At 39.6% G+C, this 72,089-nt stretch overlaps 1 protein-coding gene across 1 annotated transcript; it reads left to right on the top strand.

Moving 5' to 3' along the window:
- The first annotated feature begins 17,376 nt into the window (after nucleotides 1–17,376).
- AKR1D1 (aldo-keto reductase family 1 member D1) lies at nucleotides 17,377–56,764 on the top strand. Its single transcript, XM_014839344.3, has 9 exons — nucleotides 17,377–17,551; nucleotides 29,375–29,542; nucleotides 31,028–31,144; nucleotides 36,642–36,719; nucleotides 41,436–41,558; nucleotides 47,130–47,239; nucleotides 48,169–48,334; nucleotides 52,837–52,919; nucleotides 55,117–56,764. Exons 1-9 carry the CDS (start codon nucleotides 17,459–17,461, stop codon nucleotides 55,157–55,159), a joined length of 981 nt encoding a protein of 326 aa, XP_014694830.1. The 5' UTR covers nucleotides 17,377–17,458; the 3' UTR covers nucleotides 55,160–56,764.
- Nucleotides 56,765–72,089: the final 15,325 nt, after the last annotated feature.

The raw sequence follows: 72,089 nt of genomic DNA on the forward strand, positions 1-72,089 counted from the left end.
AACAAGCAGATAATAACAACCCACAACAAGCAGCAAAAATAAACTTTAAGGAGGGGGAAATATCTGATTTCTGGAGTTGTCCCACTGTAATATTCAAAATCTCCAGTTTTCAACAAAAAATTACAAAGCATGCAAAGAAACAGGAACATATGGCTCATTCGCTTAAAAAAAAAAAGGAAATTAATAGGAACTGTCCATGAGGACTCTCAGGCATTAAACTTATTAGACAAAGATATTAAAAAGACTCTTAAATATGCTCAAAGAGGTAAAGGACATCATGGAGAAAGAACTAAAGAAACCAGAGGAACAATGTCTCACCAGGTACAGAATATCAGTAAAGAGACAGAAATTATAGAAATGAACCAAATAGAAATTCTGGAGATGAAAAGTACAATAATTGAAATGGAAAAATAACTAGAAGGGTTCAACTATAGATTTGAGGAGGGAAAGGAAAGAATCAATGAATGTGAAGATAAGTCAATTGGGATCATCCAGTTTAAGAAGAAAAAAGAGAAAAGAATGAAAAAAATGAACCAAGCCTCAGAAACCCATGAGACAATATCAAGTATGTCAACATATACATAACAGGAGTCCCAGAAGGAGAGGAGAGAAAAAGACAAGAAGAATATTTGAAGAAATAATGGTCAAAAACTTCCCAAATTAGATGAAAATCATGAATCTAAATATCCAAGAAGCTCAATGAACTTCAAGAAGCATAAACCCAGAGAGATCCACAGGAAGACACATTGTGGTCGATCTGTCAAATCCCAGAGACAAAGGGAGAATCTAGGAGGCAGCAATAGAGAAGCAACTCATCTCATACAAGAGATACTCTAAGAGAGTCATAACCAATCTTTCTTTAGAAACTAGGGAAGCCGGAAGGCAGTGGGATGTCATATTTAAAGGTCCGAAAGAAAAGAACTGTCCACGAATAATTCTATATCTGGTAAAACTATCCTTTAAAAATAAAGAAGAAATTAGCACATTCCCAGATGAACAAAAACAGAGGGAGCTCATCGCTAGTAGACCTGCCCTACAAGAGACGCTAAAGGGAGTTCTCTAGGCTAAAATGAAAAGATACTTGAAAATATATCGAAAAATAAAGAACAATCATAAAAGTAACTACATAGCTAAATATAAAACCCAGTAGTTTTCCATTTTTGGTTTGTTAACTGCTCTTTTTTTTCTTATATTACTTAAAAGACAAGTGAATAAAGCAATAATTATAAATCTATGTTAACAGACCCAAAATGTATAAAGATGTAATTTGTAAAAATAATAACATAAGCGGGGAGTGGAGTTTTAAAGGACCAGAGTTTTTACATGCTATTGAAATTAGGTTGGCATTAATTCAAACTTGATTGTTATAGAGTTAAGATGCTGATTGTAATCCCAGGGTAACCCTGGTACTGTGGACTGAATTGTGTCTCCCCAAAATTTGTATGCTGAAGTCCCAAAATTCATATATTCAATGTGATGGTTTTTGGAGGTGGGGTCTCTCTCTCTCTCTCTGACTTCTCAGCCTCCAGAACTGTGAGAAACAAATGGCTGTTGTTTGTCACCCCGTCTATGGTATTTTATTAACGCAGCCCAAGCTGACTAAGACATCCAGGAAAATTTTTTTTAAGTATACAGAGAAAGAAATGAGATGAGAATCAAAATAGTAATCTGCAAAAAAAAAAAAAAATCACTCACAGGAGAAGGCAGCAGTGGAAAGATTGAGGCGTAAAAAGGGAATAAGACGTATAGAAAACAAATAGCAAAATTGCAGAAGTCAGTCCTCCCATATCAATAATTACTTGAAACATAAGTGGATTGAACTCTCCCAGTAAAAGGCAGAGATTGGAGGAACAGATTTTTTAAATGATCTAAGTAAATGCTGACTGAAAGAGGCTCAGTTTAGATCCAAAAACACAGATAGATTGAAAGTAAAAGGAGGAAAAAAATTCCATGCCAAAAAAAAGTTCCAAAAGAGACCTGGAATAGCTAGACTAATATCAGACAACATGGACTTTAAGATAATAATTGTTATAAGAAACAAAGAAAGACATTATGCATTGACAAAAGGGTCACTATATCAAGATATACCAACTATAAGCAGATATGCACCTAGCAAAAGAGCCACAAAGTATGTGAAGCAAAAACTGCCATAGTTGAAAGAAGAAATAGATAGTTTTACAGCAAGAGTTGGAGATGTCAATATCCCACTCCCAATCATGGATAAGACAACTAGACAGAAAAATCAGTAAAAAAAAAATAGAGGAATTGAATGATGCTATGAAGCAACTAGATCTAAAAGACATCTTTAGAATACTCCAGCCAAAACAGCAGAATACATATTTTTCTCAAGGGCACATGCAATATTCTCTAGGATAGACAATATGTCAGGCAACAAATCAAGTAGTAATAAATTCAAAATGACTGAAGCCATAAAAACCAACCCTATTTATATATATTAACAGTGTATAATTGGAAACAGGAATTTAAAAATGCCATTTACAATAGCTCTAAAAAAAATTTCTGCTTATACTTAGGTATAAATCCAACAAAACACATATAGAATGTGTATGCTGAAAATGTCAAAATGCTGAAGACCTAAATAAATGGACAGCAATACTCTATTCATGGATTCAAAGACTCAACATAGTAAAGATAACAAATTGATACATAGATTTAACTCAATTCCAATAAAAATTCCAGCGGGATTTTTGGAAACACAGACAAGCTGATTCTAAAATTTATATAGAAAGTAAAGGAACTAAAATAGCTAAAACACTTTCGGAAGAAAAGAATAAAATTGGAAGAATTATACTATTTGATTTTAAGACTTATAAAACTACAACCAAGATTAGTTTGGGGCCGGCCCCGTGGCTGAGTGGTTAAGTTCATGCTCTGCTTCAGCAGCCCAGGGTTTTGCCGGTTCAAATCCTGGGCACGGACATGGCACCACTTATCAAGCCACACTGAGGTGGTATCCCACATGCCACAACTGGAAGGACCCGCAACTAAAAATACACAACTATGTACTGGGGGGTGATGCGGGGTCGGTGAGCCGAGGAGTCAAAAGAAAGATTTCTTGGACTCTCAAGATCTGGCAGTAGTGCTCTTTTATTTAGAGAACAGTGTGGAATAGCATGGGGACAGGACCCATGGGCAGTTAGGCTGCTGAGTGGGGACAGCGCCCACGGGCAGGAGGAGCTGCTGCTGCTGCCCCGAGTTGAGGGTTAGGGCTAATTTTATAAGGCATGGGTATGTGAGTCATCTCTTTACAAGACAAAGGAAAGAACATGAAAAAAGTTAAAATGATATCAGTGCAGGTGGGGTCTGGTCATTGGGTGATCCCATGACTTTTAGACAAGAATCAAATCGGATTAAGTAAAGGTCAGAAGCCACCACCCTAAATCAGTTACATGAGATTGCCAGACAGCAACCAACCCAAGTTCTTGCCTTCCCCATTAAGGGTTTCTAGGGACAAGGTCATCTCTCTTCTTCTTCCTGGTACAGAGAGGGAGGCACCTTTTACAGATAGAGATTTACCTTACAAACGTAAATGTGTCCCAACAAGGGCAAGTTCCATTCCCCAGAGCCTCCTTCCCTGTCCCAGTTTATCGAAAGCAATCAGCCCAAAACAATCCTGATGCCAAAGAGACATATCCTGGGGTGGCCAATTTCAGGTCCCTACAAGGTCATCCCCCCTTCCTTCACAAATGCAAATATCTCTCAAAGAGCAAGCAAATTCCATTCCTTGGGGCCTGCTTCTCATCTGCAGTTTTAAAAGTAACCAGCCTAAAATCCTCATCATAAACCCCCCCTGAACCCATTTGGCCCCGAAATCTTTTGGAGATATGGATGATGGTCAGTCTTCTGTAACTACTTCCGGCTGTACAAGGTCGTAGAGCTGTCCCTAAATGGGGCCATGGGTACAGGTAGGAGGTTCAGCGGACCGGAAGCCTGCGCCCATGGAGTCCAAGGCTGACAAGGTATACAGAGCCTCTGGAGACGAGAGAATCATTTGACGAGAGGTGGTCCAGGAGGTGAAACTTTGTTGATATGCGGAAGACAAGCAATGAAATAGACAACAAATTATTATTTTTCTCTGCTCTTTTATCTTTGGGACAATTCACCTGACACTTATGACTGCCAGGCATAATAGGGAAGGTATACAAGAGATGCAATGCAGGGGGACGCCCCCATCACCCCTTGCTATAGGAATCCCACAGGCAGAACAAGTAGGACGCTGCCCTATGTTCAGGAGATTTTCAAGGTAATGGACCTGATGCGGGGTCGGTGAGCCGAGGAGTCGAAAGAAAGATTTCTTAGACTCTTAAGATCTGGCAGTAGTGCTCTTTTATTTAGAGAGTGGAATAGCATGGGGACAGGACCCATGGGCAGTCAGAGCTTCTGCTGCCGCCGCTTCTGCTGCCCCCGCTGGCATGGGGACAGGACCCATGGGCAGGCAGAGCTGGTGCGTGGGGACAGGACCCACGGGCAGTCGGAGCTCCTGCTGCTGCCCCGAGTTGAGGGTTAGGGCTAAATTTAAGGCATAGGTATATGATTCATCTCTTTACAAGACAAAGGAAAGAACACGAAAAAAAGTTAAAATGGTATCAGTGCAGGTGGGGTCTGGTCATTGGGTGATCCCATGACTTTTAGACAAGAATCAAATCGGATTAAGTAAAGGTTAGAAAGGTTAGATGCCACCACCCTAAACCAGTTACATGAGATTGCCAGACAGCAACCAACTTAAGTTCTTGCCTCTGGCATTGATTAAGAGCTTCTAGAGATAAGACCATCCCCCCTTCTTCCTGGCACAGAGAGGGAGGCATCTTCACAGATAGAGGTTTCCCTTAGAAATGTAAATGTTTCCCAACAAAGGGGCAAACAAATTCCACTCCTTGGAGCCTGAATCTCATCTGTAGTTTTAAAACTAACCAGCCTAAAAATCCTCATCATAAGCCATTTTAAAATTAAGCAGCCTAAAAATCCTCATCAGACCCTTTTCTTTCCTCTTTCTTAAAGTTACAGTGACCATTTTTGGCTCCTTTTGAGCTTTGCAATTGAGAAACAAAGAAATCTTTAAAGTATCAAAGGCTCCACCTCTGGGACGCCCCCTCTCTGGTTTCCGGGCCTGATCACCCTGGCAACCAAGTGGGGTGCCCTCTCTTGGCGATTTGCTCATTAAGTATTTTAGGTGCCTACTGAGTTGGTTATGAGGATAGGAGACCTGTGATTTATTCTGTGAACTGTCCTGATGGTGTTGTGTGCCCCGGCACGGGAACTGCTGTGTGACCTCTATCTCGATAATCCTTGGGGAAGAGGCCATGAGGGTGAGGCCTGATCTCTTTTCCTTTCTGTTTGTCACCTCCTCTCATCACCAAGTTGAGGTTAAGTTCAGGCTGGACCTGAGCAGAACCTGGACCTTCTGTAAAATCGAAAAATTGAGAACTTTTTGCCAGGGACTTAATTCTCAACCCTGGCACAGGGAGCCCCAGCTCCCAGCCGGCTCCAGGCCTTTGCCTCCTGCTTCCCTGCCTGGCTCACCTTGTGCTGGCTCAGGGACTAAGTGCCCTGGGCTAAGTGGGATTTGACTAGATCTTATAACTACGTTGATGCCTGCACTCAGGCGCCTTTGCACTCTTTCTCTGGCCTTGTCAGTCAGACACCAGCTTTACCGCCATGAGGAATGCCTCAACCCGGAGACTCACCCCCTGGGTGTATTTTAACTAGTTGGAAACGCTTTCAGTTGGATGGGTTATGCCCCAGAAACTCCAGCTAGGAGAAAACTTGAGGAGTTTCTCTGTGCCTTTGTGATGTACTTGGACAGGTAGGTAAATCTAGAATGTCATTAAGTTAAACCCAGTAACTTCCAACTGTCCTTGGAAAATCCTTGCAAGACTGGAAATACAGCTGTAGAGGCAGTTCAGATTCCACCCCCGTTCCTTTATCTCAAAAAGGATTATCATCTCCCCTCTCCAGGAACTATCTAGCCCATCACTAATTCCTAAGACTGAAGAAAAAAAAAAAAAGAAGGGAAAGGTCATAAGCGTTCCCTTGCCAAGAAAAAAAATCTAGCATCTTGAGTGTCTTCTCCACAAATATTAGTAAAAAGGTTCAGAACAAAATTCGGATTCACAACTAGGGAGCATTATATTATTGTACCTGATTGATGGCAGTGATTTTTAAAACAATAGGTGTGAAGGCTCTGTGTCTGTGTGTCTGTATGTGTGTGATATTTTTACCCCCGGGTGATATGGCCAAAACTAAGAGCTCTGTTTAGTTGGCTTAAAGTAAGCGCTTACATAAATTCTAAATGCAATAGAAATTAACCCAATGTCTTTTAAGTTAAGATGACATGGATTAATCTTTGGTTAATGAAAGTTTAAGTTTGTTGGTTTGATTAAAATGTTTGGATATGTCCTCCAGAGTTAGCACTGCATATGCAAATATGCAGCCTGGGTTTACTAGTCAAATAAGTGCATGTTGTCTGTTAGAAATTTGTCAGCATAATAACTTTAAATGATAGCTGTTTGTCTAATGTCTCAAAGTTTTTGTGGGTAATCTAAACATCATTATTGGGAACAAATGGTTTAGATATAAATGAAATAAGAGTTTATAGATAACATTTTTTAGCAATAATTATAGTTTGTGGTATGTGTATGACAAATAAAAATGGCAAGCAATAGGATATATTGGAGTATATGAGGAAGACATTTGGTATAAACCTAATTCGGCCTGACTTTGTTTTTTCCAAAAGGGCCTGACTGTGGCTGTGGAGCACGCATTGTATATCTGCTTAGACATTTCCTATGGCCAGAACAAAGGCCCTTGAGATAAAGGTGCAACTTCCCCCCACATTGGCCTTTCCTTAGGGATAAGCATCTTTCCTTAGGCAGGAACTGATTGAGGCACTCACCTTTGACCACCCAGCTCACCTGTGACCACTCAGCTGGAGACAACAGACTACCACCCTGCTGTGTTCACTGAGAGAGAAGACCTACCTGCTGTTTCCATCAATCGCTGTGCCAACAGAGCAGTCTTGCAACTATTGTAAAAGGGACATGTCAATCCTATGTGAAACATACTCTCTGGGGGTATATAACCACTCTGTGCACCCCACTTCTTTGGTGCCCTTTCTTCCTTCGGGAAGAAAGGCCCCGGGTTATAATCCTCAGATTTAAGCTCAGAATAAACTCACCCAAATTTTCTTTTATAGATTGGTTATGGATTATTTTCGTCTACATGTATTTAAGATAATTCCAAAATCTTTTTGGTAACTTGAAACTTTGAAGTTTTGCTAGGTTAATTTACATGATAAAATTCGTTGAGTAACTAGACCATTTCCAAATAAGATATTAGACATTAATTGATACGGGGTCGGTGAGCCGAGGAGTCGAAAGAAAGATTTCTTGGACTCTCAAGATCTGGTAAGAGTGCTCTTTTATTTAGAGAATAGTGTGGAATAGCATGGGGACAGGACCCATGGGCAGTCAGAGCTGCTGCATGGGGACAGGGCCCACAGGCAGGAGGAGGTGCTGCTGCTGCCGCTTCTGCTGCAGACATGAGTGGAGAGTAAGGCTAAATTTAAGGCATAGGTATATGAGCCATCTCTTTACAAGATAAAGGAAAGAACAGGAAAAAAAGTTAAAATGGTATCAGTGCAGGTGGGGTCTGGCTATTGGGTGATCCCATGACTTTTAGATAAGAATCAAATAGGATTAAGTAAAGGTCAGAAGCCACCACCCTAAATCAGTTACATGAGGTTGCCAGACAGTAACCAACTTAAGTTCTTGCCTTTGGCATTGATTAAGAGTTTCCAGAGATAAGGCCATCCCCACTTCCTCCTGGTGCAGAGGGGGAGGCATGGAGATTTCCTTCACAAATGCAAATGTCTCTCCAAGGGCAAGCAAACTCTGCTCCTCGGAGCCTGCTTCTCATCTGCAGTTTTAAAATTAACCAGCCTAAAGTAATCCTCATCATAAACCCCTCATGAACCCATTTGGCCCCAAAATCTTTTGGAGATATGGATGATGGTCAGTCTTCTGTAACTACTTCCGGCTGTACAAGGTCATAGAGCTGTCCCTAAATGGGGCCATGGGTACAGGTAGGAGGTTCAGCGGACCAGAAGCCTGCGCCCGTGGAGTCCAAGGCTGACAAAGTATACAGAGCCTCTGGAGACGAGAGAATCATTTGACGAGAGGTGGTCCAGGAGGTGAAACAGGTAAGATTGCCAGAATCTCTGTAAACAAGGTACCAGGCCCATGTTTTCAAGTGGCTGTATTTCCAGAATGTCCAATCTTATTCCTCTAAGGCAGTATTGTCATATCCGAGCCTGTATGTTTCTCAAATAGGACATTCCGGTTAAAGCCTTGGTAACATAATCAATGTGTCCTGTTATAAGGAGAACAAGATTCTTATTGAACTTATGCAAATAACTAGATTGCCATGAAATAATCATACTCACTCACAAAGAGTTTCCAAATTCTAGAGGGATCAGGTAGGGAGAAAAAGATAAATGTTTCAGTTTTGCTCATAAAGGTATACTTTCACTAAATTGCTATAAGTCATAGTTAGCATAAGAGAAAAAATTTCCTTAAATCTGAGAAAACAAAACACATCAAAAACAATATTTCAAAGTCATAAAACATTATAATCATCCTCATCAGTTCACACAGTCCTGTATAATCAATTCTTGAGCTTAATCTTCTGTTAGCAGATCTATGAGCTCAGTTTGTTAGAATTCTGTAATTTCTTACCCAGTTCGGTTTTACAATCTGAAAGTTTATCAGAAAGCTGTAGTTTAGAACCTTTGTGTCAGAATCCTTTCCAGGAATTTCTCTAAAGATGAAACATATTTGCAAAAGCAAAAAGCATCACAGTAAAACAGCAACTGTCTGTAAATGGACAAAAGACTCAAAAGGGCAATTGACAAAGAAACTTGGCTACTTCTGTGACATATAACACTTTAAGATAATAACTGGAATTATGACTGATAACAGAACAGATTAGAATTTTAGGAATGCTATATAATATTAAGACACATGTATTATTAACATTCACCCACATAATACCAACTAAGAAAGTTTATCATCGCTTATTTGACAATGCTTCCCATGTAGTTTAATAGACCAAATAAGCCTAATTAGTTTAGCATTTTTCAAAAGAAACACTTCTATTCAGGACTCGAATAATTTTGACGAGAAGCTTGTCAAAAATATCAAAAGACTTTAAAACACTTGTTCAAACAACGCTCACTGTGAAACAATGCTCAGGTATCCATTCAAAGTGACAACAGAAACAATCAAAAATCTTAAGAGTGACCTCAGTCATTATTTTAACAAAACAGATTTGTCTTTTAGGTAGACTTACTCAAAGGAACACCTTTTATAACCTCTTTATCAAGAGCAGACCAAAAGTTCAGGAAAATCATCTTGAGAGAAAAACCAAATTTTAATTTCTGCACCAGCTTATTATTAAAACTCATTTACTTAGTTGGATTTACTTTAATCTACTTGACCAGGTATAAAACTCCTTTCAGAATTTCTCCTTCACAAACTTTCTACAACTTTCTTTTTGCCTTCAGAATTTGTCCCAAAGTCTTTCTTTTTTCCTTTCTAGTCCATTAGGACAAATTTATCTTTCTTAACCCAACAAAAATACTTCCAAGCTTTATACCTCTTTACTGAAAACATACCTTTTAACTTTCCTTGAATACAGAGCTGTTTTCCTTATTAATTTCCAGTAGCTTTAATTATATAGGTTAATAAGAACTTTTAACCCTTAACAGGCCATAGTAAACACTAAAAGGTAAGCAATTACGACTTGTCTTTTATATCAGCATTCTAAACACTTCATACTTTCTAGAAACATGCCACTTCACAATAAAACACAAAGCATGTTTTTAATAGACCCAAACGCTTTTAGCCTCTTTACAATAAGAAGCCAAAAGTAAATAACTTAGATATGTTTAGCAATAATGTTTCAGTGTTCTATCCAATTCAAAAATGACCCAGATACTCAGATTTTTATCATTTAACTTAACTTGGCAAAACTCAAGATTGTTACCAAAAAGAATTTCAAAGCTTTTTGTGCCCCCCCCCGAGTATACAGACCATAAAACAGTTATTGTACCCACTTTTATCTATTTAAACCGTTTGTTTCCAACAATTATGTTCAGATTACCTATGAAAACATCACGAGACATTAGACAAAACTCGTCATCATTTAAAGCTACTATTTTGCTGACGAATTTAACAGACAAGTGAACTTATTTGACTAGTAAACCCAGGCTGCATACCTGCATCATATGCAAATACCGACAACTCTGACAAGACTATTTTCAATCAAGCCAACAAATTTAAACAAGCTTTCATTTACCAAAGGTTAATTCACATCACGTTAACTTGAAAGACATTGGATTAACTTCTACTACATTTAGAATTTATGTAAGCGCTTACTTTAAGCCAATTAAACAGATCTCTTGATTTCGGCCATACCGTCTGGAGGTAAAAATATCACACATATAATGTACACATAGACAGGTGTACACAGAAACTGCACAGCTATTGTTTTAAAAATTACTGCCGTGAATCAGGTACAGTAATACAAAAGCTCACCAGTTATGAATCCAAACTTTGTTTTGAGCCTTTTTACTAATACTTATGGAGAAGATACTCAAGATGCTAGATTTTTTGCAAGGGCAGCTTATAGCTGTTTTTTCCTTTCCCCCCCTTTTTTTTTTTTTTCAGTCTTAGGAATTAGTGATGGGCTAGACAGTAGTTCCTGGAGAGGGGAGATGATAATCCTTTATGAGATAAAGGCACTGGGTGGAATCTGAACTGCCTCTAGAGCTGTATTTCCAGTCTTGCAAGGATTTTCTAAGGACAGTTGCTCTTGATTTCCCAAAACTGGATTGTAACTTGAATGACATTCTAGGTTGATCTACCTGTCCAATTACATCATAAAGGCACAGAGAAACCCCTCAAGTTTTCTCCCAGAGGGAGTTAGAATGCATCCACAGGGTGGGTCTCTGGGGATGCTTAGGGGCGTTCCCCATGGTGGTAAAGCCAGTGTCTGACTGACAGCACCTGGAGAAAGGGTGCAGAGGCCGATTGCGGGTGTTGACATAGTTATAAGATTTAGTCAAGTCCCGCTCAGCCTGGGCACTTTGTCTCCGAGCCAGCACGGTAGAGGCAGGGAAGCAGGAGGCAAAAGCCTGGAACTGGCTGGAGGCTGGGGCTCCCAGTGCCAGGGTTGAGAGTTAAGTCCCTGGCAAAAGCATTTCAAGTTTTCAATTTTACAGATGGTCCAGGTTCTGCTCAGATCCAGCCTGAACTTAACCTTGACTTGGTGACAACAAAGGAGGTGATGAAAAAGACAAAGAAAGGAAAAGAAGAGATCAGACCTCACCCTCCTGGCCTCTTCCAGAGGGTTATCAAGATAGAGTCACACAGCAGTTCCTGTGCTGGGGCACACTATCCTAGCACGACAGTTCACAGACTAAATCACAGGTCTCCTACCCTCATAACTGACTCAGTAGGTGACTAAAATACCAAATGAGTCAACCATCAAGAGAGGGCACCCACTTAGGGTTGCTGGGGTGATCAGGCCCAGAAACCCAAAGTTGGGGCTCCCAGGGGTGGAGCCTTTTTAAAGATTTCTTTGTTTCCCAGTTGCAAAGCTCAAAAGGAGGCAAAAATGGCCACTGTAACTCTAAGAGAGACAAAAGAAATGGGTCCATTACCTTGAAAATCCCCCCTGAACCTAGGGCAGCATCCTGCCATTGTTCCTCCTGTGGGGTTCCTATAGCAAGGGGTGATGGGGGTGTCCCCCGGCATTGCATCCCTTGTATACCTTCCCTGTTATGCCTGGCAGTAACAGGTGCCTGGTGAATGGTCCCCGAGAGAAAAGGAGAACTTTAAGAGAGATGAGAGAAAAGGAGCCATTACCTTGAAAATTCCCCCATCGGGGTTCCTGTAGCAAGGGATGATGGGGGCATCCCTTGAACATCTTCCCTATTCTGCCTGGCAGTAATATCATTTCCAAATAAGATATTAGACATTAATTATTAAATGTAAGTTTATCTACTTTTGGCTTCTTATTGCAAAGAGGCTAAAAGCGTTTGGGTCTATTAGAAAGTGTGCCTTGTGTTTTATTGTAAAGTGGCATGTTTCTGGAAATTATGAAAAGTTTTTAGAATGCTGATATAAAAAGACAATTCATAATGCTTACCTTTTTAGTGTTTACTAGGGTCTGTTAAAGGTTAAAAAGTCTAATTAACCTATATAATTAAAGCCACTGGAAATTAATAAGGAAAACAGCTCTGTATACAAGGAAGTTAAAATGTATGTTTTCAGTAAAGAGGGTATAAAGGATGGGAATATTTTGTTTGTTGAGTTAAGAAAGATAAATTTGTCCTAATATACTAGAAAGTAAGAAAGCAAGCATGGGACGAATTCTGAATGTAACAAGAAAGTTGTAGAAGGTTTGTGTAAGAGAAATTTTGAAAAGAGTTTTGTAACTGATCAAGTTGGTTAAGATTAAAATGAATCTAATTAAGTAAATGGCGTTTAATATGAAAAAGTAAACTGGTACAAAAGTTAGAATTCGGTTTTCTCTCAAAGGATGATTATCTTGAACTTTTGGCCTACTCTAAGTCTACCCAAAAGACAGAAAATCTGTCTTGTTCAAATGATTTCACATCTTCAGAAAGAAGTCTCTTAAAATTTTGACTGTTTTAGCCATTTACCCTTGACTAATTCTGTTGTCATTTTATATACCCGAGCATTGTTTCACAGTGAGGGTTGGTTCCTATTTGAACAAGTATTTTTAAAAAAACTTTTGGCACTTTTGACAAGCTTCTCCCTCAAAAATATTCAAGTCCTAAATAAAGGCTTTCTTTTGACCTGGATGAAAGAAGAGGATTTCTCTGGGGATTTTCGGAGGGCCCCTGGGACTTCACAGAGAAATTTGCTCTCTTCCTATAAGGTGGAAGATTCTAAACTAATTAGGCTTATTTGGTCTGTTAAATTACATTGGAAGCATTGTCAGATAAGTGATGATAATCTTTCTTAGGTGGTATTATGTGGGTAAATGTTATTGATATGTGTTTTGAAAATTATATAACATTCCTAAAATTCTGATGTGTCCTGGCTATCAGCCATAATTCTAAATATTATTATAAGGTGTTGTGTATCACAGAAATAACCAAGTTTCTCTGTCAATTGTCGTTTTTAAGTCTTTTGTTGTTTACAGTCAGTTGTTTTACTCTGATGCTTTTTGCTTTTGCAAATATGTCTCATCTTCAGAGGGATTCATGGAAAGGACTCTGACACTTACTCTGGAACACAGTTTTCTGATAAAGTTTCAGATCATAGAACTGAACTGGGTAAGAAATTACAGGAATCTAACGGAGAAACTGAGGACCTCATAAAACTGCTAACAGAAGATTAAGATCAAGAACTGATTATACAGGACTGAAAGAACTGAGGATGATTATAATTTTTGTGACTTTTATTTGAAATATTGTTGATTTTTTGATGTTTTGCTTTGTTTTTTCAGATTCAAGAAAATCTTCTCTTTTTTCTTGTGCTATGACTTATAGCAATTTGGTGAAGTTATACCTTTGTGAGCAAAACTGAAACATTTGTCTTTTTCTCCCTACCTGATCCCTCCAGAATTTGGAAACTCTTTGTGAGTATGGTTATTTCGTGGCAATATAGTTATTTGCATAAGTTCAATAAGAATCTGTTCTCCTTATAACAGGACACATTGGTTATCTTGCCAAAGCTTTGACTGGAATGTCATATTTGAAACATACAGACTCGGATATGACAATACTGCCTTTGAGGAATAAGGTTGACTTTGTGGAAATAAGCCACTTGGAAATACGGGCCTGGTACCTTGTTTACAGAGATTCTGGCAATCTTACCTGGTAAGTAAGGAAGCTTGCTTATCTGGCAGGTGCAAGGAACCTCGAAATATTTTGGGGAATCTCAAGAGAAGAGAGAAATCCACCCAAATCTAAGGTACTGCAGGCAAGGCCTGATGGCACAAACCCTTGGCTTGGCTTTCCTGGCCTCGAGAGGTCTTCAAAGTGCAATCTGAGATTTCTCATAAAAAATTCCAGCAAAGCAGATTTAAGAGCCTGTATGATCAATAGCTATTCTTGCTGCACTTATGTAAATAATTGGGCCAAGTTTCTTGAAACTAAACTTATTTTGCAAACCAATTAGTCTTAATTTGGCTATCTTTGGTAAAAATGAGGGTGATTTTAGAGAGAAGAATTGTGTTTCAGTGAAAAACCGTAATACACATTTGCGGATCTTAGATCCTAGTTTTGTTAATTGTCTTTGAGGTTTTTTTTCTACCTGTGAACTGGACTGGATCCTGAATTCTTCTGCTGAAATATCTGGTTACAAATCTCCAAACTAATGTTTTCAATGTTTTTTTTTACCTCATTTTCATTTGGAATCATTGAGAATTGAACCTGTTCTTTTTCCTGAAGCCTTGCAAACTAAAGCTGAACAACTTGATAGAAACTTGAGAGATTCCTGTCTGTTGCTTTATAAGATGTAAGCCACTCAGAAAGATACCTGAATGCCCGATGACATAATCAGAGACGTTTCAAGCTGCTAAAGATGCTTCACTCTGACATCTAGAAGTCTTCTTGACTGGCTGCCTCCTGGACTCAGGAACTAGTTTATAATTTGCTCCAAACATTAACCTTGTTTTTCTTTTTATTTCAATAGAAATACTTATTAAATACCTGATTGCTTGCTTCCAAAATATAGGCCTAACTTTGGGAGCCCAACTGCGTTGCCGCCTTCTAAAATGACTTTGGACTGATCTATTACCACGACTAAGAAATGTGTTCAGTGAGATGAAACAATCTACCACTCAGCTTCTGGACTGTGAAACTTTTAGTTTCAAAGGTGGGACTGTGGGGACTGGAATTGGCCACCCCAAGATATGTCTCTTTGGCATCAGGATTATTTGAGGCTCATTGCTTTTGATAAACCGGGACAGGGAAGGAGGCTCTGAGGAATGGAGCTTGCCCTGTGTTAGGACACATTTACATTTGTAAGGTAAACCTCTATCTGTAAAAGGTGCCTCCCTCTCTGTACCTGGAAGAAGAAAGGAGATGACCTTCTCTCTAGAAACTCTTAATCAATACCAAAGGCAAGGACTTAAATCTGCATTTTATTGTGCCTGTCTGGTAACCTCCTGTAACTGACTTCCCTCCCCGTCCCAACGTTGGCATTTCCTTAGGGATTAAGCATCTTTCCTTAGGCTAGGAACTGATTGCTGCACTCACCTGTGACCAGCCAGCTCAAGACAATAGACTTGCCTCCTGCTTTGCCCACTGAGATAGCAGACCCACTACCTGCTGTGTCCATCAAGCGCTGTGCCTACAGGGCAATCTTGTGACTATTGTGGGAGGGACATTTCAATCATATGTGAAATATCCTGTTTGGGGGTATATAACCACTCTGTGCACCCCACTTCTTCCGTGCCCTTTCTTCCTTCGGGAAGAAAGTCCCCAGGCCATGGTTCCTCATAAAGCTTTGTTTAATTTTCTCTTGCTATTCTGTCTCATGTGAATTTAATTAGTTCTCCGGCCAGACGAACCCACATTTGGGAAGAGGAAATGTCTTCCTCCCCTACATAACCATTCTGAAAAGCAGCTTGGCAGCTTCCTACAAAGTTAAACATACCTACCACAGGACCTGGCAATCCCCCTCCTGGGTAGTTAGCCGAGAGAAAAGGAAACTAAAAAAAACTGTACACAAATGTTTACAGCAGTTCTATTCACATTCACCAAAAACTGGAAACAAACCAAATGTCCTTAAAATAGAGAAACAAACTGTGGTACCTATATATACTGGAATACTACTCAGCAATAAAAACGAATAAGCTATTGATACAAGCAACAACCTGGATGAATCTCAAAGGCATTATTTGGAGTGAAAGAAGCCAATCTCAAAAAGTTACATACTGTATGATTCAATTCATACGATATTCTCAAAAGATAAAACTATAGCAATGGAGAACAGGTAGTGATTTCCAGGGGCTGGGAGTGGGGGAGAGTGTGATTATAAAGAAATAGCATGAAGGAGTTCTCTGGGTTATAGAAAGTCTCAGTATCCCAGTTGTGATCTGTACATGTGCTAAAATTCATAGAGCTAAATACAAAAAAAATCAATAATAATAAAAATAAAGAAATATATTAGCCAACATCTCAGCACACAAAGATGCACAGTAAGTGTGTGCTGGATTGATTTACAAATGACGTTGAAGATCACTATTGTCCATGTTCCACACTGCCCCAACTTAGTTGAAATTATTGTGTCCACCAGCTGATCGTGCATATGTAAGCAAGAAAGAGTGTTCTGGAGAGAGGGCAAGTTAATTATAGACAAACTTGAGGATGCTTTCACCATAGTTGACACAGTCACCTTTGATGTCACCAGGTCCAAAGTTCTCATTTTATACACAGTACAGTCCTTTACAGGAAGACTTCAATAAACATTTATTAATTATTTCCCTAACTGCTACTTCTTTCCTTTTTCTTAACAATCTCCAGAATCTTCCCAGGTGAGATTAAACCCAACTCCAAACTTAGAAATAGCTTCTAATTATCTTAAGGCAATCAGTCTTTTATTTCCTTTGACCACCATAATTGATTTAGTGATGGATCCGTGAACCAAGAAAGGCAATTGAGGCCAAAAAGACTGCACTTCTGAATTACTGTGCGAGCTTTGGAGTCAACAGATCTCTTTTTGGTTGTGTTTGAACCTGGAACCACGTCACTCCAAGGACGGGTTACCATCTTTTAATGAGAAGGGGAGAGTCTGCTAAGAGAGCGAGGAGGTGGAAACATGAGAGATCAACTGCAGCATGAGAAACTGGTTCCTGGGCATATCATTTGGTTCTCTAGTCCAGTGTCTCCCAAACTTAATTAGGTGATAAAAATCCCAGGACTCTTCCCAATCGTGCTGCATCAGAGTCTGCAGGGAAGCCTCTCGTCTTACATTAAGCTAGCCCTAAAGTTGATGTTTTCAGGAATACGAACCAGTAAGTTTCCTTTATAGTTTAAGAGAATTTGAGATAGTCCTGTTACTTGCCAACAAAAGCATCCTAACCCATAGAAGCCAGCTAGATTTCTCTCCTTTGTTTTTTCAGTCTTCTCTTTGCGGAGAAGAGAGCATAAGCTCTCAGTGAGCTATGTAATTTACATGCCCCAGTGAAGTTCAAAAGACAATCTCAGATGGGATTTCCAGAACAACCTGGAAAAAAATACAGATTGAGAAACAGATCTGTTAACCTCTTCTCCCTCCCACCGCTCCTCCCTCTGGCCCTCCTCTCTTTGATTAAATAGGCCCTGGGACTCCTTTCAGAAAGACTTCCTGTGGTGCTCAGAATTACTTCTAGAAATTTGAAACCCCAGACTCTCTCCAAGATGTACCTCAGCGCTGAAAATCACCGCATACCTCTAAGTGATGGAAACAGCATTCCTATCATCGGACTTGGTACCTACTCAGAACCTAAATCAGTAAGCTTATCTCTTTTTCTTCTGTTTTAGTTTGTTTTTAAGAAACTTTCATAAAGCATAATCTGTAATTTATTTTGAATGGATGTCACCAATTTACCCCTTTTGTAACAATGAGAGCAACCTCCAAGGACTACTGTTTGGCTAAATGGGTTTTGGACTAAAGGTTAAACTAAATCAGTTTATGATAAAAAATTATCTTAGATTAGAGAATGGGACCTTTCTGCCTCATTTATTGAAATTCAGCTCAGTGCTGATTATTAGATTGAACTGAGACACGCAATATTTCTGAGTTTTGACTTGTGATTTTTTTTTGTTTATATTTAAGGTTTTTTTTTTTTTTTTTTTTGAGGAAAATTAGCCTTGAGCTAACTGCTGCCAATCCTCCGCTTTTTGCTGAGGAAAACTGGCCCTGAGCTAACATCGTGCCTGTCTTCCTCTACTTTATATGGGGAACACCTTACCACAGTATAGTGTGCCATCGGTGCCATGTCCGCCCCCGGGATCTGAACCGGCGACCCCTGGGCCACCGAAGTAGAACATGCGCACTTAACCAGGCCAGCCCCTATATTTAAGAATTTTTAGTTCAGTCCAACAAACATTTAGTGAAAACCCACCATGTATGAAGCATTAAGCTATAGAAACTTCAAATATGAAGAAAACAGTATCTCTGCTGCCTAGGAATTAAAAATCTTATAGAAGAGGCAGACTCTCTAAAACTAATTGTAGAACAATGAAGATAAGAGTAAATGCTCTTCTAGAATTGTACATCGTAGCTCTCCGAAAACACAGGAAGGGAATAGTTAAATTCGACCATGAAGATTGAAGTGGGTTTTCATTAAAATATAGTAAAGTTTCTACTTATAAGAAAAATGTCTTTCTGCTTTCCTCATTGCAATTCAACATTTAATGCTGATTACCAGAATAAACAGTGGTATGTGGAGAATGCTACGGAAATTTGAGTGCTCGTGCATAAATGAACTCTGTAACGCTAAGTATGAGTTGGTCAGGCAAAGAAGCAGAGCTGAGGCAGGACATTTGAGGCAGAGGGGAAGTATACAGGTGCAAGGATGTATGACATGTCCAGGAAAGGCCAATCCCACAGTGGCTGGAACATGGAATTAGCGTTGGAGGCAATAGCAGCTGGATCTGGAAACTCAAGCTGAGAGTGGATTATAAAGGACCTTGAATACCATGCCAAGGAGTTGGAACTCCATTCTATAGAACAGGAGAAATTATCTGAAGTTTAGGAAGAGAGGAAGAGCATCATTAGATCAGTGTTTTTGAAAGATAACTCTGGGGCAGCATGGAGAACGGAAGACAGAGGAAGAAAAATAAACGGCAGACACCAAGAGTAGTTAACACTTGCATCACGATCCCGCATTCCACTTCAACTGCCAAGTTCCCCTGTTTTTGCTAATGCAAAGGGAAATCACTGTTGGAACAACGACAAGAGTCGGTCATTGGCCCCTTGCTCTTCTTACTTTGCCCATGTCTCTGTGTGACCTCATTCGGAATCTTGGCTTCAACTACATATATGCAGGGACTCCTGAATTGTATTTCCTATTCTGTTTGTTATATCTGCCATACACCTGTGGACTGGCTACATAAGAACCACCAGATTTTTAAAAAATACAGCTTTTTAGGCCTCACCTTTGGTCAACTGAATCTGAATCTCTAGGGACAGAGCCTAAGAACCTGCATTTAACAAGCTCTTTGGCTAATTCTGTCTTCCAATCCAGTATGTACTCCATCTTCCACAGGCACCTCTAACTCAACATGACAAAACTACCCTCACCATCTCCCCTTCCCCCCCAAAATACTTCTCGTCCTAGCAAATCACACGACCACTCCCAGCCACCCAAGTCAGAAATCTGAGTATATTCCTTCATTCTGCCCTCTTCTTATTTCTTCCCTTCTCCACATTACATCCAATTGATTGTTAAATCACTGTTGAATTTATCTCAGAAACATTTCCCCAGTTCATACTTTCCTCTTCATCTCCACTGTCACTGCCTGAGTTTAGGCTCTGAATTTATCTTTGAGCTATTCTTCCAGTTTTGTCCCCTTCCAAATAATCATCCAAACTGGGGCTATCAGGATCTTCCTCAGACCCAAATCTGATTGTGTCACTCCTCTGTTTAATTACTTCAGTGGCTCCCTATCACTTATAAGGTAGAATCTACACATCTTACCTTGCACACTGGTCCTTTATGGTTCAGTGGAGACCTGTCTGTCCAACAGCACCTGCCAGCACTCTTCCACCTCTCCCTATGTGTAAAGTACAACTACCTAAGTTCCTTAAACAACTCTCCCACCTCCATGCCTTTGAATGCGCTGCCTTCGACCTGGACCACCCTTTCTGCTGCTTTCTTCACTTGGATAACTTCTACTAAACCTTCACGACTCAACTCAAGGACACCTCTCCTTAGAAACCCATTCCCAGCCACCACAACTTGCCACTCCAGCATATTCACATAGCCCCTTGTGCTCAACTCTATTGTAGCACTTATCGCACTATACTGTAATCACTGTTTCTCTGCAATCTTCCCCACGAGACTGTGAAATCCATTATTCAGCTCTGTATTCCCCATATAGTGTCTAGGTGTAATGGGTGTTCAGCTAATGCTTGCCAAATTAATGAATGAATTTGTGAAAGGGAATATACATGTATGTGAGCATCAGAGGGAATGGAGATGTAAATGGATACAACAGTAATAGATAAAATTTTTCTGAATACTTAACCATCTGCCAGGAACTCTTTTAAGTACTTCACACTGCATGCATTTTCTAATTTAATGCTCACAAAATTATGAAAGAGATACCATTTAACCCCATTTTACAGATAAGAAAACAGGCATAAAGAAGTAAAATAAATTGCCCCAAACTTGTAATGCTAAGGAACAGAGCTGGGATTTGAACCAGAGTAGTTTTGGCCCAAATCCTATGCTCTAATCCCTATACTATACTGCCTGTTATGAATATATCTTATGAAACTGCATATTTCTAACTACAACTTTCTATGTGTGTGTTTCTGTATATGAAAGTATCTAGGAGATATATATATATATATATTCCCTTAATATATATATATATATACCTCCTGAAACTCAGTGGGGCTCAAAGTGCTATGTCTACCAATAAGTATTATTGAATACCTATGTGTCCAGTAATATTAAATGCTATGGGTTGGAGACGTTCCAAAGCAGTCATGTGACATTTCCCAAAAGGAACTGTAACTCACTTCAGAAGATAAGACATACACCAATTAGAGAATATGACATACGAGGAATACTATTGGAAATGAAGATCATGCATGCACCAACCACATTGTGATAAGAAATATTACCAGTGTTAAAGTACTATATAGAGTCAATAGTATGTCTCACAAAATCAGAAACTCTTATGTGAAGAAAAATACACAGCATGCAACTGGAAGATTTGGGGTATCTGGAGGAGTTGGTGTTAAGTGGGAAGATGGGGAGTGGAGAGAATGGAGTATCTTGGATAGAGCAGACTCATGGCTTTCTGTTGCAAACCACACAACTGACAACTCCTTTATCACCTGCCCAGGGCTGAGGAGGCAAAGGCTAGAACTGTCTGTGCTCAGCCAGTCACTGTGAAATAAAAGCACCAAGTTAGATTTAACTTCAGAGTCAGTCAGAACTAGAGGTGCAGTCTGATGCCAAAACAGTCTTCTCCACTTGACACGCCTGAGATTCTTTTCAAAACCTTTCATTCCACAACAAGAGAGAGAAGGCAGGTGCTGGGCTGAGATTACTCTTTAACTGCAATTCGTTCATTTTTCAGGGATATGGTCAAGTCAGCCAATATTTGCCCTGGGATCCTGATCAGTTTTGTTTTGCTATAGAAGTTAGAGAGCTTCCGGGCACCAGGGGAAGACTCGGGCTGTCTTCAGGAGGAGATGGAGCGGGAGCAGAGATGGAAGCTAAAATAAGGAAGACTAGTACTGTCTCCTCCAACTTCTGCCCTGTGGACATTCCACCAGAACATGAGGAGACAGGAACTGTGGGAAAGCAGCTTGGAAGAACGTTACCATGGAGCCGCGTGAGGCTGACCAGCCCAGGATCTCCTAACTTACAAAAATTTTTTTCTTAATATGCTCACTTTCTTGTAAAGGGGTTTCATGCCTGTAGATTCAGGGAATTTCAGATGGAACCAACATTTAGTAGCACCAAGCACTCCGTGCATTACTTCACTTGATGATCACTAATGAAAACTAAAAGGTACCAGTTCTCCATGTGCTGTTTCCCTCTGACAGCGTCCCAGAATGCTTTCACACAGGGACGAAATGGTCTGTAACAGCCTCCCAACAGACCTCCCTTCTTTCTGCCACTCTCCCTATAGCTCCATCTGGGTAAGTCTGATAGTTCCTTGAAATTTGTTCCCTTTTTCTGCTTTGATAGAAATTAATTCAGTTTCTCTGAATATCAGCCCATAGAGTTAAAAGCCAATATTTATCAAAAACTTTAAACAATGTGCTAGAAACGGGGATTTAAAATCTGTAAGTGGAATGACTGAAAGCAGAAAAAATAAATACACATATAACTTAAAATATAAGCAAAAGCTGAAGTGCTTTAAGAGAGACAATACTTATTCAAAATGAAAGTATCAATGAACAACTCTAGTTGTGAGGTAGGTCAAGAACCATTAATCTCTGGGGAAGGAGTGGCCTAGGAAGGTAGATTGGGGTTGTAAATGAGCCTGTATTCCTTCCTGGGTGGCCTTGGTTGAGATTTCTCTCGCTGCAGGCAGTTTTCACAATCTGGAGAGTGAGTCAAAGGCTTTGCACTTTGGGCAAAGGAGAGGCGATGTCCAAACCCTGATGAGTAGCAAGGAGGATCCTGAAACATCAAGTCCATTCTGCACCTGAGCTGGAGGAGGTGGAGGGTGCCAGGCTCAGGACCCCTTCTCAGGAGTATGCCATCCTTTAAATAGCCCTTGCTTTCTCCCCAGTGCCCATCTAATTCCCCTCCTCTTTTCAACCCAGGGAACCTCGTTCACCTGGAGAGGGCAAAGCCTTGCTTTTACACCAAGGATTTTTAGATCTTTTTTTTTTAAAGGTATGCTTTTTTTGGTGAGGAAGATTGGCCCTGAGTTAACATCTGTTGCCAATCTCCCTCTTTTGCTTTTTTCCCTCTACAAAGCCCCCTAGTACATAGTTGTATATTCTAGTTGTATGTCCTTCTAGTTCCTCTACGTGGGGTGCCGCCTCAGCATGGCCTGTTGAGTGGTGCTAGGTGCCCCACCAGGATCTGAACCAGCGAATGTGAACCACCAAAGCAGAGCATGTGAACTTTACCACTGGGCCATAGATCTGTTTTTAAGCTGAGGATGGGGTGTTGAAGAAAAATAATTATTCAAAGACACTTGTTAAAGCACAGTAAGGAAGACTGTGTGCAAGGGAGGAACTGTTGTGATGGGTATAGGGACCACTGTGATGGAATTCTGCTTAGGGGAAAGATTGGGCTCAACTCTGAACAGCAAGGGCAAGAAGGAATTTACAGCCATGGAGCAGGGTAGGGGTCAGTGGATGGAGAATTACTAAGAGGAAACATCAGGGGTAAGAGGGGATTCTGGCTAAACCGACCTCACAGGATTCTTGCTGAAGACAATCTATATGATCAGACATCACCTGGGGGATGGCAGATGATGAGGAACTTGGAACCTGATTAGATATCAACAGTGGTCAGATATGGAGGGTGAGGGGTTATTGCTGAACTGACTTAGCAGGATTCTTGCCGAAATTGGACAATGCAGAGACCAACATGGAAGCCCATGTTGAAAAGCGTTCAAGGGAGCCTGCTTAGAGTTTGGTCAATGAAAGAATCTTTGTCAGGGGTGAGGGTGCTTTCACGGTCTCTTCCTAAAGGGACTAGGGACTCGGCAGGAAGCATGGATAAGTGGTCCTGGGTAGCAAAGACTATTTCTCAGTTTTGTTCTGCTTTCCCATTTTGACAACAGACAAGAGTGCAAGAAATGTTTTATTTTCTTCTCTGCTACGATCAAAAAGAAAACTCATGCAGCTAACGCTCAGGAGACTATCGTCAATACACAGCAAGCAGAGGACTAGACACCCTACCCACCATTCTAAAAGAGGGTGGCGACTTCTCCACTACGCCAATTGTCTTGCATCAACTAGGGTCCAGTGTGGCCTGGTCTTCAACCATTTTTCAGAAAATTTTGTAAAGTAGTTATTAATTTTTAAATAATAGCAACTCATTTAGATTTTTGTATGACGTTATATGGGCTAACATTTTGAGGGCCAAAGAACAAAGAACAATTCAATTGGTCATTTTTACTTTTAGTAGAGTGCATATTTTGAGTTCTTTCCAGTACCTGTGACCCCTTCACACTTGCATTCCTGCTGCACGGATCTCGGCTTTGAGAAATCAATCTGCATTTTGTTATGTCATTCTAGAAGCAATGAAGGCTGCACATCCAGCAGCAAAAGTGGTTTGGTGGTGAGGGCAGAGGGTAAAAAAAACACACCAGGGAGAAAAACATAGGTTCATCCTTCAAAAATATTAACCTACCAAAGTTAAAATGAATTAAAATGAGAAGAGATGGAATGCATGGACATCAAGTGAGAAGGCTTCTGAAATCAATCAGGCAAAAAAATAATGAGGACTTGAACTGGGTTGGGGGCTTTGAGGAAAATAATTTGGCTGGAGCCTAGGAAGGAAGTAACTTGGCTGACGGTTACAAATCCTTAGCATGAAGTCTACAAAGCTTGGCAACCGAGTGGATCAGGCAAAGAAGAACAAACGGTAGCTGAAGGCCGAAAAGGATGTTTCAGGCCCAGCTTACTACATTCCTTGGATCTAAGGTTTTGAAATTCAGTTGAGTCACTTACTCCTTATTTTTCATCCCCCTCCTTTTCTTTTTCTAACCTCCAAAATCTTGAAGTACGATGTCCTTAGAGAGAGACACATACTTTTAAAGCCAGCATTTGTGTCACCACTGACTAGCTCCAAAATCAGAACATACCACACTCAGAAACCCACCCTCAAGAGGTAATTGCTCTCCCAAGTTTTATGGTGATTATTTTCTTGCCTTTTTCTAAGGGTTGCACAACTTTAACATGCCTTTCTAACAATATAATTTAATTTTGACAGTTTTTGGACTTTCTATCAATGGAAACATACTGAACCCACTGTTTTTTTGTCTTGCTTCTTTTTCTAAATACTATGTTGTAACATTCACCTATGGGGCCGGCCCAGTGGTACAGCAGTTAAATGCACACGTTCCGCTTCAGTGGCCTGGGGTTCGCCAGTTCGGATCCCGGGTGCGGACATGGCACCGCTTGGCAAGCCATGCTGTGGTAGGCGTCCCACATATAAGAAAAGTAGAGAAAGATGTGCATGGATGTTAGCTCAGGGCCAGTCTTCCTCAGCAAAAAGAGGAGGATTGGCAGCAGATGTTAGCTCAGGGCTAATCTTCCTCAAAAAAAATAAAAAATAAGATTCACCTATGTTATTAACATGTCAACCATTTTTATTGCTGTATAATATTTAATTATGAGGATTTACCATTACTCATTTTACTGGTGGGCATTTGTATGGCTTCCAGTTTGGAGCCTTACAGACAATATTGCTACAAAGAGTCTCGCACATGTCTCCTTGCACACGTGCATGAGTTTCTCTAGGTACCTACCTAGGAATGGAACTGCTATGCCATCGAGTATCAGTATCTTCAATGTTGGTAGATGATGTCAATCTAGATAATTTCCAAAGTAGGCATATAATTTACACTCCCTCCAACAAGGTATGAGAGTACCGCTTGCTCCACATTCTCACCAACACTTGGTGTCTTTTTAATTTATGCAACTCTAGTAAGTGTGAAGTCATCTCTCATTGTGGTTTTAATTTGCATTTCCTTTACTCTGAATGAAATTGGTCAATTTTTCATATTTTTATTAGCCCTTGGATATCTTTTGTAAAGTGGCTGTGCCATCTATGCATTTTTATTTATTGGATTTCCTTTTTTTGTTGATATGGTGAATTTGTTAAATATTTGGATATGAGCCTTTTGTCAGTTAAATCTATGTGAAAATATCTCTTCTCATTTGTCATTTTACTCTTGTCCTGGTGTCTTTTGATAAATAGAGTTTCTCAATTTTAATGTAGTCACATTTATCACTCTTTTAATTTGTCATTAGTACTTTCTGTGGCTTGTTTAAGAAATCCCTCTTTACCCAAGTGTCTTAGTTTGGATACACTGAAGAACAACCTCTGACAAGGAGATTTGCATGCTAGAGGCTTACCTGTAAGGGAGCGAGAAAAGCAGGTCTGTGCAGAGGGGAGAGTTGAACTGTGATGGACTTGCTCGGCAATCCCACAAGCAGCTCTGAAAGGGGAGGGGTGCTACAGAGTTTTGCTGAAATATCTTGCAAGGAAATATACTTTTATATCAGCCATAGAGGGACTCAGATGTGAGCAGTCAGCAGCCAATACTCCTGGCAGCTGAGGAAATGAGCGCCTCTGTCCTGTGGGGTACACCATGACATCCACTACAGTCTGCCCCTAGTCCAACTGCACCTACTGGCTTTGTATGCTAAGTTCACCCTTGAGAACAGCTCTTCCAGAATTCTGTTTGGTCTCTTTCCTAGAAAAAATTAAAAGAAGAGGTTAGCAGGATGAATATAGCTCCTGTCACTAAAGCTGTCTTTACGTTGCAACTTATATTTATGGTCTGTCTCCAAGACTACCCATTCTAGATTGCCCACACCCTTAGCCAACATCTCTGCTGGTCTATCAGATGGCTTACTTGATATTTTGACCCAGATCCTCATCCTTGAGTTGTCTGAGTCCTTGGTCAACTTACCCTCTCAGCTCATGGCTGCTGCACTTGGCCACTAACTATCAAAACTGGGAAGGGGTGTATCACTCGATCAACTAGGTGCCAAACATTTCCTTCCCTGTCCCCTTGCGTAACAATGGAGGAGCCCTACCTGCTCCCATGATAAGGGTCACTAACTTCTGCCAGTATGGCAACTGCTTTCCTTGACTGATAAACTCTTGAAATAAGGAGGCTGGTTTCCCCTGGCAACCTTTAGATAATAGAGTCTAAAGTTCAGGAATGAGAAGCACATATTTTCTAAGTAGGTAAAGGGAGTGATGCTAAGCTGAATCACTCCTACTAGGTTTTCAGACTCATATGTTCTACTTATTGGGGACACAAAACCACATGATGGATGTTGACCTAGGGTATATGTTACATCCTGGAGGGTGGCGCCTCATCCTTTTAGGACGCTCCCCTTTCTTAAGTAGAGGAAGGATGCTATTGGCCATTTCAGGAAACAGAATTTTTTATTTCACTGAAATTGTCCTTAATTACAGAGTCAAATTCTTGCATTTTAGATTCTCCTATCCTATCACTTATTTGAATCTCCAAATATGGTATTTTATCTGATTTTTCTGATTTTTTTTCTCTAAAATAGATTTTCCTAAAGAATCTGTCAGAATTTCTATGGAATTCTCTTATGCTACATTTAAGAATTACAAAGAAGTATTTTTCTCATCTACCTTTCCAACTAGTTCCTCCACAGTGAATAGAATTAAGTCCAAAATAGCAATGCCCCTTGTTGCTGCTTCCGCCTTCGAAAGGAGAATATTTTTAGCAAGTAAAGAATGTAGGAAATATTCGGCTTTCATAAAAGACTCTTTAATAACTGAATAATTGAAGGCTTTCACTACTATAACCTGCTTCTATGCCATAATCTTTATTAAATGAAGCATCACACATACGTTACTTCAGATGGTCAGTACGTCACTCCTACCTTAGCCCCCGTCTTTCTCACTTTCTCTCTTAAGTGCTCGCCCCTGAGCCTCTTTTCTTGGGTTAATCTTGGAAAATACAAGCATATACTTTAATATGCATTGTTTGAGGCTCTACCCCTTGTATTAAATCTACTTTAGCTCTGTACTTAAAATATCACTTCCGGCCCACAAAATCTCAGTGATGTTTCTGACGTTCTATTTACCATCTCATACTGAGCTTTATTCTTTTCATTAATATTATGTATACACCTGAGGGAAAAAAGAAGTATTTTTATTTTTTCCCTGTAAATTTCTGGATTCTGCCTCGACTCCTCTTCCCACTGTGCTTTGTCACACTTGCTGTCATCCGTAACACCTCATTTTACAGTTTTGAGGTTTCTTGCCTCAATTACTCTTCAGGCCCTATTAATCTGGTTGTCCATTAATTAACCAAAGAAGTATTTCTCACATTCCTGGAATGTGTGTCTCTTTTCCAAGCTATTTGATATTTGTGACTATGAATCCTTTTTTCTAATACCATCTGTGTAGCCAATTTGTTCATTTATCATATCCTCTTAGCTTGTCAATAGGGATGACTTTCAACTGAAATAGGGAAAGAAAATGCAATTTATGCTCCCAAGGCTTTCTATTTCCAGCCCAGGACTATAAAGTCACTAGAAATATAAGAGATTTCTTGTCTCACTCATTCTACAACAAATCAATAGCTGTGGGTCAGAGTTCACAGGTCTGGTATGATCTGTCAGGCATTCAGTTAGAACACTGAAAATACAGAAACAAGCACAAGTAGGTCTTAACATCTGTGAACGAGATCAGAATGTGCTCCATCTGAATATGCGGTCAATAAAAATCTACAAATCATATTAAACCTCTTCTCTGCACACAACTGAAAAGATGATTTGAAAAGTTTGTTGATGAAATTAGGTGTTTGTCTTGTTGGAAACCTCCATCAAGGCTTCCGTTTCTCATTAAGAAAAAAGTTTAACTAAAATGAGACATACTCTTGTATATTTAAAATGTCATCATAACTAAAGAACAGTAATTTATGTGCAATCTGAAAAACAGATAACTCATACCTCAAGCATTAGGAATTTGTCAAGTGTTTTGGTTGGTTCTGTCAATGTTTGGGGGAGAGGATATTCTCATTCTTATGTTCCATGCAGGTTAATAAAATGAACAAAGGTTTTACTACCAAATTTGATTAAAATATATCATGAAAAATCTAACATGCCCCCCAACAATCTTTTTTTCCCAGCTTGATTGAGATATAATTGACATACAACAAACTGTGTATATTTAAAGTATACAGTTTGATGAGTTTGACACTTGCATATACCCATGATACAATCACCACAATTAAGATGGCGAACATGTCTGTCACTGCCAAAACTTTCCTTGTACTCCTTTGTAATCCCTTCCTGCCACCCCTGCCCACATACCCCCACCCCCACCCCAGGCCAGCACTGAGCTGTGTCTGTCACTACAGATTAGTTTTCCTCTTCTAGCATTTTATATAAATGGGATCATAAACTATTTATTCTTTTTTGTCTGGCTTCTTTCCCTCAGCATAATTATTTTGATATTTATCCGTGTTGCTGTATGTATCAATAGTTCATTTCTTTTTGTTGATGACTGGTATTCCATTCTGTGCATATATCTCAATTTGCTTACCCAAATCTTTGGTTTATAATTGAGCCTTCTTCAGCGAAATTGTGCCCTCCTTAACATGGCTACCATGAAATGTCCTGTCGCTGGTAAAATTGATCAAGTTACATTTCTGAAGCCACAAAGCTGAGGGCAGACCTGGGATGGATAGAGTTTCCCCCTGAGGGTGGAAAGCTCTGTAGGAGGTCGGTTTCTCCAGTCCCTGGACACTGTCTTCCAGTCACAACACCATGGAATTGGGAATCTGTCATTTTAGCTGTGAAACAAGGTAAAAAGTGCAAAGCGACCTGATTAAGAATGATTAAACCAAAGGAAAGACCCACTTCTCTTCTCCTCCACACCAATCCCCTTGTCATTTCAGACCCCTAAGGGGAGCTGTGCGGCATCAGTGAAGGTTGCCATTGACCTGGGGTACCGGCACTTTGACGGGGCCTACATCTACCTGAATGAGCACGAAGTGGGGGAGGCCATCAGGGAGAAGATAGCAGAAGGAAAGGTGCGGAGGGAGGACATCTTCTACTGTGGAAAGGTGAGATCGTCCCTTCACCCTCCATCTCCTTAATTAATGGTGGATCTGATGTCACTTTTCTCTGCTAAAGAATGTTGGACTCACCAAGAGGAGCTGAGCTCTCAACTGCCAAATTCCTGAGTCTTGCCAAGAATTTAGGGACCAATTAGCCCCTTGAAGATTAGGGGAAAATTCCTTCTTCATACATGGGCATTGATTTAAGACAATATGGGAAGAGCCAAATCTATAAAGCAGAAAAATTGGGGAGTGGAGGGACGTGGGAGGTGGTTCATATGACATAAGCATTTGCCAAAGCTTTCTTTTAAAGGGAAAATTTCTTTTTATTTTGTGTATGCCTACTTGTCCATAGATCATTAATTTTTTTATTGAGATGTAATTCACACATGCTCTAGTTTGAAAATCCAAGCCACAATTTTTCATTACCTAATACTTTAGAGATCAAGCGATTTCTTTTTCTTTTTGTTAAGCTAAGTTTCTGTTATCTTTTTCCAGCTTTATTGAGACATAATTGACATATAACATTGTATAAGTTTAAAGTGTACAACACACTGATTTGATACACTTATATGTTGCAAAATGATTAGCACCATCATGTTAGCTAACACCTCCACCACATCTCATAATTACCATTTCTTTTTTGTGGCGAGAACATATCAGATTGACTCTCTTGGCAACTTTCGAGTATACAATACAGTATTGTTAACTACAGTCACCATGCTGTACATTAGATCCCCAGAACTTATTCATCTTATAACTGGAAGTTTGTACCCTTTGACCAACATCTCCCCATTTTCGTTTGTAGATAGCTGTCTAATTATTGATTTTTGTTGGGGATAAGGAGGCTGGGGTCTCCTCCGCTGCCATTTTGGTGACATCATTGGTTCAGCCAGAGATCAAGTAATTTCTTAGTAGGAATTGGCAGAATTTCCCTGGGATCTGAGTAGGACCAAATGAGAACAAAGGAGCAGTGAAAGGGAATCTAAACCTTTGGAATAATTGAAAATTTCTCCAGCTTCTGCACCACCCATCACAATGTGACGGATCCAGAGCAGTCACACACACAACCCTATTTCTTGCTCAAGAGAAGCAGACCTTTTGTCAGAATGACATGAAAAGCACCACGCCAGGTCAGAACAGCTAGTCTGGTGCATGTTCCCTAGTTACACAATGAGGACAAGTGAAAGTGCTAAAGGTCAGTCAGGAGATGAGCACCAGGTGGGGGAAGACTCTCTCTGAATTAGGTACTCTGGGGTTCAGGTGGATCTTTAGGTCTCTGGTACTATATTCAGATAAAGCTATACTCTGGATGTCAAGAGTTATATCAGCTCATCCTATGCCCAGATGACAGTGCAACATAAACATATTTTTGTGAAATGAAATGAGTGAATAAAATGTGCATGAATGCTTTGTAAAGAATAAAGGGCTGCATTACAGTAAACAGAATAATGTGAATGTTAGTTAACAATCCCCCTGTTATTCTTGCAGCTGTGGGCTACAAAACATGAGCCAGAGATGGTGCGTCCAACCCTGGAGAAGACACTCAAGGTCCTCCAGCTAGATTATGTGGATCTTTACATCATTGAAATACCCATGGCTTTTAAGGTGAGCTCAGATGCCTAAAGATTAGGCCTCTGCCCTTTGGAAACCATGAGCCAGCAGCTATATGCATGAAGTTAGTTCATTACTTAGCACCATAGAAGGTATGGTGTTTTGTTACCATAGATCAGATAGCACTGACCTAGCCCAACAGATGCCCAGAAAGATTATGTACAACAGACTGAGGTCTGGATCCCAAGTTTCTTGATTCATAATCCAATGCACTTTCTATTATATCATGTCTTTACAATGATAGTTTAAATTCTCTCCATCAAACCAACATGTAGTCTCCTAACTGTCGTCCACATTTCAGTTGCCTGGCATCCAGACACACCTTTCTTCCCACTCACACAGTCATGAAAACATCCCTGCACCATATAATGCAAGATAATATATACAACTGAAAACTTACCCTCCACCCCCTCCAAAGGGAAATAATCCAAAGAACAGTGAAGTTTTTGGAGCTAGCTCCAAGATCAGGAGATCTATGTGATGTCCATTCCTCTAGTTCAAATGCACTCCTTCCTTGAACTTTCTAAATCTATGAGCTCAATGTTAATTTGAGCACCAACAACACCCCCAATATACGCTGCTGAAGAGGAGTAACTGCTGTAAAAGTTCACTGAGGGAAGGAGAGTTTGAAAAACGAAATTGGCCGCTTGTTCATGAGGTAAATCAGATCCTACTGGTCAGGAAGAACAAGGACTCTCGGCCATTGCAGTGGCCAGAATTCCTTTACGTGACCAACCTGGCTGCTCCCGCTCTGTTCTCTGGAAGTACTTTCTTTACTGACTCTCCTCTGTGGTCACATCCAAGAAGAACATCAGGGAAGATTCCCCTTTTGCATCTTACTTCAGGTAGATAGTGGTTCGGAGGCTTCACAATGGCCTTGATAATCGCAGCCCCCTATTGGTCAGGGTGGGATTTCACGGACAAGACAATATCCCTTAAAAGCTTGATAGGCTTTCAGTAAATTCACAGTCAGCCAACTCCATGAATGAGTAATTAAAACTGGAAATATTCTATTTCTTGCGTCTAATCCTTGGCCTGTGGTTTCTGTCTCTTAGTAATGAACCTCCTTGTTCTCCTCATTTGCCCAGTCTTCAGCTTAATGGCCTCCATATGGCTTGAAATATACAAAAACAGGGAGGCACAGATAACTGGGTGTTCCTTGCACCCAGCCTGTATCTCATGAGTGGTGCACTTTTGTCAAATAAGGCATCCATGGCCTGAGATTTTGCCTTCAGAGAGACACTGAGGACCAGAGTTCTCCCCAGGTCCAATTTTATTTCCTCTGGGATTCTTATCTTCTTGCCTTGGCTGGTACTGACTTTTCTATCTCTGGAAGGCTTAGAGCTAAACTTCTGCCATCTTGGATTGCATCCAGGAGATGAAAGTACCCATTTTAGCAAAATACCATCTTACCTCTCGTCTTATAGGCCCAGTAGCAACAAACGCATTTATCTTTCTTCAGGACCTGACTGAAGACTGTAAAAATGACCAAAAAACTCCAACACCCACTGTTTTTCTACTCAGTCCCCTAAAGCTCCAATCTTGGTAGGCCCATTGTCTGAATCTAAAGACACCACAAGGCAACAATTTTTTTCTTTTTGAGGATGATTAGCCCTGAGCTGACTACTGTCAATCCTCCTCCTTTTGCTGAGGAAGACTGGCCCTGAGCTAAGATCCATGCCCATCTTCCTCTACTTTATACGTGGGACGCCTACCACAGCATGGCTTTTGCCAAGCAGTGCCACGTCCGCACCTGGGGTCCAAACTATCGAACCCCGGGCCACCAAGAAGTGGAAAGTGTGAACTTAACTGCTGTGCCACTGGGCTGGCCCCCGACAAGGCAACAATTTAACCAGATGTCATGCTATTACATAGCAAGAACTGCCAATTCTCAGCTGGAGATGGGAAAATCCTCACTGTCCACAATCCCATATTGACCTAAAATTCCACATTTTTGGTCTATTACTTACTATACCCTGACATCTTTGTATTAGTCAGGACTCTTGTTATAAATGGTGGAAATTCAACTCAAATTGGCATTAGCAAAAAAGGAAACTAAGAATTCCAAGAGACATCTAATTCAGGCACAGCTGGATCCAGAAGTTCAAACTACTATCTGTACTCTGGCCCTTTCTCTATCTCTGTATTCTGGTTGGCTTCGTTCTCAAAAATCCTTCTCTGTATGATGGCAAAAGGGCCATTGACATGCCAAGCCTACATCATTGACACAACTTGAAAATTCAGAGAGAGATTGTACATTAAACCTCATGGAGAAATATTGATTAGCCTTGCTTGGGTCATGTACCTATTACCAACTAACCTTTGGTCTAAGGACATGGATGACTGATTGATGTCTATGGCCAAGAGTGCAAGCTGGGTCAGCCCAGCCAAACAACATGGAACGAGCTCCTTCAGAAGAGATGGCACAGAAATGGTAGAAGGCAAAATAGGAGATTTCCACTATACTCATTAGTTAGAGGTAGCTTTGCACAGTGGTAAGGAGCATGGGCTCCAGAGCCAGGCTGCCCAGTTTGAATCCCAGCTCTGTTGCATATGAGCCAGAGGACTTGGTCAAGTTATTACCTGATCTCTTTCCACATCACCTAAACCTGGTTCTGGGGAAAGAGTATGGACTTTGGAGTCACACAGAAGAGGGACTTATTTCCAGCTTTATTACTTACTAATGTAGTCACTTTGGTGTCTCCAAACTTCAATTCCATTATCAGTAAAATGGAGACAACAGGGGCTGGCCCCGTGGCTGAGTGGTTAAGTTCGTGAGCTCTGCTTCGGTGGCCCAGGGTTTCACTGGTTCAGATCCTGGGCACGGACATGGCACTGCTTGTTAGGCCACGTTGAGGTCGTCCCACATGCCACAACTAGAAGGACCCACAACTAAAATATACAACTATGTACTTGGGGGATTTGGGGACAAAAAGCAGAAAAAAAAAAAGAAGATTGGCAACAGTTGTTAGCTCAGGTGCCAATCTTTAAAAAAAAAAAAAATGGAGACAATAATAGCTAACTTGCCAAGTGTTGTGAGGAGTCGTTAAAATTAGCTGTGTGAAATTATTGACACAATGCCTGAAATTTTATAGACAATAAATGAAAGATAATATTGTAAAATGTTCAGGTGGAAAGGAACCTTAGCAATTATATATCCCAACAACTTTTTTCACAGAAGAGAAAATTGAGGCCCCAAGTGATGCCAGGTTTAAAGTCCATCAGAACTGGAACCACATCCTGGGTCCCCTGATGCCAACCCCACACTTGTTCACTATTACACTGCCTCTCCTGTCTTATCCTCACAAGCCTAACAATTCCAATACCTGCGGACTACAGTGATTTCTGGATTTCAGGCTCTTGCGAGTTATAATCTCAGCCCTCCTCCTCACTCGGTTAACTTTGACTCTTGTTCAAATGGCACGTTGCTAAACTGAGTCTTAAAGATTTGGAAAGAACCTGTATTTAAAAGTGAGAAAATGAAATTTACCTCTCTATGGCTGACTAAACTCTTTTTGGAGAAGTAAATAGAGAATTTATATTCTTATTTTTAGATGGGACTGAGGCTCAAGGACACAGAGAAGTTAAAACTTTTAACAGTGAGAAATGACACAATATAATGATGTTACCGCCCAACTGAGCCTGTAATTCCTGTATTTGAGAAATCAATCTTTGAAGTCAAAATAGCACATGGTTTTGAATTTCATGATTTTTTAAACAAAAAAGACTTTCTTGCTGAAATGTTTTAGCACTGTACTATTTTTTAAATGTCAAGTTAACAAGCAGACACAATTTCGGAACAATAAAATACAAAAATACCTGATAAGACTTTTTAAAAAGATGAATAAAGTTGCTGCTGAACAGGAATGAGAATCAATAGCGTGGATTTTTAGAGGATTGGATTATCCTTCTAATAATGCCTCACAGTAAGGAGCCGGAGTGGAGGAAAAAGACAATGGACTTATCCGGATGAAGGATTTAGCGAAGTAGGCACATGGAATCTCAAGAGGGACATCATAGTAACATCTAACATGGGTTTAGGCTTGATAAGGACTTAATCCAAATCTGGGAAAGTAAAAATTATTTAACAGAATTCACGATGGAGGCATAAAGCCATTTTGGAACAGAAGTGAGTTTAAGAAAAGCAAAAGGCAAGAAATATGATGGGAGACTAGAGTGGAAATGTGGGTCATAAGCGTGGAGAAGGTCAGAGAGCATAGAAGTCAGAGACAGAAAGGATAATTAACATGAGTGATTACATGGCATTGGGGAGAAAGGAGCTCTTTTCCTGCTCTCAGTGAGAAAATTGAGACGAAACAGTCTTCACTAAAGAGAACAACGGAGAAAGTGTTATCACCAGGGAAAGAGTCACTCAGGTGAGATGGCAAAGGAAAAATTAGGGAAAAAAAATTTAAGAATATAATGGATTTTGTCCAACTGCTTGATTTTCACCAAAAAAAAAAAATGTCTATTATCAAGGTCTACAAAGACTTCCATGCTGCCGGCCAAATCCAATAGACACTTTGTCCTCATATTATTTGGTTTCTTTCAACACTGTTGACTACTACCTCCTTCTTTAAATATTTCCATCTCGTGACTTCTGTGAGATCACCTTCTCCTGATTCTTTGGTAGCTTCTTCTCTTCCAACCTCCAAATGTTATGCCCAGTAATCCATCCTCAGTATTCTTGTCTTACTCAGCATACTCTCTCTATAGGTGATCTCATTCAGCTGCATGGATTGAATACCATTTTATACACTGAGGACTCCCAAATTTTATCTTCAGCCATGACCTCTCTCTGAGCCTCCCTCTGAGGTTTCTCTGTTCAATTGCCTCCTCAAATATCCATTTGAATGGTCATGTCAAGCTCAAAATATCCAAAACAAAATTCTTGATTCCTAGCCCAGGCTTAGGAAATGATTACCACCATCCACCCAAACAGCCTAGGAATCATCTTTTATTTCTCTCTATCCCATTTCAAAGCCCATAAGAGATGCGTCCCATTTTTAGATATAGCAAAAAAAAGAGAAATGGAAAGAGTGTTCCACATCATAATCAGTATTAGTTGGGAAAGGATCACCCTAAACTAGAGAAGGCAATTTCATACTCAGATGGTGTGTGAGGTAGAAAAAGAGATGCTGAACTTCCGGAGGGCCCAAAGAGGGAAAAAAAGAACCACTGGGTGGTTAGCCAGAACTGAGAAGTAACATGCTGTGCATTTCCCTTATACTTAGGGAGCATTCCATTCATCAACTGTACTTTCTTAGTTGAAGAATTCCCTCTCACCTTTAGAGATGATCTTTTGTTTCTTATGAGAGTAAGAAATTTATATATTTATAAATATATAAATAATTAAACTTGAATTGCTTTTACAGGGCCAAGTATATTGGTATACTGGCAACTCAAATTCCATAATTTTAATCCCCAGATATAAATCAAATGAATTACAATTATTCTTTTTTTTTTTTTTTTTTTTTTTTTTTTTTTGCAGCCTGGAGATGAAACCTATCCAAGAGATGAGAATGGCAAGTGGTTATATCACAAATCAAATCTGTGCACCACTTGGGAGGTAAGTTCAAGTGGGCCTCTTTAAGACTACATTTTTATTTCTTTGAACAAGTGCAGAAGTGCTCCATTCTCCTTCTCATCTCACTCTGGAATACCTATAATCCTTATGTTGCATTTCCTAATTGGGTCGGATATTTCTCAGAGAACTTTCTTCATTTCTGCTTAGTCTTAATTCTCTCTCCTCCTCCATCTGAAGCATTTCCATATTTCTGTCCTCAATGTTGCTGATCCATTTCTCTGTGATATCAGCTCTATTGTTGAGGGACTCCATATTCTGCTTTATGTCATCCATTGTGTTTTTCATCTCCAATATTTCTGATTGGTTCTTCTTTATAGTTTCAATCTCTTTTGTGAAGTAGCTCCTGAACTCATGGAATTGTCTATCTGCATTCTCTTTTAACGTGCTGAGTTTTTTAATGATAGCTATTTTGAATTCTCTGTCATTTAGGTTATAGATTTCTGTGTCTTCAGGATTGACTTCTGGGTACTTGTCATTTTCCTTCTGGTCTGGAGATTTAATATATTTTTTCGTATTACTACACAGTGGATTTTTGCTTCCACATTGTGGTAGTGTTTGATCACTGCTTCCACCTGTTGCCACTTGGTGGGAGTCAAAAGCTGCATATTCTGAGCCTATTGCAATCCCCAGGATAGCTCTCAGCTGCTGGGCTGGGCACAAGGCCAGGGGGAAGGATGCTTTCTTTCTCCTGTGCCATCTTGGAGGCTTCTCACTCTGCCCCTGCTATCTGCTCTCCTGGGGTGTTGGCTTGATGAAGACACCCCTGTAATATCTATTCACCTCTGTGGGGGGCTTTCCTCTGAGCTGTGAGGGACTTCAGAGATCTATGGTGTTCCTTAAGAGGGCCACTGCTCCCTTCTCCTTTTCCTCTCGGAGGCCGTGTGCAATCCCCAGGCCGTTGCCCTTCAGGGAGGAAGAGAAGCTTTCTCTTACCTTCTTCCATTTCCTCAGGTCAGGGGATGGCACTCCAGGACCTCCACCTTCCCAGGTATGGCTGTGTGGATCTCTCAGACGTCTTTTGTGTTGTATGAATGTCCTCTGTTAGAATATAAATGTTCTTTTCATGGTACTTTAGAGGGGTCAGTTTATGGGGAGGGGTCACTCTGCCATGATGCTAACATCACTTTCCAAAAGACTACACTTTTAGACTGTGATCTGACTATTCTTGTCTGGTTTATGGGGACATGCAGCCTTTACTCCCAATGGAAAGCAACAGAACAGCCATTTCTAACCATAAGCAAAGATGTCTAAAATCTCTGCTTCTGGGTGCTGAAAAATTCTTGATTTTGCTTTGATGGAAAAGAAGAATGCCAAAGATAAGGAAGAGAGAAGGGTGGAAGGAAAAATGAAGTAAAATAGATGTTCTAATGTAATAGTAAATTTTGAAAAATATATAAATGAGATAAACTCATAAATCCTAAAAGTTTCTCAAATTGAATTTTAAAAAATCGATAATATGACATCTAAAACAAACAAACTTAATTGGGTGGTGAACACGATATAGTCTACACAGAAATCAGAATATGATGATGTACACCTGAAATTTATATCCTGTTATAAACGAATGTTAGTTCCATAAAAATAAATAAATAAATAATAAAAGAAATAAACTTAAAACAAAATGATACATGAAAAACTGAAAATTAATTCTGGTTCCATTTCTGAGCAGGCTGCTGGCACCTTCCCCAAGATCACAGGAGTGGGAAACCAGGAGAAAATAATAAGAAAACTCACAGATTCGTGGGCAGAGGGACAGATGCTTTGAACTGATTTGATTATGAGATAATGTGGCAGCTTTCACCTAGAGAAGAATGCAGCCCACCAAGCAGTAAGGAGGAGGGACTATTGGAGTTCTTTTTGCTCTTACTCCTCTCCTGCTATAGCCTTAGGACAAATATTGTCTGCTCCACACTTGCAGAAACTTAGGACTTGTGTTCAGATGTCTTCAGGAGTCAAATCAGAGCAGCACTGAAATCTTGCACTTGTGAGAAGCCGAGAAAAACTTAAGTTACTACCTGACCTCTGGCAGTTGTTTCTCTTGCTCTCTAATTCCAAACTCCAAAAGCTGGGAAATTAGACTCCAAAGAGTATCTCTTTCTAAGAGACATCCCCCATAGGTGACAGCTGAAGATCTGAACTGTGGAGTTGTTTTAAGAGGTGAGGAGGCACTGACTGGGTTTTCTGGTGCCTGGGGCTCTCCACCTGGGACACCATGTACTCACTCCTGACCTCATTGGAGCTGACTAGGCTTGGAGTCTGGTGTTCCCCTCAGAGGACTGCCTGAAAGCATAGCCAGTATCCCCAGGAGAAAATGAGCTCACAGCCCAAAATGGCAAGGCATTTATTTCACAAGGAAACAACGTCTCAATTACAGATCCCAACATAAACAAAAGAGAGGACCAAGAACTTTTTAACTGGCAAATGAATATAGTCAAGGAGATAAGAAAAGATAGTAGCAATATGAAACAAGAACAAGAAAACCCTTTTTGAAAACAGCAAAAATAATAATTAGAAAACATCAAGAATGCAATAGATATGATAAAAAATAAAATGGATATAGACAAGGAAAAAATTATCAGATTGAAAGATCAGAATGAGGAAGTCTCCCAATATGAAGAGGGAAAGGACAAGAAAACTTTTAAGTATGAAAGAAAAGCTAAGAGATGTAAAAGATAAAATTAAAATTTCCAGTCTCCACACAATAGGAGCCTCAGAAAGAAGAAAGAAAAATAAAAAGAGGTAATATTTGAAGGAAAGAACCCCAGAGATATTGAAAGGGCATGGATTACCAAAGAGGAAAGAGAAGGAAACCCATACCCACATGCATTTTGGTGAAATTCTAGAATAGCAAGCATAAAGAGAAAATATTAAAACTTCCAGAGTATAGCAAACAAGCCAATAACAAAAACAAAATAGAGTAATAAAAAAATAGGCAACCCAAGAGAAAGCAGGAAAAAAAGAAAAGAGGGGAAATGAATAGATGGGGAAAATGGAAAGCGATTAGAAAGATGAGAGATCTAAACTCAGTGGTGTCGTAATCACAGTATATGTAAATAGTCTAAATAACCCAATTAAAAGGCACAGGTTGTCAGAATGGATTAAAAGCAAAACCTCACTATATATTATATACAAAAAATCCATTTTAAATTAAAAGACACAAACAAGTTAAAAGTAAAAGGTTGAAATAAAATAAGAAAAGATATACTAGGCTGACATTAATCAAAAGGAAGCTGGAGTAGCTATTTTAATATCAAGAAAGATTTCAGAGCAAAGTGTATTACCACGGACAAAGTGTGTTTTACAATAATAAAAGGGATCAATCCTTAATATCTATGCACCTAATAACAGAACTCCAAAACATGAAGCATAAACTAAGAGAACTGGAAAGAGAAAGAGAATAATCCACAATTATAATCAGAGATTTCAAAACCTCTCTCTCTATAATTGAGATAATAAGTAGAGAGAAAATCTATTGAATATAGGAGATTTAAACATTATCAACCAACTTGACCTTGATATTTATAGAATCCTTTGCCAAAATTTAATAGAATGCTATTTTTCGAGTTCACATGGAATGTGTAACAAAATAGTCCATTTTCTGAGACACTAACAAATCTCAATACATTTTAAAATATTCTCTATCTGAAGTATGCTGTCTGATAAAATTGGAATTAAATTTGAAGCTAATAACAAAAATATATCTGAAAAATCATCAAATATTTGGAAATTAAGAAGCATACATGTAAACAACCCATAAGACAAAGAAGAAATAACAAAAATTATATCTATATATAATCTATAGCTAGCAACACAATTGGAAGTTAAATTTTTTAAAATATTAAATACTTAGAGATAAAGTTAACAAAATCTGTGCAAGACTTATACGGTAAAAATCACAATACCCTACTGAGAGAAATTTTTTAAAATCTAAATAAAGAGATATACCATGTTCTTTGATAGAAAGACTGAATACAAGTAAGATGTTAATTCTTCCCAAATTGACCTACACATTCAATGCAATCCCAAAAGAAATTGAAAAGCTGATTCTAAAATTTATAAGGAAATACAAATAACATAACAATAAAAGATTCAATTTACCAAGAATATACACCAATCTTAAACACGTATGTACCAAATAAAATATCTTCAAAATCTATAAAGCAAAAATTGATACAAAACAGGAAAACATTGATAAATCTACCATTATAGTGGGAGATTTCTGACATATTACCTTTATATTATTGAGAAGCCAGGAAAAAGGAAACCTAATTTTACATATAACATATGTAAATGTATATAGACACACATATGTACGAGAGAGAGACAGAGAGAGAGGAGAGAGATGCTTCTATCCAAAAATAGGAGAATATACATTTTTCACATACACTAAACATTTATAAAAATTGACCAGGTAACATGCCATGAAGAAAACCTCAACAGATTTCAAAAAATAAGATCATTATTAATGTGTTGGTATACATTGTGAAAATAGAAGGGGAAGATATGGTATACAATATTTCCCAGACTCATTCCTTTACAAAATTCCTGCCTGTCTCCCCTCCCTTTTTTTTCCTCACAGAATTTCTATTAACATACACAGGGACTTTGTTTTCTAAAGAATTCATAGTCATCCTTATAAACCCTTATTCTTACTTGTTTTGAGGCTTCTTTCTTGACCAAGTGGCTCTCACTCTCCAGGCTTTGGAAGCTTGCAAAGATGCTGGCTTGGTGAAATCCCTTGGAGTATCCAATTTTAACCGAAGGCAACTGGAGCTCATCCTGAACAAACCAGGACTCAAATATAAGCCAGTCAGCAACCAGGTACCTCTTGATAGGGGGCTGGGAGGTAAGGGCGTGGGAGCAGAGAATCCAATATTTACTTAACAGAAAGAAGCCCAGAGTAGGAGTGAGAAAGTCTCGTAGTCACTCTTCATATATCCCCTCATAAGACCCTGGGCAAGTCTTTTGACTTCCCTCAACTTATGTCTCTTAAGAAAAAAGATTTGGAAGTTCAAATTTATGCAAAGGCAACTCCAAAAATTTTTTGAAGAAAAATAGTAAGGGGAAACAAAACCTGCCAGATACTGACATATAAAATATTAAAAATAATGTAAGCTTAGTGCAAGAACTGACATAAAAATAAATACAAAATAAGAAATATCTTAGAAATGGGTCCAATTATACTAAAAACTTAGCATAAAACAAAATAATACAAACTAATAGCAAAGGGATGGATTTTTCAGTAAATAGCGTGGGGAAAATAGCTGGTGATGTAGAAACAAATACAGATATTTGCCTCATGTCATACTCCAAAGTGTCCCTTTGATCAGGAGCTAAAGAAGAAAGAGGAAATCGTTTGTAAATACTACAAAATGATTTTAGTTTTCTGGAGCTATGGATAGAAAAGAAAGCCACGGGAAACTTATAAAGAAAATTGATACATTTCATAGCATAAAAATGTTAAACTCAAAATATTAGCAACAAAGAGCAAACGAAAATAATTATATTTTTTTTAAATATAATAGAAAAAAGGAATCTTATCCTTATGAATTAAAAGCCTAATAAAAATCAATGGAAAAAATCAATGAGAAAAAATACTCAGCAGAAAAATGAGCAAAAGAAATGAACAGAAATTCACAGAAAACAAATTGCAAGACTGGCAAACATATGAAAAATGTTCTACTGCACTAATAATTGCAGAAATTTACATTTGTTTTGTATTGTATATAAAATTAGCAAAGCTTTTGTTTTATTTTTTAATATAACGTTCCATATAAGCAAGTGCTGAAGTGCTGGCAAGTATAAATTGGTTCATCCTGACTAGAAAGCAATTTGCCAATAAGTAGCAAGAGCCTTAAAAATGTTCAGTTTTCTATTTCTAGGAATTTATCCTCATGAAAAAAATCAGATTGCCCAACATGTGTGTTTGTCACGGCACTGTTTAGAATGGTACACAAAAAAAGGAAACAACATAAGTATGAATAATTAGGGGAATGCTTAAATAAATTATAAAACATTCCTATTATGTGAAATCTTAACAAAAGATGTTCTTGAATCGTTTTTGAGGAAGAGAAAGATGGCCATGATGTTAAGGGGAAAGATTAGGATACAAAATGTAATACGTATGAAGATGATTATGTTATAAAAAACCATGCATAGAAAAATGATTGGAAAGAAATATATCGAAATACTAACTGTGGTTATCTCTGGCTGTGGATTTTACAAGTGAATTTTGTTTTCTTCTTTATGCCTTTCTGTATTTTCCAAGTCTTCTGTAGTGAGCATATATTACTTTTATAATGCCAACGAAATACTATTATCCATCTTGTCCAATGGAGATAATGATACCCTCTTTACCCTACTTCATAAAACATAAGAAACCACACTAAAAAATGCTCTTGGATTGAGTAAATATTCACATATTGGGATTATGGTTGGGTCGTTTGTTTGACTCATTGTTTTTAGTAACTTCAAAAGAGTCTGGCATGAGTTCATAAGAGAAGGAATGAATTATTACCTACATCATGACAATAGCCCACAGCTAAACTAGAAGTGTTGCTATACTTACAAGTACCACTTCCAAACTGACACCTGAGCTGACGCTATCCCAGACGCTCTCGGGACCTGAGAGCAACAACCTTTGACTTCCTAATGGATCTCAATCCATCCCTTTATTCCCACCCAGTCCCTCATTAGCACACCTCCTTCTTGCACCCCCAAGAACAATATTTTGTTATAAAATGTTGAAATGATAAGCAGATTTCTTCCCACAAATATACAGAGAAAGATGGTGATTTTTGACCTCAGAATGAAAAACAGTAAAAATTTGATAGCTGTCTCCTCAAGCCAAGGAGGAAATAACCCTGATTCATTGGCATGAGAATATGGATCAGCTTCACAAATATACCCTATGAGGGAAGCAAGACGTCTTGGAAGATCACAGCCTAAGCCTATTCATATGTTCCGTGGTATTTGAAAGCGGAGTATGTCAATACTCCAGAGATGGCACAGATCAAAGGGCAGGTCTGCTGGTCACCAGCCATAACCCGGTGCACTGGGTAGGACCGCCTCTCCTCCAAAGATACAAAATGAGCAGCTTGCAGTGCACAAGCATGAGCAGCTTTCAATCCAGGTGCAGGATGAGCATATTATGGGCATTATACAGAGTGGACACATTTTATGTGTAAAGGATACGGACCTGCAGACCTTGCATAATTCAAAATTCACATATTTCAAAACTAATTTTCTCATTAGAGTAAATCTAAAGTAAAATTGGCAAATTTTTGTATTTTTCATTGACTTCATGAACAAATTCTCATAGAATATAGCCTCACTCTGTACTTATTCTCAGGGCCTGAGCATTCCAAGCTTCCTTAGTACTACCTATGACGTCCCTCTAAAGAAATGTGTCTCCTGGCTTAGTCTGTCAGAAACCCTTCCTGGTGGGCAACTTGTCATGCAGGGCTTTCCCAGCCTAGTTCAAAGGAGACCACAGATCCACCTCAGGCCGTTTAATTTCACACAAAGTTCCAACGCCTATTCTACTAATGAAGGAAGGAAGCGGGGAGGACAGGAGAAGGGAGGGAAGGCGAAAGGAAAGTTCTTCCTGACTAAGTCACGGTGTCCTGACACATAGGAGTCAATAAATACCTCTTGAGAGTCTTAATTAATAAAAGGAAAATGCAACGCAGTTTTTTACAGAAAGACGGAAAAGGATGGGATTAATGAACTAAAGGGCTTTTGCTATTTCCCTTCATGGATTCTATCCAGCTTCTTACCTTCATATTGTGAGACTTTGTTATCTAAAGCTGTAGCTTTACCAAATAGTTCTGTAAAAGCCCCAGACGTGTCAAGACGCTGACAAGTTACATCAATTTTACATAGCAAACACGGAAAAGTAAAGCCTGCATCCCCACGGACCCATTCACAAACGGTTGTAACCAGCCCCTCGCAAAGAAGGGAGCAAGTGTGCCTAGATAATGTTTCTACTTGAAAATGAGGAAGTTCCAGGGCATTGATGATATCAGAAACCGTCACCACCGTCCACCTTCGCCTGAGCATCTGGTCCCAGCCTACTCAACACGGATCAGTCCCTGGCCTGAAACGACCCCATCCGGCTGCAGCCCTTATGAAGCGCAGCCTACACAGCTCTGCAGCGTCGACAGTCAGGTCTCCTATGATTCAGGCTCTCTCCTCTCTGTATGGCTGTTGTTTTCACTCACTCAACAAATAGTCACCAAGCACCTGGCTTCTGCCAAGCACTTCGCTAGGTTGTAGGCATACAAAAGTGACCAAAGACGGACAAAGTCTTTGCTCTCGTGGTGCTAGCTATCTAGTGGGAACAGACATTAATCAATCATCAAAGTTATTTATTTAGAAACTGAGAGAAATGCTGTGGAAAGAAGGAATGTGGTTCTCTGAGTTCATATGCACTTGGATCATATTCGTTTACCCCACCTCACCCCACCCCACCCCAGAATTCCCCTCTCTGAGTGACCCTTTAGGGATATGTCCTAGAATTTTTATCTAAGAACCATCTATGCAAAGATTTATGTTACATCAGATTATATTATTTTTATGTTATAGTTTATATTATGTTTGAGTTTATATTACATTAACTCAAAAGTTTTTGTTGAGTACATGGTTCTAGTATGTTGCCAAACGCAATTCTGTAAAGTCCCAAATTTGCTCAGTCACAGATTTTGGATTCGCATGCCTGTTTGTTCTATTTTTAATTGTACTAGCCCTCTTATGCATGCCTTTTGCTACAAACCATACAAAATCCTTTTTCAAAGGATATTTTATAAAAATGTTCAATATACATATAAACACAAATGCACATACATATGCACACATGCGGGTATACACATACACACATATAGATATTTAATAGGCCAGAGACAGGTCATGGCACACCACCTGATTAGTGGGTAAAATTAAATGTTGTGTTTGGAACAAGCAGGCAGCCATTAAATTAAGGAATTTTAGTCTCTAAACAGTAGAGTGACGTGATAAAAGATGTCTCGGAAAGAGAAGTCTACTAACAATGAACAAGTTGAAAAGAATAAAAGGATTGGAAGTGGAGAGTGATGTTGGGAATGAGAGAGGGTAAAGGAAAGAAATACAACGAATGCTACGATTCCTAACTTATTTTAGTCTATGTGTCACCTTTAAGAATTGCTCAAGAAATGTTCCAAAGGGGGAAAAACCACAAGTGTTTCTTAGGGAAAGATTGTTCTTAGGGGCAAGATTATAAGGAAGTGAGGGGAGAGAGAAGAAAGAGGAGAAACTGACATCAGTAAAAAAGAAAAGTATATCAAATTAGGAGAAAATAAGACCCACCGCTAAGAACCACAGTTTACCGTTCCACTTCTCAATAGCATTTCCTTGTACCTTCTAGAACTTGTCAAATATTCAATATTCCAGATGGTGAAAATAATAAGTACATTCCTAAAATATTTTAATTAAGGCTTGGTTGATTTTAATTAAAAAGAAAAGAAAAGCGTAGGTAAAAACTACCATAATGTTTAAGAAGAAGCTTGGAGAAGAACTTTGTTGACGCAGGTATTTGTAGCGCAGGAATCTTGTCAATGAGGTACTGAAAATAAAAGTAGGCTTACATTTAGTGGTATAAAGAACTCTCAGGCAAGAAGATAAAATTTATCTTTAAATTTAGTTTTATACATGCTCCACCTCTTGTGAAAATATTCTTAGATGTTTGATAGTTCAGGACAGAGGTTTCTGCAACATGTCCCTTCTACTTACCAAGACCATAATCTGAACTTTTAGACTGTATGTTTGCCATGGAAAATTCTGTTTGCTAGAATTTTATTACAAATAACTGAGTCTGTCCAGTTAAAATTTTTAACTATGATAGCAATACAAAATTGAAGTTGTCCCCCAATTATTTTAGAATTAACTCAGATGGAGACCTCACCAACCTTGTTCTAATTAATCTCACTGGTGTATAAAGAATGTAAACTCTCTCATTAGGAAAAATATTTAAGATTTGCCTTATTATCCATAATATTTTTACATGGATTTTATTGAAGAACTTTTTTTGTTTGTTTTTTCGGTGAGGAAGATTTGCCCTGAGCTAATATCCATTATCAATCTTTCTCTTTTTTTGCTTGAGGAAGATTTGCCCTGAGCTAACATCTGTGCCAATCTTTCTCTATTTTGTATGTGGGTAGCCACCTCAGCATGGCCACCGACAAGTGATTTAGGTCCACACCCAGGATCGGAACCTGGGAACCTGGGCCGCTGAAGCGGAGAGCACGAACTTAACCACTACACCAAGGGGCAGGCCCTAAGAAAATTTGTTTAATTATGTAAAATTGCATTCATCTACAAATTTAATTTTGTGCTCTGCTCTTCAATGCAACCACATAGGTTGAGTGCCATCCATATTTCACCCAGCCAAAACTCCTGAAATTCTGCCAACAACATGACATTGTCATTATTGCATACAGCCCTTTGGGGACCTCCAGGAATCCAGTCTGGTAAGTAATGTTGTATCTCTCTTCAGGAAGTGTTTCCTTTGGTGCAGAGTATGAGGCTAATGTGAATTACCTGGTTGGAATGGCTCTATTTGGCTATGTGATCTCAAGAATGTATCTTAACCTCTTCGAGTCATTCTCCATGTAAACAAATTAGAGCTAATAAAACCTTCCTCGCTGAGGGTTGTAAGAACTGATTACACTATATGTATGAAATTACCTAACAGTGCCTGAAACATAGAAAATGCTCAATAAATATTAGTTTAGGTATTATTTGACAAAGAGTCTCTGTGGCTGTATTCTGCAATTTTAGAATTTTTTGATCTCTGTATTCAATGGCGACACTTCCACTGTGATGTGTTCCACAGACTTAAGTAGAAATTTTTTTACTCTGATCCCAAGAGTTGTGCCTCTGTTTCTTCCACTTCAGTCTTCCTGCTTTCCCCTATATGCCTACTTCCAAACCAGTTCTCTCTGTAAGACCCATCAAAGAAATGTGGTTTACTTTCCGAAAGAGGCAGCTCTATAAACTTGCCACTCTCTTTTTTTTTGTGTGAGGAAGATTGTTGCTGAGCTAACGTCTTTGCCAATCTTCCTCTATTTTATGTGGGATGCCACCACAGTGTGGTTTGGCGAGCAGTGCTAGGTCCACACCCGGGATCTGAACCTGCGAAACCCGGGTCACTGAAGTGGAGCGCATGAACTTAACCACTACACCACCGGGCTGACCCTAAACTTGCCTCTCTTCATCTTCCCATACTAAAAGCGACTCTTCATCCAGTACTCTGCACTCAGAGAAAGAGGTTAGAGGTGACCTGAAGTGTCCTGGTAGGAGGCCAGGTGAATGGGGAGACAAGGGAGGAGAGTGAGTGATCAACCATTGCTTCTCATTACTTGAGCTGAATACGATGCATGTTTTGATTTTTTTAAAGGGTGAATTTATCTTCCCCACCTTTGTTAAAGGATGCACTTCTCAACTCACTGGGGAAAAAGTATAATAAAACAGCAGCTCAAGTTGCTTTGCGTTTCAACATCCAGCGAGGAGTGGTAGTCATTCCTAAAAGCTTTAACTCTGAAAGGATCAAAGAAAACTTTCAGGTAAGAGAACTGCTTCTGGAAATGTAAAAAATAGAGTATTTTTTATTTAGAGAATTTTCTGTTCAGATTAATAGGAAACTTGTAATGCCTTCATATTTCATCTTATACCAGCGCCCTGACCCACTCTGCCCGTATCTGGATTTAATTTTAGCTGAATTTAAAACAATTCTCAGTACTTCGGGATTGCTTTGCTGCTTGTACATTACCTCGTTGCCTTATTTCTTCTGTTCCCTTACCTGTCCACCACTACCCACTCACTTCACGGCCAGCACAGCAGGAAAAGAAAGAGTAAAATTTGAAATTTGCAATAGTTAACTTTCCACCTTAATGACTCTGGTAAAAGTTGGGGACAAAGTTGGAAATTATTCAAGAGGGTCATTTAGATTACACGAATACTAATTGCCTTTATCCCTTCTATAAGTAATCTATATTCTGCATCGTAACTTACAGGTGAGAAAAGAGGCCACTGGACAAATGAGCGATTAATATACTCTGGTACTCCTAAAGACTAATCTGCTAAATAAATACAGCCATGGTAAAGTACCATGTAAAGTCAATGAATTGCCCATCGGGTAATAAGTTAAATTTCAGAAGTAGGTTGTTTTTTCTCTTATTCCCAATTAAGATAAAAATGAGATAGTATTTAATCCCCTCGGATAGAAAAATGATGAGAATGTTGATGATGCGTGGGAAAATAGGCACTTTCAAATACTGCTGTTAGAAACACTAACTGCCATAAAATTTGGGGAAGGAGAATGCCATTTTTCCAGATCGATCAAAATTCAAATGCACGTATCCATTGACCCAACAATCTTATCCAGAGGTATTTGCACACACATGCACACGTACATAGATGTTTATGGCATTACTTATCATTTAAAAAAACTGGAAACAATCTACAATAGAATGTTTAAAACAAATTATGATATATTACAATTACAGTGAAATATTATATAGCCATTTAAAAATCATAAAGTGAAAACGTAAGTACTGACATGGGAAGATACCCACGCTATTAGACAATTTATCTTCATGGCTTTTTTGCTACCACGTGACAGAACGCAACTCAAGTTTAGCCAAGAAAAAGAAACATAGTTTATTGGCTCATATAACTAGAAAGTCCACAGCTAGGTCATACATGACTGGACACAAGGATTCAAGTGATTTATAAAAGGATTGAGTTCTCTTTCTCTCTCTCTTTCACTCTCTCTCTCTCTCCACATGGTGGCACAAACAGTCCGGGCTAATCTATTACTCACATTCAGAAAAGATGACCACAGATAAAAGCATCTGTTGGGGTCTCTGTCAATCCCCAATTATTCCTTTGTAGGTCATTGGCCACCCCCATATTAATCATGGTGTCCAGTGAGCAGGTGTCTTGATTGACTCCCTGGGCTGCATCCCTATTCCTGACCTGGAGGAGGTGAGGTCATGGGGCAAACACCTCACAAGGTGGGGGAAGGGAAGTTCATAAAATGAAAAAATGGATTCTGTTATTTCACCCTGACCATCCCACTGACACAGCTCTCGTCAGGGTTACCAGTGACCTCCACATTGCTAGATCCAACAATTAGTTCTCAGTTCCAGTCCTATTACATCTTTCAACAGCGTTTAATACAGTTAACACTCTCTTCTTGAAACATTTACTAGAAGAGACGCAGGTTTCGTGAGGGGGATATCAGGCGCTCAGTTTTGTGATATGAGATTCTCACTCACTTAGGATCATTTGAGCCATGAAAATAGAAAGACAACTGAAAATCAATCCACATAAAATAAGGAAAAACCGTATAGAAATAATGGAGGAAGGGCAATTTGGAAGTTTATCTTAAAATTGAAACAGAATTATGAAAGTAATTTTACTTATCTTTATATTCAACAAAATTTAGGTAACAATTGCATATGTGCACTAAATCTTAGAAGAAACAGTGAATCAGAGCTGATTTTTTAAAATATGCTTGACAAAACTATGGGATAACACAACATGACATCTTCTTCTTCCCAGAGGTTTTTGCACTGTGATCATAAAGAGAATAATTTTCGTAAAATTTCAGAGGGCTTCATCTGAAAGAGATTTTTTCTTTTTTTTGAGGAAGATTAGCCCTGAGCTAACTACTGCCAGTCCCCCTCTCTTTTGCTGAGGAAGCCTGGCCCTGAGCTAACATCCATGCCCATCTTCCTCTACTTTTATACGTGGGATGCCTACCACAGCACGGCTTGCCAAGCGGTGCCATGTCCACACCCAGGATCCAAACCAGCGAATCTCAGGCCGCCAAAGAGGAACGTGTGAACTTAACCGCTGCGCCACTGGGCTGGCCCCGAAAACTTTTGATTCCTTACACAATACTTGGATGATAAATGATGAAAGAAAGGGCTCCCTGAAAAGAGCACTTAGAAGTAATCCGTGGGGGATGATTGAGCAGATTGTGTTACATGGATGCAGCGGTTAAATGAATATAATCTGTCTATATATTTTGACAGAAAAGATCAGCAAGACTGCGTGAATGAGAGAATTTTCAGAAAAATAAAGACAGGATACAATGATTGCATTTTGCTCTCAGTGTGTTCAGTGTTTGGAAAGAATATCTGGGAAGAGGGATAGTTGGTGGGTAAGAAGAGGAACTTTCGCTTTTTATCCACACGCGTCCATGCACTTCTGTACTGCTTCATCTCTTTACAGAGAACATATATTTATGTATTACTTAGAGAATGAAAATTTGTAAATGGTTAAATATACTAAAATAAAAGTTAAGGGATAGAAAGATAAAACAATAAAGAGAAGATATATTACAGATAGAGAAGCCAAACATTAAGAATATAAATAAGCTAAAATAAAATTTGAAAATGTTAATAAAGGACAATTGTAAAACCAGAGTGTATCTGGGGCCTGCCCAGTGGCACAGTGGTTAAGTGTGCACTTTCTGCTTTGGTGGCCTGGGGTTTGCTAGTTCGGATCCCAGGTGCAGACATGGTACCGCTTGGCAAGCCATGCTATAGTAGGCGTCCCACATATAAAGTAGAGGAAGATGGGCACGGATGTTAGCTCAGGGCTAATCTTCCTCAAAAAAAATTAAAAAATAAAATAAAACCAGAGTATAACGTGTACAACCTAAGAAAAATTAAAACAATGAAAATGTAATTAGAGTTAAAAGGTAGAAGAAGAGACATTAAAAATGATGAGAGAGAGGATTAAGATAAAACAAAGCAGGGGCCAGCCCCATGGCCAAGCGGTTAAGTTCATGTACCTCTGCTTCAGCGGCCCAGGGTTTTGCTGGTTTGAATCCTGGGCATGGACATGGCACCACTCATCAGGTCATGTTGAGGGAGCATCCCACATGCCACAACTAGAAGGAACCACAACTAAAAATACACAATTATGTACTGGGCAGCTTTGGGGAGAAAAAGGAAAAATAAAATCTTTAAAAGAAAAAGGAGAGACCTTCTTAAAAAAAAAAGATAAAGCAAATTAAAAGTTTAAAAATTACATAACAAATTTAGAGACTAGGGAATATTTAAAAGAAAAAGTGTTTGAAGGCCATAGTCCAGAATTTAAGTTCAGCATCTTATCCAGAAACGATAGGAATTCTTTACTCTTGGAATTTCAGATGTCAGAATGTTACTGAAAATTCAGTTTCTGGTCCCGATGCCAATCCAAATAATGAGAACAGAGTCCTGAGTGAAAAAGGAAAGCTTTGCTTTGCCAGACTGAGGGAGAAAAGCAAGGGCTAGTGCCTGAAGAATTGCTAGCTTCCTGTTAAGAAATGGGTAGGGGTTTTTATTTGGGGTTTTAGGTAGGGGAGGGGAGCTGTGGCCTTCCTGGTCAGCATTTTCCCATCTGCCTATGTCTGGGGCTGCTTCCAGCAGAGGAGACAAAGGATTTCTCAGATGAGTGTCCTTGGCTGTTTATCTCCATTGTGGAAGGCAGACTGATGTCAGGAAGCTGAGGAGTTGGGCCTGGGAAGCTTCAGTTTCCAGATATTCTCTGGACCTTAGTTTCTCTGTAAAAGAGCTTCAGGATCCTGTGATAGCCACAACTTTAGCGGGAGCCCAGCTTGAGGCCATCTGGACTTTAACAATTTGTAACTTCTATCTGGTTGTAAAGCTCAAGGAGTCAGAGGTTAAAGAAACAAACATTTACATATGAGTGTGACTAAAGACCCAGGGAACTGGGAATGTGTGCTTTTAGTTTTAACCCCATGCATGCTGGGTTCACTGTCAGGGAACCAATATCAGGGCTGATATTAACCAAGAGCCAGTAACATGAATATATGTTGTTTCAGAGCATTTGGGATTTCTTGCAAGATGTCCCCAGCAGGATTATCTTAAAGACAAAGGGCAGAAGAGCATTCCAACTCCACGTCAGTTCAACTAGTTCAACTGCTCTTAAATATTTACAGAGATGTTCATAAATCTTTGAAGGGCTCCCACTGCTGGCCCCACTCCCTCATCCCAAGCTTGACCCATCGTCTACCATTATAAGTATCTGTCTTTTATTTCTATTTCAGATCTTTGACTTTTCTCTCACTGAAAAAGAAATGCAGGACATTGAAGCCTTGAATAAAAATGTCCGCTTCGTGGAAATGCTCATGTGAGTTCTGGGGGATCATTAATCAGGCGCTGACCGGTGGTGTTAGAATGTCAAACAACCAACAGAGATCTTATGAACCACACCTCTGTCCACAGAAAGTACAAGGGTCATGGCCAGCAGGCAGCATATTCTGAATATCAAACAGGTCTAGTTGAATTACATCCGTGCTAGGAGCTTCCTACAAATTCACGTTTTTATTTAAAAGAAGATTTCTGGCATTTATATAACATCTCATGACTTAGGTTAAGGTATGGCAGGCTAAAGACCTTGAGGAGAATTAAGCCATAGTGTACAAATGTTAATACAAGAGTGGCACAATTATTCAAACAATATATGTATTTCTTCCTAAAAATAAAAGTGATGTGGGGCTGGGCCCCTGGCCGAGTGGTTGAGTTGGCGCACTCTGCTTCGGCAGCCCGGGATTTTGCCGGTTCGAATCCTGGGTGTGGACCTAGCCCTGCTCATCAGGCCATGCTGAGGCAGCATCCCATATGCCACGACTAGAAGGACCCATAGGTAAAATATACAACTATGTACTGAGGGGCTTTGGGGAGAAGAAGGAAAAATAAAAAAATAAAAGTGATGTACAAATTAGAGCAAAGTTATCAATAAAAAAACAATTACTAGGAGACAGGCATGAGAGCATGGAAGAAAGAGCACCAGGTTGAGAGCCAAGAACCTAGAGTTTTAGACACATGCTTGCCTATAAGATTTGGAGCTTCCAGCTCCACCTATTAGCTGACTTCCCACAAGCAAAATTCCTTACACTCCTTCAAAATGTTGCCAAATTCAGCTAATCAATGAAGTAGCCCTTTACTCTCTAAATATTACAGGTCCTTTAAAATAAAAAAAGAATATAGTTCATACGTATACACACACACACATATATTTGTATAAATACAGACACATTTTTTTCTTCTTAATCATTCTTTATTAGTATTTCCAGTTCTTCACGTCACCTGGATAGTCATCATCTTGTTGCAATCTTCTTTTTCGTGAATGTTTAGAAAATGCTCATTAAGATGGTTTGTATAGTTTAGACACTTATCTTATTGGCCCCACTACTTTTCACGAGTCAGAAAGCGCTCTGACTGTGCTAATACCAAATTTCTGAATCAATTTCTAAATGAATAAAACAGCTTTCTAATGTAAATTTTCCAGCGGAAAGAATTACTCAACATCAAAAGGCACTACCTAGCCTCAAGAATAAGAGTGAACACCAACTCAGCACTAACCTACACTTCTAGGTTAATTAATAGCTCTTGAAAATAAATGATTTCTACTGAATAAATAACATTAAATTAAGAAGAGATAGTAAGATATAGTCAATCCACCAATGTACTGACTTTTTTACAGTTGGTGACATTATTTGGTTTGACACGACATATTTAATACCTAATTATAGCAACACTGGGAAAATAACTCACTGTACCAGGAAATAACTTGAAAAATCAGCAAGAAAAAGAAAGATTAGGCCCCATTCTTCAAAAAAATGTCTGATTTAGGGATATGGGGCCATGGTTCTTCTCTATTTTTCATCCAATTGATCTTTGACATTTGAGAACCATTTTTTGGTTTTATATTTTGATTTAAAGCTCATAGTACTTGCAGAGAACTGAATCTTAGATACGTTCCATGACAGGCACACACACGTTCATCCTTTTATAGACTGTTTCACCATCGTTTAAGAGAGAGGTTCATCCTTACCACCCCCACCATCATCATCATCAAGGAAACTTACTCTGCTGTCATCACCTTTATAGACCTCAAACTTTCAGTTCTCAGGGGGCCTAGTGAGAAGGGCAAGTAAAAACTCTGAGCAGAAGAGGGTGACACTGACTGGCAACAGAGCTTTGAAGAGAAGCGCCTATGTAGTTCACTGAAATGGGAGGCAGCCTGTATCAGGAGAGCAGAATAGAGGAAGGAGCCGGGATGAGGCCTGGAAATATAGGCAGGCATTGCTTACCTCCTGTGTTTTGTTCTGAGCAAAATGTTGAAGTGGAGGCAATCCGCCTCCCCTAACACACGCACTTACACCCAGGGTGCTGCCCAGGGTTTCACTAAAAGGTGCTCACTTGAGGAAAAACAGAGGAGGAGAGTGGGTGAGAAATAGAAGGGAATGCATAAGAGAGGAGGGGGCAGGCAGTGAAACTGTCAAAGGAGTGAACCTTTTCCCTTTGGGAAATTGTTTTGGCAGGTGGCGTGATCACCCCGAATACCCATTTCATGAGGAATACTGACTTCAGGGAGCTTCTGAACTGCTTTTTCCCTCCCATGTGCGCCAGGACCTTTGGCTGGGTGGTTCCGCCAGATGTGGAAATGAACGGCATTTTCCTATCCTCAGATGAAGTGGTGATGGAAACGATTACTTTTGGGTAGTGTAAGTGACTTTGACCTAGCTATGTTGCAGAAAAAAAATGTTTAAATCTGTTGAAATAATTATTAGAAATTATCACTTAAGATTTTATTAGATCAATGTCTTCTGGGTTCCCAGACAGAAAAACATCAGGCTTTAGAAAAGACTTCAGAGGCAACATATGAAGATAAATAACCTGAATCGGGTACTACCACTGGTAGCCTGAGTTTGTTAGTACTTAACAGGGCAAAAAAGAGGGTGGAGAGCTGCCACATGCCAGTGTGCTGGCAGTGGCCTTGATGGTTTGGACGACTGACTGTAAGACAGACACAGCCAAGATAAGATCCACGCGTGCATTATTAACAAGGCAGTGATTTGCTGCACCTTGAGTAGAGAGCAAGAGCTAAGTGTAGAAGGGTCTTACAATAAAGCTAATTAAATACCACAGCAGTCAGCAAAGCCATTGTGACTTAGTTGTTGTCTGTTTCCACCCAATGTACATTTGCTTAGTTTTTACCGAGCTTGAGGAACAGATAATTGCTGGTTTCCTCTTGCATGCTTTAAAGGGCCTGAGCTCCAACCTGACTGGTGAATCATACTCGCACTGACTGTCACTCTTGCCCCCATTCATCACAGGGCCACCGTTATACAAAGTGGCTTGAGACAACCAACATACACAAATAAAGCCTTGTATCGTAAACAGTCCAAAGATGACTGTTTTAAAAGAAGGCATTTAAAAAGGAGGCTTTAGGAAACATATTGAAAAAAGAAGTTTTAGGGGCCAGCCCGGTGGTGCAGGAGTTAAGTGTGCACGTTCCACTTCGGCGGCCTGGGGTTTGCCGGTTCGGATCCGGGGTGCGGACATGGCACTGCTTGGCACGCCATGCTGTGGTAGACGTCCCACATATAAAGTAGAGGAAGATGGGCACGGATGTTAGCTCAGGGCCAGCCTTCCTCAGCAAAAAGAGGAGGATTGGCAGCAGATGTTAGCTCAGGGCTGATCTTCATCAAAATAAAAAAAGAAGTTTTAAAAAATTATTCTTCTGAAGATTTTGAAAATGTTATTAGGATAACTGTGAATTTTGAGAAAGTAGCAAGTTCAAAAGAACACTGGTAATTTTACTGTATGTAAATTTTTTAAGTGAATAAGAAGATTATTAGAATTCCACAATAGATATATAGAAATAGATGTAGAAAATAGGTAGAGATGTACCTATTTTCAGTTTCACTAGAGCAATATATTCTATTCATTCACATGAAGTCTTTCTCACAGAGCAAGAGAGTTCTTCAAAAATTATATTTGTGCAAGACCGACTGTTTATAGACAATCTTCAATGACTAGAAAACATACATTTCTGAGAAATGATCACTTCAAAAACAACTGATCTCTACTCATTGTTTCTGTTGATTCTAATATTAAAGCACACAATGCTGTCCTCTGGAAAATATCTTGTTCACAAGAAATAATAAAATACGATGATTTGTTTCACCTCATGATTCTCCATTTTGTTCCCTGGGGTGGGGGAAGGAGGGAGACTCATCTGAATCCAATTAAAAGACCTTTGATCATGTTCCTCCTGTACATTAGCACTGGTAAGAGAGGGAAGAAAAGGGGCACCATTATAAAAGAACAGAAACCCGAGTCCTGATCCCTGTTGTCAAACCCCTTCACAATATTTTGAGGGGGCTGGTGTGGAGGAGGGACCACATCTATCAAACTATTTTTAAAAGGCGAGCATTGGAAAAGAGTCCCACCATTTTTCAGAGGAAAAAAATGTATTTCTAGAGATTGGAGGAGTAGAGTCCTCTCTTAGTCACAACAGAGATGGAGGGAAAAGAGTTGGAGACAGGAAAGAGGAAAGTCAGGAAAGAGTGACAGTCTGATATAAGCTTCCAACACCGGCCTTGATGTTGGTTCCCCTACATTAAACCCAGCATAAATGGGGGTAAAACCAAAGCACTCCTCCCCTTTCCCTGCTTACTCCTCAGCTTGCTGGCACCAGCATCCACTATCCACCATAGAGGCAGACAACCACAGACACCCACTTCCAGGTTTCCTTATCTCGCCACCCCCCTTCCTGCAGGCAGCCTCACAAGGCCAAAGGCAGGCTGACGGGAAAGCACCAACCAACATGCCTTCAGTCTCCCCTCCCTACAAGCAGCCACATCCCTTGCAGCCTTTAAAACCTCTTGCCTCCCATCATTTAGGGAGACAGACAAATTTGAGGGCTCACTCTTGTCTCCCGGCTGATATCATCCAAAATAAAAACTCTTTCCTTTCCATAAGCCTGGTGTTCCAGTTTTTATTTGGCCCCTCGTGTGGCAGGTAAAGAATCTATTTTTGTAGCCGGTAACGCTTCTGCATGTCACTTCTCCCTCCACTCTCACCGTTTCAAGCTTCGCATCTATTTTGGGGATGAATTTTGTCCCCTCAAAATTCATGGATTGAAGTTCTAGCCCCAGTACCTCAGAATGTGACCTAACTTGGAAATAGGGTTATTGCATATGTAATTACTTAAGATGAGGTCATATGAGAGAAGAGAGGGCCCTAATCCAATCTGACTAGTGTCCTTATAAAAAGGGGAAATTTGGAGCCAGCCCTGATGGCCTCATGGTTAAAGTTCGGTGCTCTCACCGCTTCAGCAGCCCTGGTTCGTTTCCTGGTCACAGAACCACACAACCTGCCTGTCAGTTGCCATGCTGTGGCAGCAGCTCACATAGAAGAACTAGAAGGATTTACAACTAGGATATACAACCACGCACCGGGGCTTTGGGGAGGAAAAAAAAGGGGAATTGGCAACAGATATTAGCTTAGGGTGAATCTTTCCCTGTGGGTGTGGAAATCTCTTTACACATATAAAAAAAGGGGGAAGCCATTCGGACACAGGGAAGACACCACATGCAGATAGAGGCAGAGATCAGAGTGATGCATTGGAGTGATGCTTTTACGAGTAAAGGAACCCCCAAAGATTTCTAGCAAACCACCAGGAGCTAGGGGAGAGGCATGGACTGGATTCTCCTTCACAGCCCTCAGAAAGAATCAGTCCAACACCTTGATATTCATCTTCTGGCCTCCAGAACTGTGAGACAATAAATGTCTGTTGTTTAAGTCACCCAGTTTGTGGCACTTTGTTGCAGCAGCCCTGGCAAACCAATACACCATCCCTCAGTCAAGATTTCCGGCATCTCCAGCTGACGTCAGTAGTAGAAATGACCTTACTTAGTCAATGTTTTGCTGAGCTCAGGTATGGATAACCAATAATTTTGATCCTCTTGGGAACTTTTGCAACCCCAAAGATGTTTGTTAACCAAAATCAATCTTCTTTCTAATCAGAAGCCTCTGATCAGCTATGGAGTAAGATGTATCAATAGTGACATCTCTTGCCTGGAAAAGGAGAGGAGGCCAATAGCATACCATGCTCACTGATTCAGAGAAACACATGGACTGAGCAGTAAGGAGTAACTGCCACAGCCTGCAGAATGTCTCTGGATCTGCCTATCCCTGACTGTTGTCACTGGCGGACTTCCCTTGGGCACAGTCTTCCACAGATAATGACACAGAGGACATTGCAAGAGCCCATGACAGGCGAATAGATGATGATCCCATGTCTGCAGGCTTCAACACTTTGAGATGTGCCCACTTTATGACCATAGTTATGGGAATTAACAAAGGTTGAGCTAAATTATATTCCCCAGGTTTGGTAATATCTGGAACTCCCTTAAAATTATAGGCTTCTGCTGGTGACTTCAATTTCTTTTTTTTTTTTTTTTTTGAGGAAGATTAACCCTGAGCTAAGATCTACTGCCAATCCGCCTCTTTTTTTTTTTTTTTTTTTTTTGCTGAGGAAGACTGGCCCTGAGCTAACATCCATGCCCATCTTCCTCTACTTTATTTGTGGGACACCTATGACAGCATGGCTTGCCAAGCAGTGCCATGTCCACACCTGGGATCTGAACCTTTGAATCTTGGGCCGCTGAAGCAGAACATGTGCACTTAACTGTTGCACCACTGGGCTGGCCCCTCAATTTCTCATAGCTGCAGACTAGTAACTAAATCCGGGTATCTTGTGGAGCCCTGGTCCTTGAATGTGAACTCTCCCTAAACCTGAACTGTAGCCTCCATGTTGCTACCTCCAAATACCAAATCTCTGAGTTCTCACTTCTATTGGCTGGGGCAGGAGGTGGGGAGGGATAGATAATCATTTTTAATCATAATCTCCTTCTGGGCAGTGGTATTTCAGCCAGTGTGTGGGCTGAGATGGAGAGTGTGGTGGACAGGAGTAGCAGTGGTCTTGACAAAAGTCCACGGACCATGTAGGACTGCCCCACCCACCTTAAATCTGGCTATTGGTAAATCTTCCTACAGAGGCTATGTGGCATCCTTAGGAGCATTCAGGCCCTGTTAATCCTGTCTTGCAGGTTGTCAGGAAGGGATGAAGTTTCCAGAAGACCCGGAGCTGGGTAGTGCTCACTTTAAGTCCTGCTGAGGGCCACACGGAGGTCAGGCAGGAGAACCTGACCAGAAGCCAGTGGAAATGATTGAACATATTTTTTAACTGTGTTGCTAGTTGATAATGTACTATTGAGCATTTTTGTATTGATGTTTGTAAACAAGACGATTCTGTAGTTTTCTTTATGCATACTCTTTGACTAGCTTCTATTATCAAATAGTGCTCATTCATTATTGAAAAGAGTGAGATTTTCTTTCATATTCTCTGCTCTAGAACTAATTAAATTAAGTTTAAATTATTCGTTCCTTAAAGTGTTGGGGGAATTTACCTGATAATTTCATCTCTGTCAGTAGGGAGCCTGTACATTTGCTATGTGGTCTAGGATCAATTTTGCAATTTAATCTTCTCAAAGTGTATCAATGTCATATAGTTTAGCAAGTGTAAATAGGTATTTATTCATTTAGTCAGCATATTCTTTTGTGAGCCCCTCTGCTGGGCTCCATCTTAGGTAGTTGGGTTAGATTAGTAAACAAAACCAAAATCCCTGAGCTCTCATTCACGTGGACTCTCTGGATTCCTTCACTTTTCCTAAACCTGTGGGTATTTTCCCCTCTCCATTCTTATTTTGTATGTCTATGATCTGGGTTTTTTTCCTGTTAATTAATTAGTAGCTTATCAAGTTATTCTTGCTTTTTCTGGATTTCCCTTAGGGCAAATTTCCCAAAGGAAAAAAAAATTCATTGAGTAGTGCTTCTGTTTTTCTGTTTCCTAATTCATTAACATCTTGTTTTCTTTTACTGAGCTCTTGTCTATTTTTCCTAGCTTGTCCATAGACTTCTAACTTCTTAGGTTGAATGCCTATTTCATTGATTCTTGTTTGTTTTTCTTTTTCTTGTTTAGTGATAAAAACACTGAATATAATGAATTTTCCTCTGAGCACCAATTTAGTTAAGATTTCATGAATCAATTTTGTTATTTTCTAGATATTCTGAATTTTGGTTTTGCTTTCTCCTTTGATTAATAGTTGTTTACAAGAGTTTCTGTCTTATTTTAATTTCTAGTGTTCAAGCTTTTTTTATAGCTTTTATATTCTGCTTTTAATCATGCTGAGTTCAGAGATCATTAATCAATGTTTTTAATATTTCATGGGATTGTGACAACATACATTCTATTTTAAAGTATTGAGTTGGATATAATCGACATACACAAGCAGGGAGCCTGTGTTATACATTTTTACCATCTGGTTCTAGAAAAGCTATTTTGAGTAAGTGGTTCTTTCCTTTAAAACAGAGGTTCTTAACTGGGGGCAATTTTGTTCCACCCTCCTCCAGGGGACATTTGGCAACATCTGCAGACATTTTTGTTGTCACAACTAGTGGTGGGGTGGAGGGAGGTGATGCTGGCATTTAGTAGTGTTGGGGATCAGAATTGGCCACCCCAAAATGTGTCTCTTTGGCTTGATTATTTTTAAGGAAAGAGACTCTGAAAGAAACTTTGACCTTCCTCCTAACTGCCTAAAAGAGTTTAAGATAGAAGCCTGTCCCCAGGACAGGCCATCACCATAGATAACTCTGGGTATCAGTAGACTGGGAGGGTCCTTGCTAAATCCATTCTTACGAAAGTTCCGTCTACCAAATATTTGCTTTTCCATTTCCATGTGAACTACCTTCTTCCCCTTTGAAGTCCCAAACCACTACCCCCAACATCCTCCTTTGTCTGTAGCTAAAGATGGTATTTAAGGTGGCAAGATTCAGCCATTCTGGCGAGTTACTCAGTTTTCCTGGGTTTCTCCCACATATCCATGTTCTTAAACTTTGTTTGATTTTCTCCTATTATTCTGTCTCACGTCGGTTTAATTCTTAGACCAGCCAGAAGGACCTAGAGGGTAGAGGAATTGTCTTCCTCCCCTACATAGGTAGAGGCCAGGGATGCTGCTAAACATCCTGCAGTACACAGAACAGCCCCCACAACAAAGAATTATCTGGACCAAAATGTCAACAGTGCTGAGGGTGAGAAACCCTGCTAACACGAGAGTCTTTCTTGATAGATGTTAAAATGTGCTTATTCCTAGTGCCGTAATTTCAGCTCATTGCATATAACTGAACACTAATCCATGCAGGCTCATTTTTATAGTGCTTAAAGTAAACTGCCCATCCTTTATAACTCATCTATGTTTTTTCTTATGCATTTTATCTTTTCCCAGATTGTTACACTGATAACAGGTTTCAAGCTTTTAGCATTTGAGTTTAAAGCACACAGGCAAATGAGTCCCAATGAAAATGCGTTAATGCAGGAAACAGAAATTATAAATTATTTCCTCAGTATGAGTCAAAATTGCTCTGATAAGTAACCGGCTGCTATTAAAAGATAGAAGCAATCTGAGAGATTAGATTAAGCTGGTAATCTGCTTTCCTTCCTGCCCCGAATTTCTTGAAATAACTAAGCAGAAAGCCAATTAAATAGTCCAAATCCATAGCACCTCTGGGATAAAGAAAGGGCACCGTGAGCGAACCAAAATCCTGAAGGGTAGAAAGCAGAAGTAATTGGATTGACAAAGAAATAAGAGTAGAAGACCATAGCCAGAGTACTTTCAGGAAACTACCACTGCAGAGATAACAGCAATTTTAGACATGTGTCAAGCTTAGAGTCAATAAAAAAAGAAAGCAGAAGTTCCATTGACCTCCCTTCCTCCAGGGCTATTCCCTCCCAGACACACACACCGTTCTGAGGGGCTGCCAACTGCCATAGTTGCTCTTCAGGCTGAAAGCCACTGCTCTCTAATCAAAGCGAATACTGTTCCAGAAGAGGGCAGGGAACAGAATATTGAGACCGGAAAGAGAAACAGATCACAGCCTGGGGTAACTTCAAAGAATCACTCAAAAGGCAGGATTAAAAAAAGGAAATCACGAAGCCAATGCTGGCATTTACTTCCAGGATAAAGTGATGGAGTGGGGGAGGGGGAAACATAACAATAGAAGGAGGAAACAGGAGGACATAGAAGTATTAAAGGGGTCCCTTTAAAAGGGGACCCGTGTATTACACTGGAGGAGACCAGAATTTGCCACCCCAAAATATGCCCTTTGGCATAAAGATTATTTTGAACTGAAGGCAATTGAGAAGAAACAGATATAAGAAAAGCTCTCTGCCCTTCCCCTATTTGTCTAAAAGCAGGACATAAATTTACAAAGGTGTCCCTCTTCCCCTCTCTACCAGGAAGGACAAAAGTTAATCACCAGAGACGACTTTAGACCCTTATCAGTCTGGAGATGCCACCAGAGGAATCTACATCACAAGCTACTAACTAGCCTTTATCTACCGTTAGTCTCCCATATATTTGCCTTCAAAATTTGCCCTTAGAGACTCAAGCCCTTTTCCTCTGTCTTATCACTTCTTTAAAAGTTTTTTGTTCCTTTGCTAAGAGGCAATATAAACCCAAGTTCTAAGCAAACCTTTGAGTTACTCATCTCTGAATACTCCCATACGTTATATGCACAATGCACATGTTAATACACTTGTTCGTTTTTCTCTTGTTGATCTGTCTTTTGTCGGTCCAATTTACAGAGCCACTGCCAGAGAACCTAAGATGGGTAGAGGAAGAGATTACCACCCCCTCACATGACTGTGTCATGTATAAATTCATATTCTCCTCCTCCCAACAACTCTTGGGAGGAGGCACAGAAGCCCTGAACAATTACCGTGGAGGCCATAAGACCAGTTATCTCCTCTTGCCAACTTCACGTGCCTTCTGGGCAAGGAGTCAAGCTAAGGAACGAGAGCGGCACATGGGTTCCACCAGCTAACTGCAAGAAAGACAGCAGCAGGGTTTTGCCTAAAATGACCTTGGGCAATTGGGAGTGAAGGAGGCAGAATCAGAAAGCTGGAGGTTCCGAATGCGCTGATGACATCCAAAATTCTAGGAGCATTCTTCCAAAGTGTGTGGCATGAAAAGGACTGCCCTTATGCACAGGTGTCATCAATCACAGCTGAACGGACTATTAGCACTATCAATTTGCACCTCCATGGTCGTAGACCTCTTTGGAATGCCTCATATATGCTTTGGGATAAGTCCCTGCAGACAGATTTTTACTGTGTAATAGAAAAGAGCAGATCCTTGCTGATATCTAATAACCTTGCTTGTATCCACACAGGCACGTAGGCCAAGTTTGAACAGCAGCTGATCTGAGTCTTGGCAGAACATCCTGGATCTTCTCAAAACATGAGAACATGGGAGGCCGGTGAGGAGATGCTACAAGGCCATTTCTCACTCACTCCCGTATCTGCCAAGGAGGCTGAAAGGAGGCAGTTTCTCATCTCCTCCCAGGTTCTGCTGAGATCTGAGGCTCTCTGTCTCGCCCCCTCGGGGCCCAGCTGCAGGCTATCACGTGGCTTAGCAGCAGCATGGCATGGACCCTCAGCAACAGGAGGGACAATTATTCACGTGGCAATCGTCTGAACCCTTGGTTTTGCTGTTGTCCCGAGGGAGACTGAAAAAAGGAAGTTGTCATTATTATGAGGGACATGGAAACTGAAAAAGATTATGCTGCTATATTCAGAAGGAAATGATAAAATTTCTGAGATTTCAATAATGATTTTCCCCTGAAGTTTCTGCTGGTACATAATTATATGTCTTTGCTTCTTTATGATCAATAGTCTTAAGAGACACCAACATCTCTGTTTTCATGTTGCATTGTGCGACTTTATCGCCATTGCCGCCCTGGCTTGCAAAAAAGTTGCTAAAATGTCCCATTTTATAAATATAATTTTTTTGAGCAAACATATATCTTATCTACCTCCAGGAAGAATTAATAAGTCAGATTATAAGATTTATTAAAATTTAATGGAGAAAGTTCTTATTCCAATTATCCAATAGAAACAATATTAATAACTACAAAAAACTATATGCCAACAGAATGGATAACCTAGAGGAAATGGATAAATTCTTGGACTCCTACAATCTCCCAAAGCTCACTCAAGAAGAGGCAGACAATTTTAACAGACCAATCACAAGGAAAGAGATTGAAACAGCAATCAAAAACATCCCAAAGAATAAAACACCAGGACCAGATGGCTTTCCTGGGGAATTCTACTAAACTTTCAGAGAGGATTTAATACCTATCCTTTTCAAGCTATTCCAAAAAATTAGGGAAGATGGAACACTTCCTAACACATTCTATGAGGCCAACATCACGCTGATACCAAAACCTGTCAAGGACACCACGAAAAAAGAGAACTACAGGCCAATATCACTGATGAACATAGATGCAAAAATTCTAAACAAAATTTTGGCAACCAGAATTCAGCAATTCATCAAAAGAATCATACATCAGGATCAGGTGGGATTCATACCAGGGACACAGGGATGGTTCAACATCCGCAAATCAATCAACGTGATACACCACATCAGCAAACTGAGGAATAAAAACCACATGATCATCTCAATAGATGCAGAGAAGGCATTTGACAAGATCCAACAGCCATTTATGATAAAAACTCTGAACAAAATGGGCATAGAAGGAAACAACCTCAACATAATAAAGGCCATATACAACAAACCCATAGCCAACATCATACTCAATGGGCAAAAACTGAACCCCATCCCCCTGAAAACAGGAACGAGACAAGGATGCCCTCTATCACCACTCTTATTTAACATAGTACTGGAGGTCCTGGCCAGAGCAATCAGGCAAGAAAAAGGAATAAAAGGAATCCAAACAGGGAGGGAAGAAGTGAAACTCTCGCTGTTTGCAGACGACATGATCTTATATATAGAAAACCCCAAAGAATCCATTGGAAAACTGTTAGAAGTAATCAACAACTACAGCAAAGTTGCAGGGCATAAAATCAATTTGCATAAATCAGTAGCATTTCTATACTCCAGTAATGAACCAACAGAAAAAGAACTCAAGAATACAATACCATTCACAACATTCACAACAAAAAGAATAAAATACCTTGGGGTAAATTTAACTAAGGAAGTGAAGGACCTATATAATGAAAATTACAAGGCCTTTCTGAGAGAATTGGATGATGACATAAGGAGATGGAAAGACATTCCATGTACATGGATTGGAAGAATAAACATAGTTAAAATGTCCATTCTACCTAAAGCAATCTACAGATTCAACGCCATCCCAATCAGAATCCCAATGACATTCTTTACAGAATTAGAACAAAGAATCCTAAAATTCATATGGGGCAACAAAAGACCCCGAATTGCTAAAGCAATCCTGAGAAAAAAGAACAAAACGGGAGGCATCACAATCCCTGACTTCAAAACATACTACAAAGCTACAGTAATCAAAACAGCATGGTACTGGTACAGAAAGAGGTGCACAGATCAATGGAACAGAATTGAAAGCCCAGAAATAAAACCACACATCTATGGACAGCTTATCTTTGACAAAGGAGCTGAGGGCATACAATGGAGAAAAGAAAGTCTTTTCAACAAATGGTGCTGGGAAAACTGGAAAGCCACATGTAAAAGAATGAAAATTAACCATCCTTTTTCACCATTCACCAAAATAAACTCAAAATGGATTAAAGACCTAAAGGTGAGACCTGAAACCATAAGCCTTCTGGAAGAAAATGTAGGCAGTACACTCTTTGACATCAGTATTAAAAGGATCTTTTCAGACACCATGCCTTCTCAGAGAAGGGAAACAATAGAAAGAATAAACAAATGGGACTTCATCAGATTAAAGAGCTTCTTCAAGGCAAATGAAAACAAGATTGAAACAAAAAAACAACCCACTAACTGGGAAAAAATATTTGCAAGTCATATATCTGACAAAGGCTTAATATCCATAATATATAAAGAACTCTCGCAACTCAACCACAAAACATCAAACAACCCAATCAAAAAATGGGCTGGAGACATGAACAGACATTTCTCCAAAGAAGATATACTGATGGCTAATAGGCACATGAAAAGATGCTCATCATCGCTGATCATCAGGGAAATGCAAATCAAAACTACACTAAGATATCACCTTACACCCGTTAGAATGACAAAAATATCTAAAACTAATAGCAACAAATGTTGGAGAGGTTGCGGAGAAAAAGGAACCCTCATACACTGCTGGTGGGAATGCAAACTGGTGCAGCCACTATGGAAAACAGCATGGAGATTCCTCAAAAAACTAAAAATAGAACTACCATACGATCCAGCCATCCCACTACTGGGTATTTATCCAAAGAGCTTGAAGTCAGCAATCCCTAAAGTCCTATGCACCCCAATGTTTATTGCAGCACTGTTTACAATAGCCAAGACGTGGAAGCAACCTAAGTGTCCAGCAACAGACGAATGGATAAAGAAGATGTGGTACATATATACAATGGAATACTACTCAGCTGCAAAACAGAACAAAATCATTCCGTTTGCAATAACATGGATGGACCTTGAGAGAATTATGTTAAGTGAAATAAGCCAGCGAGAGAAAGATAATCTGTGTATGACTCCACTCATATGAGGAATTTAAAATTATGGACCAAGAACAGTTTAGTGGATATCAGGGGAAAGGTGGGGTGGGGGGTGGGCACAAAGGGTGAAGTGGTGCACCTACAACATGACTGACAAACATTAATGTACAATTGAAATTTCACAAGATTGTAACCTGTCAACAACTCAATAAAAAAAAAGAAACAATATTAATATATCAAATATTAATGTAAATGTGAAGAGGAACACAAAGATTTCTAGGGATTTCTTTTTTATGCTTTAAATGTACTGTTTCTAAGAAAAAAAAATGTTTTGCTAAGGTGCTAACAGGGGCTGGCCTGGTGGTATAGTGGTTAAGTGCGTGTGCTCCACTTCAGTGGCCCAGGCTTTGCGGGTTCAGATCCCGGGTGCAGACCTACACACTGCTCATCAAACCATGCTGTGTCAGCATCCCACATACAAAAGAGAGGAAGATGGGCACAGATGTTAGCTCAGGGACCATCTTCCTCAAGCAAAAAGGAGAAGATTGGCAAAGGATGTTAACTCAGAGCCAATCGTCCTTACACAAAAAATATGTAAATAAAGTATAAAAAAATAAAATAAAGTGGTAACAGAAAAAAATGTTTAAGAAAACTATGTGATATAGACAAGGAGAACTGATCGGTGGTTACCAGGGAAAAGGGGGGGTGGGGGGAGGGCACAAAGGGTGAAGTGGTGTTCCCACAACATGACTAACAATAATGTGCAACTGAAATCTCACAAGGTTGTAATCTATCATAACCTTAATAAAAATAAATAAATTAAAAAAACACAAAAAACTATGTGAGTTTAATTGATGGTTAATTGTTTACATGGTTATTTGGAAATATGTCAAGAATAAAAATTGTTTTCAAACAACCCAATTTTTTTTTTTTTGAGGGAGATAGCCCTGAGCTAACTACTGCCACTCCTCCTCTTTTTGCTGAGGAAGACTGGCCCTGCACTAACTTCCATGCCCATCTTCCTCTACTTTGTATGTGGGATGCCTACCACAGCATGGCTTTTTGCCAAGCGGTGCCATGTCTGCACCTGGGATCCGAACCCTGGGCCGCCAAAGCGGAATGTGCAAACTTAACCACTGCACCAACTGGGCTGGCCCTCAAACAACCTAAAAATTTTAATATCTGGTACAGAGTTATATAGGGAAGAGTTTTATATAATAATCAGGATGATTCCTTGGATAAATTAGACTGGTTTTATACTTTTGGATTAGAAATAGCTAGCTTTTGCCTGATTTCACCAGTATAAAATTATTTAGCCTATTTTCTTGGGTTTATTTTCTAATAAAAAGGCTGATTAGAGTTTTCTAAATTTCCTCTGCTGATTTTGATGGGAAATAAGTGAATTCATATAAGATTATAAAATATTAAAATTATGTGTCAAACTAAATTAAATTATAATGGATAACTCTCCACAAGAAGGATTCTTACAATGCTATAAATCATACAATTTTTCAGCATAAATTGTAATATCCAAATCCTTAGTTTTAAGCCCTTAAACAAATATTAAATTGAGTTAATTATTGAATTATCTTTGGATACCTGGAAAATTTCTAAGTAAGTGTTAAAAGTGAGACAACAGGCCCAAAATGGAGTCACTTATGCTAAACGCCATGTCACCAGAGTGAGACTTAATTGCCAGTTTGCTTAGTACAACTTCCTTGTTCCTGCTTCCCTCCGCCGATAAAAGGCTTTCCTTTTATCCAGCTCCTCAGACCGCCTTTCTATCTGCTGGATTGGATGCTGCCCGATTCATGAATAGTTGAATAAAGCAAATAAGATCTTTAAAATTTACTCAGGTGAATTTTGTTTTTTAACAGAAGATAAAGATAGAAAACATTGGTCACTAAATGTCATTTTAATTTACACTTCTCTCTTATTTTTACGAAAACTATAGGATGGCCATCACTTAGCAGATGAAAGGATGAAAATGCCTTTAAAGGATAATGCACATGCGTATTTTTTCAACTTAAAATTTGATAAGATGATAGATAATTAGTACTCATGGACAAACATAACTAGATAGTTCTTACTTTTCTGCCTTTTAATTTCTCTGTCGGGAGGATGTAAAAATTTGTTGCTACAGTGGAGATCTCAAAAGCCCTCTCTTGGAAGCCAGATCCTGAACAGGCCTTTTCCTTTCTTAAGAGACATTACAGCAACCCCTAAGCTCTGGGCCTTTCTAACTATGCTAAACCTCTTTCAATATTCATAAAAGTCAAGGTGATTTTTTTCTCAGGATACAAACTTTAATTTAAAACCTTAAACTTGTCTCATTCTAATTTGTCTGATACTCATCTCTGATGACAATATGATGCTATTTGGTGTTAAAAAATAATCAAGGTAATTTCTAAATATTTTACTTAAAACATTATGTTACTAACAAATCATTCTATTCAGATAACTCTGACCCAAACATGCCACATTGCCAGAGGTTTAAGAATTAACATCTATGAGGCGGGCCTGGTGACACAGCAGTTAAGTGTGCATGTTCTGCTTTGGCGGCCCGGGGTTCGCCGGTTCGTATCCTGGGTGCGGACGTGGCACCGCTTGGCATGCCATGCTGTGGTAGGCATCCCACGTATAAAGTAGAGGAAGATGGGCATGCATGTTAGCTCAGGGCCATTCTTTCTCAGAAAAAAGAGGAGGATTGGCAGTAGTTAGCTCAGGGCTAATCTTCCTCAAAAAAAGAATTAACATCTAAACTTAATAGTAGATATTACACCTTTAAAGTTGTTTATGTGTTTGCCAAGCTACGAAAGTAAAGGAATTTTCTAACTTGTTTGTGAAGTCCAATAAAATTATTAGTGATAATCCAACATCCGAAGAAGATTTCTTTATTAAGCTTAAAACCAATGAAGAAAATGCATTATCTGACTACTACTACACGTTTGCATCAAAAAGAGACCAAAACTTTATAGTCCATAGAAAGATAGTTATTTAATCTAGTTTCTGGAAGGAAAAAGAACTTATGCCATTATTGATAGAATCTTATCTTTTTCATAATTTTTATAAACCTCCAAAAAACTGAAGCTGTAGGGCAAGGACTGAAACCCCTACTTAAAGAACCACCTGAACATTTACACATGAGTTTCATTTTATTGTTTCAAGCTTTGATATATATTTTAGTAATTATTTATAAATAAATATTATGGTTGAATCGAAGCAGTTTCTTGCTAAAAGAGTAACATGCTGATGCAAAAACATAGATTTTGTTTTCCTGCCTGGAAGTATCTTCAATAATCAATGATAAAAGCTTACTTTACAGGTTTGTGTGTGTGTGTGTGGGTTTTTTTTGGTGAGGAAGATTGGCTCTGAGCTAACATCTGTGCCAATCTTCCTCTATTTTGTACATAGGATGCCTCCACAGTGTGACTTAGCGAACGATGTGTAGGTCCATGCCCAGATCTGAACCCATGACCCCCAGGCCACCGAAGCAGAGCACACAAACAACCCCTATGCCACCAGGCTGGCTCCTAGAGGTAGAATATTTTTTTTAATGTATGCAAAGTAGACACATCAAACTGAAGAGTCCACATTATCCCCAAAGCTCTAAGAAGAAAAAGGCAAGCTAACGATACATTAAGATCAATACTGCCCTGCTTCTGGAGAAGCTTGCTCTTGGCCCAGAGTTTTACCTCCAGCCCTCATGATAATGGGATCTCTACCCCAAAATCTCCATAAATTCTCACTATATTAAATTGTTATTAAAATTCCCTTAAGACTTGGCTTGAATTCTCTACTGACAGATTCCACTGTGATACATCCTGATCTCGTCAAGTATTATTTAATTTACGGACTTAGTTATATACACAGCAGATGCCAGCCACACGTCCATAAAGGACACCCAGAACACACCTCTACAGGTGAACTGATCTAGAAGCGCTACGACACGGATGAACCCTGAGGACATCATGCTAAGTGAAATGACCCAGTCATAAAAGGACAAGCACAGTATGATTCCACTTATCGGAGATTTCTAGAGTAGTCAAATTCATGGAAACAGAAAGTAGACTGGTGGCTGCCAGGGCCTGGGGCAGCCCAGGAGTGGGCAGTCAGCGTTTGATGGACGTGGAATTTCAGTTTGGGGAGATGCAGAAGTTCTGGAGATAACTAGCGGTGATAGTTGCACAACAATGTGCCCAGCCACCTTTGAGGGGCCCCACCGGCATCCCCCTGGCATCGGGACTTCGGCTGGAGCCTCTTCCTGCAGCCACACAGCAGCTTTTTAACCCCCCAGGAGCCCTGTGCCACGCTGTGGACCAAATGGAAACAGTAAAGCATTTTGCAGCAAATAAATAAATATGCTACAAATTAAAAAAATAAATAAAACCTGATATCAAAAAGGATCTAAGACACTAGATTTCACTGATTTCTACAACAATTCTACTCTGGCAAGAAGTTTCAAAACTACAATGTGTGTGATCCGTAACTTATCTGTGATGGGGAACCAAATAACAGTTAAAATATTCCATTAAGACGAGCACACAAAAAACAGCTTATTCAAACTTCATGAAGCTACTTTTCTTGCTAGGCCTTAGGTTTCCAATTTTCTCTTAATCTTTATGGCTGTCCTCATCCCTTTGTGCCCTCCTCCACTAGCTGATAGCCAGGGACCAAACTGTTACTATAGAGCCACTCCTTTAACCCAAGCTGACATCCAATTGATAAGACTGAGTCAGAAAGGTCTAACCCGTTATAGCCAAACCTGCTCCATTAGGACCTCATTTGACCAAAAGGGGAAGTTGAGAAGTTCCTATGAGGGAAGTGGTGCAGTCTTGGCCTAATTAAAAGGTGGTGCTGACAGAAGGCCCCAAGCAGATGTTACACAGAGACAGCTGTTGTATATGCTCCATGACTAGACTCCCAAATTCTTCTGGAGAATCC

This window comes from Equus asinus, chromosome 1 (genome assembly GCF_041296235.1).
Source record: "Equus asinus isolate D_3611 breed Donkey chromosome 1, EquAss-T2T_v2, whole genome shotgun sequence".
NCBI classification, from domain to species: Eukaryota; Metazoa; Chordata; class Mammalia; order Perissodactyla; family Equidae; genus Equus; species Equus asinus.

What these genes read in the sequence shown, in the direction of transcription:
- AKR1D1 (XM_014839344.3), top strand. Translation starts at nt 17,459, where the DNA reads ATGTACCTCAGCGCTGAAAATCACCGCATACCTCTAAGTGATGGAAAC. An exon ending in GGATCAAAGAAAACTTTCAG is followed by an intron (nt 48,335 to 52,836) that starts GTAAGAGAACTG and finishes TTTCTATTTCAG; the next exon opens with ATCTTTGACTTTTCTCTCAC. An exon ending in CGCTTCGTGGAAATGCTCAT is followed by an intron (nt 52,920 to 55,116) that starts GTGAGTTCTGGG and finishes TTGTTTTGGCAG; the next exon opens with GTGGCGTGATCACCCCGAAT.